A 72,089-nucleotide genomic window follows, 5' to 3' on the forward strand; every position below is an offset into this window, starting at 1 on the left:
CTCCAATAATAATTCCAACTCTCTTTGTAAATCATTGCCAGCTAATTGAAGAAATAACTCCACCTTATCATTTTCAAGTGTAAGCTTTTCCACTCGAGACAATTGAAGAAACTGTCTTTCAAACTCTCGAAATAACTCTGTTGCAACCAACTTCTTGTTAGATCTATTGACCCATTCCATAAACGATTTTCTTGTCACCCTTTCTGCATCTTCCAAAGAATACTCTTCTTTTAGCTGAAGGGTAAAATCCTCCCATTTCTCTCCATGAGTTTTAATAATCCCCTTTATATGCTCACAAAGCTCTGGTACAATTGTAAGCTCAAATATTAGGATCATATCTTTCTCCGGGACTTTATTGAGCTCCATCTCTCGAGAATAATACTTAAGATACTTGGAAATATTTCTTCCATCAAATTGATCCAATAAACCAACAATAGTTTGTAAGGCTTTAGTAGCCATTGCCTCCTTGCGTTCTACAACTTGTTGTTCTTGCATAAAAAGTATAAATGCTTAAAACATTTGAGTTGTAGCAGGATCAAGTTGCAATGGAGATTCCCCAATGCAATTCCTACTACCACTTCCTTGCCCCCCTTCCATAATAAAAGCCAAAATATTTCTTCAAAACTCTCTACCTCAGAAATTTTCACGTCGGGTTCACCAGATCTGTCGCATGGCGTGATTTGCTATCTGGGAATATACTAGGTATCTAGCTGTAGAGAGTGTACCTTAAACCTTTATATGATTCTTTTCTTAACTTTCAAAAACTCCTTTATTTTTGTATAAAACTCCAAATATAACAAAATCCCTTCAAAACATATTTTTCCCACGAAGGGTTTTCTCGTGCCAAACTTTAGAAAATCATAACTATTGATCGAACTGTTCAGTTTGTTTCAAATTTACAAGATAGGTAGAATTTACCCTTAACTTGTACCACAAAAACAACCAACCGAAAATTCACTCCCGATCTTTTGGCATCTAAGAAACCCTAGCAGACACTCCAAACCCTAATTTATAAGAACCCGAAAACTATTTTCCTTATATCTCAAAAATCCGAACTCCAAATGTCATAAAACTTATGTACAAAGTTTACTAATATGAAATTACATATTCCTTGAAATTTTGAGCCAAAACCTCACAAAATTGCTCAAGATATAGCTCAAGAGACAAACACTAGTAAATCGGTTTACTTACTACCCTTAGATTGCATGTGCTGGCTTCAAAATCCAATAACTCCTTCATCTCAACTTGGAATCCAGTAAGCAGTATGTGAAAAGTATAGCCGCAAAAGTGCTCTTTCCAGTCGCGGTCGCCGATCCTCAATTGCCATCCGTACGCGTGCGTTATGCCTAAAAGAGTGACAGTAGGTCCAAAACTAACACCTTAACTTTGAGCGCCTATAACTTCTTCATAAAAATCCCAAATGACACAAAACTCGCACCAAAATCTTAACCAAAAACCTAAACCTTCTGACCCTAGCCTTCAAAGTTCGAATGGCCTCGAGAAACTAACCCTAATCCCTAATATGGCATCGGGCAGCCTCCTCAAAGCCCATTGGTCATGATTTTTGACCAATAGGAATGGAGATTTTTATTTTTCATCTCCATTCATCTATATTGGTGCCTTAATTCCTTCCTTTGCTACCAAAATCCTTCTTCAATCCTTTTTTTTATAAGATTTACATAATGTATGCTCTAAACACCAAATAAAAGAACCAAAATAAATTTTCAAATGTCACCAATGTCTAACAAAGGTGACTCTAAATATTTAGAAGTTACTATCAACCAAAACCAATCTTAAAAGCCACTATCAAAAAGAAATTAAAGTTATACAAATTCTATAGTAATCTTTTTAAACAACCTCTTCTCAAAGTAATAATCAAATTATATCCTACAACCAACTAAAATCTACTAACATGGCTCTTACCATATTACTTAATAAATTATATATTAAGTACATAATTACATTATTTTCATATAGTAGCCGAACCACAACACGACAACATTGTTATATTGTGATTTGGCTATTGTGTAAAAATATTTTGTTTGTATGTTTGATATACAATTTACTAAGTAATATGATAAGAGACATGTTAGCAAATTTTAATTAGTTTTAGATTGTAATTAGATTACTACTTTAAAAAAGAGGTTTTTTTAAAGAATTACTATTAGAATTTATAAAAATTTATTTTCTTTTGATAGTGGCTTTTAAGATTAATTTTAATTGATAGTAACTTTTATATATTTGAAGTCACCTTTGTTAGAAATTGGTGACCCTTAAAGTTTTATTTTGGTTATTTTATTTGGTCTTTAGGGCATATATTATATAAATCTTATTAAAAAAAGGATTAAAGTGAGATCTTGAAAGCCAAAAGAGAAGGTAGGGCATTCATATGAATGAATGGAGATAGATGATGAAAATCTCCATTCCTATTGGCCAAAAATCATGCCCAATGGGCTTCAAAGAGACTGCCCAAGGCCTTATTAGGAATTAGGATTACTTCATCGAGACCATTTAAGCTTTAGAGGCTATGGTCAGAAAGTTTAGATTTTTTTATTATGATTTTAGTGAAAATTTTGTATGATTTGGAGTTTATATGAAAGGGATATGGTTGCTCAAAGGAAACAATACTATTGCAAGGTAGCTTGTTCGGCTCCCTCGAGGTATGTGGAGTATAAATATTCAAAATTAAGATGTCTGGGCTATATATTCGATGGAGTTAGATCCATTGTACCTACTTCAACTAAGATTGACTACTTGAATCTACAAAATGAACTATACTAGAAGAGATTCACATTCCAATTCTTTCTTCTCTTCTTTCCATTTTTTCCTTCTCCTCCTCTCATCACTACCTATCTTTACATCATCTTATGCATGATTATAAGTAGCATCAACTTCTTCATTAATGAATTTTATACTCCAACTAAAGCAAATTTTTAAATAGTTTAAGCTTCATCCTTCTTAATCTATATTCTTGTATATAAATAATATCTATTTTTGATAAGCACCTATAAAAATAATTTGTCACTATTTTAATTTAATTTGAATCAATTAATCCTTATAAGTTCTAAATTGATATAGAAACTTTCATATTTCAGCTTAAGATAAAGAATAATCTTAATTTCTACCATTTGCGCTTAATTTAAGGAAGGATTGTCTACCTATTTCTTATTATTGAGTAAATTGAAGGAAACAATACTATTGAAAGGATGAAAAGCTTTGAATTCTTCAAATGATTGACTTGCTTAATAATCTATATTAATCTATATTTTTTATTATTTTTTTATTAATCTTTGATTATGTAATCATTTATCAAACAAAAAAGATAAGTAATTCATCATATCTAGTTTATTTATCTTAATAATCTCATGAAAGGTCCCGAAAATTATTGTCATGGATACAGAAATACAGACTCGAGATCTAACAAGAAGAACTGACAAGAACTAGATTAATCAGATGAATACAAGAACAACACCAGAGAGGTGAGCTAGAGCTCCAAGAGATGTGTTGTCGAGACTGAAGAACTCTTCAGCCTCGATTCCAATATATACTCCTATTTAGGAAGCTTCTCAAGCAACTTCTACCAACTAGGAAGCTTCTTCAAGCAACTTCCACCAATTAAGAAGCTTCTCAAGCAACTTCTACCAACTAGGAAGCTTTTCAAGCAACTTCCACAACCTAGGAAGCTTCTCAAGCAACTTCCACCAATTAGGAAGCTTCTAAAAGATTTTAGAGACTTGCTTCTAGAAGGTTCTAGAAACTTGTCTCTAGAAGGTTCTAAGTACTATGTCCCTAATATCACCCCCTCCTTTAGCTTCAAGGTCTTTGAGAAGCAATGTTGTTGTTAATCAGTACCAACGTAAGAAAATGAAGATCTATCGCATAACGTCTGTTATGAACTCCAACTATTGTTCACGAGGCAAGTGGTTCATCGGCCCTTGAAGCCAACGGTAGTGGCCCACGCCTTCGACTTCTGACCAAGCATGAACTTCCGTATCTTCATTATGAAATTGTCCTACAAATACGCCTTCTCGCTAACCATCGTAAGCAGGCTCGAATTCAAATATAATCACCAGTGATCGGTTACTCGGTATCCTTCGTCGTGGTCATGGTGTAGGTGATTCTTCATCTCGAGGTCGCCTTTGTGAGCTAGTCGGTTGAGATAATCTGACTGACATAGTATCTATCTCTTGGCTATCCATATCAGAAGACCAAACTATGGCTATTGAAAAAATTCTACTTTACCTTGGAAAAAATAACTACATCAACTACGAGTTTTGGTGGTGTTCTCCTCCTTTCTTATATTCTTAGATGAGCAAGCTTCAGAAGGAAGTTATCGTCGAACTAGCTTAGGTTTATGAGGATGTTGTTGATGAAACTCTTGTACTTTTTGTGACGCATTGGCAAGATTTTCAACTGGTTCCCACGTTTGCTCATTAATGGCGTAGTCGCACCAATGAACAAGATACTCCAACTTGCCCCACCTTCGTCGTGAATCCAACACCTTTTCAACCTCGTATTCCTCGTGGTTCTCGATTTCAATACTAAGTGGCGGACATTGCACTCTTCCAAGAAAAGATGACTCTCGATAAGGCTCCAACAGAGAAACATGAAAGACTGGATGTACCTTCATAGAAGCCGGTAATTCCAGACGGTACGCCACTGGATTGATTTGCTTCTGGATGATAAATGGTCCCAATCTTTGATAGTCCAACTTATCACATGGTCGCTTAGTCTTGATATTCCGTCAAAGAAGCCATGCTTTATCTCCAATTTTGAAAGTAGGTGCTTGATTTCAAAATCTATCTGCAGATACCTTGTAGGATTCTTGAGCAGATTGTAATTGAAGCTTCAACGTAGTTTGAAGCTCTGATAGTTGCTTCGCAAAGCCTTTAGCTGCTGGATTATTATTTGTTCATGGACTCAATAAATCAAGCTTCGGATGATACCCATAGTTGGAAAAGAATGGTGTATATTGAGTCGACGCATGGAGGGTGTTGTTATATGCAAACTCAGCTAGCGACAGATATGCGATCCAATCGTCTTGCTGATAGTTGATGCTGCATTGTAAGTATTGTTCCAAGACTTAGTTCACCTATTCCGTTTAGCCGTCAATTTGAGGATGAAAAGCCGAAGAAAGCTTGATATCCACCTGCAGTATCTCAAAAAGAGATCTCCAAAACTTTGATACAAACTGGGTTCCTTGATCTGATACGATATCATCTGGTAGTTTATGATATCAATATACATTATCGAGAAAGAGCGTTGCTGTGACTTTACTGAATGATGTCTTCTTGCAAGGGACAAAGTGTGCCATCTTTGTAAGCTGATCTACTACGACAAAGATGCTGTGAAATGAATTCGATGATGGCAGGTCCGTGATGAAGTCCATGGAAACTGTAGACCATTGTCGACATGGAATCCGCAATGACTGTAGAAGTCCATAAGGGCGTTGCCAAGGATTCTTGGATCTTGAACAAATATCGCAGGAGAGGACAAAATCTTTCACATCCTTTCACATTTGGGGCCACCAAAAATCTCAAGAAATAAGCTCCAAGGTCTTGTTGAATCCAAAATATTTTGCAGCTGGAAAATCGTGGTGAGATTGAAGAACTCGGAGTCGTGCTAGTCCTTTTAGAATATACAACCGCTCCTCAAAGTATAAAAGATCTCCCTCTACCTTGAACTTGTCGTCATTGGTACGCTGTTTGATATCAATGGCTACTGGATCTTCAATGGTCACGGCACGTACCTGATTCAGGAAGTCAGCATCAATTAGCACAATAGTAGCGCAAAGCCAAAATTGCTCTGGCTTCAACAACGTCGTACATTATTGATCAAATACAGCTTCTCCAACCTTTGGTACAAGATACAATCTCCTCGATAAGGCATCGGATAGTCCTTGCTACTTTCCAGGTCGATAAGTAATAACAAAATCAAATCTAGATAGCAACATACTCCACCGAGCTTGACGTTGATTTAGGACTCGAGCCGACATGAAATATTCCAAATTCTTGTGATTCGTGTATACGGTCACTAGGTGTGCAGCTCCTTCAAGAAAGTGACGCCATTCTTGGAAAGAATCTACTATAGCAAGAAGTTCCTTATCATGGATCTCATAATTGATTTCAGCAGAAGAGAACTTTCGAGAATAAAATGCAATCGAATGGAACTTCTTGTCGTCTCCCATTTGTAAAAGTATAGCTTCCAAAGCAAAATTCGAAGCATCAGTTTCTAAATAGAAGGCCTTTGTAAAGTCTAGATGTACCAAGATTGGAGCCGTAGTTAATATCGTCTTCAGGTCTTGAAACGCCTTCTCTGCTAGAGGTCCCCATTCCAGCTTATTCTTCCATATCAATCGAGTGAGAGGAGCAGTAACTTGAGAGTAATTCTTGATGAAGATTCGATAGAAGTTAGCAAAACCAAGAAAGCATTGTACGTCTCTAACAGTCTTCGGAACCTCCCAGGACACGATTGCTTCGACCTTCTTGGGGTCCATCTTCAAGCCTTCCATAGTCGCAACAAATCCCAAAAACTCCATCTCCATTTGATGAAATAAACACTTCTCCAACTTCGCTTATAGTCCTCGCTTGAGTAGTTTCTCCAAGATCAAATGAACGTGCTTTTCATGCTCTTCCTTGTTTTTGGAGAATATCAGAATATCATCTAAGTAGATGACAACAAAATCGTCAAGGTGCTACCGAAAAATATCATTCATCATATGTTGGAACACTGCTGGAGCATTGGTAAGACCAAAGGGCATGACATTATACTCAAAATGGCCATACCTTGTACGGAATGCCGTCTTCCACTCATCTCCTTCCTTGATTTGTACGAGGTTATAAGCTCCCCTTAGATCAATTTTTGTAAAGATCCTTGCACGTCCAAGTTGTTTTAAGAGACCAAAAATCAAGGGTAAAGGATAATGATTCTTCTTTGTTATCTTGTTGAGGCCTCGATAGTCCAAGCACATCCGCAATGAGCCATCTTTCTTCTTCACAAATAAGATGGTTGTCCCAGTTGATGATTTTGAATGATGGATGAAGTTCTTGGCTAGATTCTTGTCGATGTACTTCCGCAATTCCGTCAACTCTATCTGCGATAGATTGTAGATTGGGCCAAAAAGTGGTTGTGCTCCTTCTTGCAAGTCTATGTTGCAATCATATGGTTGGTGTTCTGGTAGCATGTCGGCATTTTTCTTTTAAAACACGTCTTTAAAATCCTTATATTGCTCCAGTATACTTGCTGTCGACATCTTCTCTCTGATAGTTGGAGCCGTATAAATGACAAACGGTGTGCCTTCCTTAGATGATCTTATAAACGCTCTTGCACTAATGAATAAGGATTTCTCTATTCGGGGTTTTCTACTAGGCTTGCTCTTGGATGGTTTTGTAGGAAAGGTCATCTTTCGCTGTCGTATTACGTGCTTTCCTGCTCGAGAACGCGACGGGCATCTAGCTGTAGAAGGTAATATGGAGATTCGTCAGTAGTCAAGCAGTCTATCAGTTTTTGACTGTTAGAATATAAACGACTGCAAGAATATACCATAAATCTATACGGATGCCCCTTCGACTGCTCGCCGAAGTCCTTTTTGTCCCGGTCGGTAGGTCTCTAAACGTTACAGAGAACCCCGAACAACCCAACTGTTAATCTTCGATACCGCTTTGTACTTACGATCTTGTATCCACTGACTGTCTTGTTAGATTAACCCAATAAATTTCATTCACTCCGCATACTCAATCCTATAGACACCCTTTTAATTCTCTAATCACAGACGTAACTCCGATTTCACAAAACAGTCAAGAGTGATCACACCCACTTCATTAAAAATCCCGATTCACCATTACAACACTGACTTCAGCAACGATTGCCTCAGTCTTCCCAAAACCCTATGAAGAAGAAAAATCCAATTCTCTGTCTTTTCTTCCCCGACCACGAAGCATGAAGCTAGCTCTCTCCAATCCTGATCTTCAAAAAACCTCCCCAAAAAACTTCTTCCCCCCCTAACCTTATCCTCTGAATTTCTCCAATCTTCCGTCTTGGATCCGGAATTGGCTCCCACCGTCAGAGCTTAGATCCGAAATTGGTTCCTGTCGTCAGAGCTTTCTCCTCCGTTTTTACCTTTAAGAGATCCATTTACCAAAAACAACGTTCCCTGAAACGGCACAAATAATAGGATAGCCTGAAACAGAATCGAAACCCCGTACTCGGGTCCACATTGAGTCGCCCGACCAATTCAGGTCTCATATTGAGTAAGATGCCCATAGTAACTTGGATGTTCCCGTAATTAGATCAAATTGGTCCTTCGTGTCAGACTGACTGAGGCCCATAGTAAGACCTGGATTTTCCCGTAATTAGACTGCATTGGGTTGCCCGACCAATGCAGGTCTCATATTGGGTAAGAGGACCCAGATTAGATTCTTGAAATTGGATCCAATTGGCTCTTCGAACGAGGCTCACCCGTCGTGTGAATTGGTCCTTTCTCTTCCTCCTGACCCCCGTTATTGGAATCGAATGGAGCATTTCAGTATGCCCTGGCTGATTGTAACGGGGTGACTGAACCTGGCCACTCAGTATTTGCAGTGGAGTTGGTCGTTGCTCCTAATATTCGAGGTAACTGAACATTAATAAAAGTCCCCTTTCTTTATATTTTCATGGTATACTCGTATTACAACACAACATCCACTCCCTCTGAACCTGTGCATCCTCCGGTATGCACCAATTTACCCAATTGCTGTTTGATTCAGAATATACTTTCTACGTCTTTGTCCTATTCGTCTTCGTCACCTTCATTATTCAAATCACTTTCATTTTCTTGTTGCGGAATCTCTATACCTTCATTAAGGTCTTCCATATTCATCTTCGTGTGTCTTCGTTTAAATATTTTTACTCGCTTCCCTGCAATTGGTATTTTCAATTTTGTACCATCTAACTCCCGTAACAAGTAAGTCGCATTATCATGAATAGTTGTTACCACATATGGTCCAAACCAACGTTTTAAAAATTTTTGCACAGTATTATGTTGATTATCTAGACTATTGTCATAAACAAGTACCCAGTCACCTTCCTCGATTGCTTTTGGTCTCAATCGATGTTGCTTATCGAATCGCGCCTTGTTTTGTAACCTTACTCTTTTTAACCTTTTCAATGCTATCTACACATCTTCCGTCCTTTGCTCCAATTGTCGAATCCTAATAGCCAAAAGTCCTTCTCTTGTCAATCCATCTTTTCATGGTAGCATACTCCAAGTAAGTACCTTTTCTTCAATCGGCATAATTGGTTTTCGACTTGTCATAAGTTCTACTGGCTGTATCCTATCACCTAACTATGTGTTGTTCGATAAGCCCATAATGCAAATGACAAAAGCCGTGGCCACTCTTTAACTTTCCCATTATAAGCTTTAACCAATGCTTTCACAATCGGTGGGTGACTGCGTTCGCTTTTTGTATTCCCTTCCGGATTATAAGGAGTAGTCAGTGACAGTTTAACTCCACATCTTTCAAAGAACTTACGAGCTTCTTGTGCATTTATTTCTCGACGATCTGCAGTGATTTTTTCCACGCATCCGTAGCGGCAAATGACATCTTCAAGGAAAAACCTACAAATCCCCTCTGTAGATTTTGTCCTCAATGCTCTTCCTTCTACTTGATTTGATAAATCTTTGCGAGCTAAAACCAAATATCTCATGTGCCATAACCCAACCGGCATAATAACCAAATCAACAACTCATTTAAAATGAATAGCCAGAGGATACGTAGGATGAAGACCATCTCGATGTCGGATATTAGAATACGATTGACAGATTTCACATGACTCTACAAATGAGGGCACATCTCGATACATATTTTTCCACCAATATCGTTCCTTGAGTTTAGCAAAAGTAGCCCAGATTCCTCTATGCCCTGCCCATAAACTATCATGAAACTCCTTTAATAATTTTAGTTTTTCTTCCGATTTGCCTATCACTCGTCGTGGCATCTCAATTCCTTTCTTCGGTCTCTTCCATAAGAATCCATCTCGAAGTAAAAATCCATATGCTTTTTTTCTTATTTGTTTGAATTTTTCTATAGACCAATTTCCCTGCTTAGTCAAGGTATTCAAATAATGACCAATATCCAATAATTCTCCTTCATAAGATTCTTCAAGAAATGGATTGTATTCTCTGTTGAGATTTGATATTGAATAGAATTTCAATCTGACGTCATCAATGTCTTCAACCATTTCATCCTCCCTCTCGTATCTTGCTCGAGATAGCATGTCTGCTACTAAATTGTCTTTCCCAATAATATGCTTAAATTCTGGATTTAGTGACTTAATATAAGCAATCCATCTCAACATTGCAATATCTCGCGTTGAACAGTTAATAATCATTCCAAGCAATGGCAAGCAATCTGTTTCAATTACTACTACTATCTCAATCAAATAATCCTTTTCAGCTTTCATAGCCGAAACGACTCCCCAAAGTTCTCTTTTGACTTGCGAATATGCACGCTGACGAATACTTAAAACTTTAGCCCCAAATCGAACTGCAAATCTATTCCCACTGGAATCATCTTGACCCACAGTCCATCCAATGGCAATTGCACTAGCGTCCATAATAAGAATCACTAGTCTATTGCACTTATAATCAACCTTCCTCAATATTGGAGGTGACATCAATAATTTCTTCAATCTTTGCATTGCCTGAATATGCCTTTCTTCCCATTTAAATCGGTAACCCTTGCGTAACAGTTCATATAATGGATCCGCTATGTGAGCAAAATGAGGGACCTAGATTCGATAAAATACACATGCACCCAAAAACCTGCGAACCTCTGTTAAAGAACCACAATCCTCTTTCATCCTTCCAATTGCATCAACTTTAGTCGGATCTGGTTTTCTTCCATAAGATCCGCATAAATGTCCAACAATCACAACCTCTCGTACTCCAAATACGGACTTCATACCCGATAATGTAAGATGAACTTCTCAAAGCCGAGTTAAAATCTTTTCACAATCTTGTATATGATCAACAACATATTTGCGACACCCCCTCGTATCTAAAGTTTCATCCTTGTCTCCTTCTCTACACCCTTTTATAGGAACATCATCTAGAAAAAGCATAGTCTTTTCCGGAATAAAATCTCTCAATACCTTATTCATCCCATTCATCATATGCGCAACTGAGTTGGTCGCGCCTTGAGGAAGAGTGCACATTCTAACCAATCCAAGTGGTGTCCTCATAGTTGTCATATCTCTACTTTCTTCGGCAAGTTGAAATTGATCATAACCTGAATACAAGTCACCCATTGAATAAATCGCCTTTCCAGCAAACGCCTCAGTAAATTCATCCACAATAGGTCCAATTCCTGCATTCCTGACAGTTACTGCATTCACCGGTTGCATATCTTGAATAAACCGTAGTGACCCATTCTTCTTAGGTACCGTTGTCGTATTACGTGCTTTCCTGCTCGAGAACGCGCCGGGCGTCTGGCTGTAGAAGGTAGTATGGAGATTCGCCGATAGTCAAGCAATCTATCAGTTTTTGACTGCTGGAATATAAACGACTGCAACAATGTACCGTAAATCTATACGGGTGCTCTTCGACTGCTTGTCGAAGTCCTTTTTGCCCCAGCCGGTAGGTCTCTAGACGTTACAGAGAACCCCGTACAACCCAAACTGTTAACCTTCAATACTGCTTTGTACTTACGATCTTGTATCCACTGACTGTCTTGTTAGATTAACCCAATAAATTTCATTCACTCCGCATACTCAATCCTATAGACACCCTTTTAATCCTTCAATCACAGACGTAACTCGATTTCACAAAACAGTCAAGAGTATTCAAACCCACTTCATTTAAAAATCTCGATTCACCATTACAACACTGACTTCAGCAGCGATTGCCTCAGTCTTCCCCAAAACTCTACGAAGAAGAAAAATCCAAATTCTATGTCTTTCCTTCCCCGACCCGAAGCATGAAGCTCCTCTCTCTAATTCCCTTGATCTTCAAAAACCTCCAATGAAAACCGAACTGGTAACCTTGCAGAAGCTTGAAAACTCGCTCTCCCCTCCCCCGATTTCCCCTCAAAAAAAAACCCACACCCAAAACTATATCCCACCTAACCTTATCCTCTGAATTTCTTCAATCTTCCGTCTTAGATCCGGAATTGGCTCCCACCTCAAGCTTGGATCCGAAATTGGCTCTCACCTCAACTTGGATTCGAAATTGGCTCTCGCCGCCAAGCTTTCTCCTCCGTTTTTACCTTTAAGAAATCCATTTACCGAAAACAACGTTCCCTGAGACGGCACAGAGAACAGGACAGCCTGAAACAGAATCGAACCCCGTAATTGGGACCACATTGAGTCGCCCGACCAATTCAGGTCCTATATTGGTAAAGATGCCCGTAGTAACCTGGATGTTCCCGTAATTGGGTCAAATTGGTCCTCGCGTCAGATTGGCTAAGACCCGTAGTAAGACCTGGATTTCCCGTAACTAGACTGCATTGGGTTGCCCCACCAATACAGGTCTCATATTGGGTAAGAGAACCCGGATTGGATTATCGAAATTGGATCCAATTGGCTCCTCGAACCCGTCGTGTGAATTGGTCCTTCTCTTCCTGCTGACTCCCGTTATTAGAATCGAACGGGGCATTTCAGTATGCCCCGGCTGACTGTAACGGAGTCACTGAACCTGACCACTCAGTATTTGTACTGGAGTTGGTCGATGCTCCCAATATTCGAGGTAACTGAATATTAATAAAATTCCCCTTTCTTTTTATTTTCACTGTATACTCGTGTTACAACACGACATCCACCCCCTCTGAACCTATGCATCCTCCGGTATGCACCAATTTACCAAATTGCTGTTTGATTCAGAATATATCCCCTACGTCTTTGTCCAGTTCGTCTTCGTCACCTTTATTATCCATATCACTTTCATCTTCTTGTTGCGGAATCTCTATACCTTTATGAAGGTCTTCCATATTCATCTCTGCATGTCCTCGTTTAAATATTTTTACTCTCTTCCCTGCAATTGGTATTTTCAATTTTGTACCATCTAACTCCCGTAATGAGTAAGTCGTATTATCATGAACAGTTGTTACAACATATGGTCCAAACCAACGTTTTGAAAATTTCCGCAAAGTACTATGTTGATTATCCAGACTATTGTCATAAACAAGTACCCAGTCACCTTCCTCGATTGCTTTTGGTCTCAATCGATGTTGCTTATCGAATCGCGCCTTATTTTGTAACCTTGCTCTTTTTAACCTTTCCAATGCTATCTGGACATCTTCCGTTCTTTGCTCCAATTGTCGAATCCTAATAGCCAGAAGTTCTTCTCTTGTCAATCCATCTTCCCATGGTAGCATACTCCAAGTAAGTACCTTTTCTTCAATCAGCATAATTGGTTTTTGACCTGTCATAAGTTCTACTGGCATATATCCTGTTACCGAACTATGTGTTGTTCGATCAGCCCATAATGCAAATGACAAAAGCCGTGGCCACTCTTTAACCTTCCTATTACAAGCTTTAACCAATGCTTTCACAATCGGCGGGTGATCGCGTTCGCTTTTCGCATTCCCTTCCGGATTATAAGTAGTAGTCAGTGATAGTTTAACTCCACATTTTTCAAAGAACTTACGAGCTTCTTGTGCATTTAATTCTCCACGATCTGCAGTGATTTTTTCCACGCATCCGTAGCGGCAAATGACATCTTCAAGGAAAAACCTACAAATCCCCTCTGTAGATTTTGTCCTCAATGCTCTTCCTTCTACTTGATTTGATAAATCTTCACGAGCTAAAACCAAATATCTCATCTGCCATAACCCAACGGGCATAATAACCAAATCAACAACCCATTTAAAATGAATAGCCAGAGGATACGTAGGATGAAGACCATCTCGATGTCGGATATTAGAATACGATTGACAGATTTCACATGACTCTACAAATGAGGGCACATCTCGATACATATTTTTCCACCAATATCGTTCCTTGAGTTTAGCAAAAGTAGCCCAGATTCCTCTATGCCCTGCCCATAAACTATCATGAAACTCCTTTAATAATTTTAGTTTTTCTTCCCTTTTGCCTATCACTCGTTGTAGCATCCTAATTCCTTTCTTCGGTCTCTTCCATAAGAATCCATCTCGAAGTAAAAATCCATATGCTTTTTTTCTTATTTGTTTGAATTTTTCTGTAGACCAATTCTCCTGCTTAGAGAAGGTATTCAAATAATGACCAATATCCAATAATTCTCCTTCATAAGCTTCTTCAAGAAATAGCTTGTCTTCTCTGTTGAGATTTGATATTGAATAGAATTTCAATCCGACATCATCAATGTCTTCAACCATTTCGTCCTCCCTCTCGTATCTTGCTCGAGATAGCATGTCTGCTACTAAATTGTCCTTTCCAGTGATATGCTTAAATTCTGGATTTAGTGACTTAATATAAGCAATCCATCTCAACATTGCAATATCTGGCGTTGAACAGTTAATAATCATTCCAAGCAATGGCAAGCAATCTGTTTCAATTACTACTACTGCCCCAATCAAATAGTCCTTTTCAGCTTTCATAGCCGAAACGACTCCCCAAAGTTCTCTTTTGACTTGCGAATATGCACGCTGACGAATACTTAAAACTTTAGCCCCAAATCGAACTGCAAATCTACTCCCATTCGAATCATCTTGACCCACCGTCCATCCAACGGCAATTGGACTAGCGTCTACAGTAAGAATCACTGGTCTATTGCACTTATAATCAACCTTCCTCAATATTGGAGGTGACATCAATAATTTCTTCAATCTTTGCATTGCCTGAATATGCCTTTCTTTCCATTCAAATCGGTAACCCTTGCGTAACAGTTCATATAATGGATCCGCTATGTGAGCAAAATGAGGGATCCAGATTCGATAAAATACACATGCACCCAAAAACCTGCGAACCTCTGTTAAAGAACCACAATCCTCTTTCATCCTTCCAATTGCATCAACTTTAGTCGGATCTGGTTTTCTTCCGTAAGATCCGCATAAATGTCCAATAATTACAACCTCTCGCACTCCAAATACGGACTTCATACCTGATAATGTAAGATGAACTTCTCCAAGCCGAGTTTAAATCTTTTCACAATCTTGTATATGATCAACAACATATCTACGACACCCCCTCGTATCTAAAGTTTCATCCCTGTCTCCTTCTCTGCACCCCTTTATAGGAACATCATCCAGAAAAGGCATAGTCTTTCCTGGGATAAAATCTCTCAATACCTTATTCATCCCATTCATCATATGCGCAACTGAGTTGGTCGCGCCTTGAGGAAGAGTGCACATTCTAACCAATCCAAGCGGTGTCCTCATCATTGTCATATCTCTACTTCCTTCGGCAAGTTGAAATTGATCATAACCTGAATACAAATCACCCATTGAATAGATCGCCCTTCCAGCAAACGCCTCAGCAAATTCATCCACAATAAGTCTAATTCCTGCATTCCTGACAGTTACAGCATTCACCGGCTGCATATCTTGAATAAACCGCAGTAACCCATTCTTCTTAGGTACCGTAAACCATCGACTAGAATACGGTGCAAATGAAGGTTCTAATATTTTCATCTTTATCTTTTCTTTCAATAGTTCCACCAATTTAGGTAAATGTGCCCTCGGTACTGGAATCGGTCTTAGATTCCAAGGTACATGCGATACAGTGAAGATAACCATAGGTGTTATAATATTTGGATCCACACACCCAATTTCATGAGATTCGAAGGCAAACGATCTACCTTGTTTAGCCAACATCTTTTTGAAGCAAGTAATTTCCTCCGGCAATAAAGAACCATCAGAACCAATCTTCAATTCTTCAAAAGTCTCTTCAGTAAACTGATGTCCAATACTCATTGGATCTCTTAAACTTGCTTCTTTTGATGCTTCTCCCATTTGTTCTTTAGAATCCTCTGGTAATGGTCCGGCAACAGGCTTTACCTTCTTATCTGCCGTTTTATATCTCGTCTCTACTGTGACTTCTGGTGCTTGAAAAGATTCAAGCATGGTATAAACCTCTCTCGAATGAATCTCAACAATCTTATCATTATCCCCTAACCCAATAGATGTAATCAATTCCAATGAATCTTCCAGCCCATTTTCTTCATAAACACCCAAAATCCTCTCATCATCTTGCAATGTACCTATCTTGCGTAACTGTCCTTCAATATCATATAATCTTTTTCTTTCTTTTCTTTTAAAATCATCAACTTTCTTATACATAATATTTCCATTCTCCAATATACCAATAAAACTCGCATCAAAGGCACCTTCATCTCGCGAGAGTACCTCCTCTTTTGTACCTCCATAAACTCGCTTTACAGTGGTACCTCCCCAAAATCCTTAAATCCTTCAATAATCTTTGGCAATGGTTTCTCCCTCAACCTATCTCGATTCCGTTCATGGTTAGGAGGTACTGTTAGAAATTGTACAGCTTTCCTCCCATCTTCGCTCCGTACCCTTGCATAAGCAGAACCATCGTCAAGTACCTTTGTTTCCATCCGTGTTGCCGTGATATAAGGTTGTCCTAAAATCAACGGATAAGACGTTGTATCTTGAACGAAGAAATGTTGCTCCATAGCAACATCCCCAATCCGAATTTTGACATCTGGACAAGCTCCATATAATTCGCCTCGTGTGTTATTAGCTGCTCGTATTGCCTATCCATGTTCCATATCAATTGGCCATTTTTGCTTCTTATAAAGATCTTTAGACATGAGATTTATTTCAGAACCATGGTCCACCAAGGCAACTATTGGTTCTTCTATATCTCCTACCTTCACCAATACCTCGGTAGTTGCCCTTGCCCAATGCTTTCGAGTATAATGGCTCAAAGTTTCCATTTCCTTGTCACTAGAATCTTCGAAACGTACTCGCTGATTATACCCATTCTTTTCATTTGTTGGTTGCTTGTAACCAATATCAACCTCTTCTTCATCTCTACATATTCTTGCATCAATAGCATGACTCATTCCAGTTTCGCTCATTAATTACCTCTTTCGCTTAATGCTGTCAATGATAACATCATGAAACTCCTTCTTTGCAATTCCCAAGACTTCTTTCAATGTGAATTCCACCTTAGCGTTTAATATACATTCTTCCAACACCCCTTTCAAATTTGTTGCCGCTTCAATATTAGAAAGTAGCTTATAAGCAATTGATTTGCCCTTATCTTTTGTCTCCGTTGTTTTTTCTCCCAATGATGCTGAGGTATCCTTTATAGGCAATTCTTGTGAAGCTGCCTCTCGAGCCTTGTCTCCTCGAGTTTGCCTCTTAAAAGAATTTCCTTCTCTAGTATTATCAAAATTTCCTCGTCTTTTTTCTTCCATCAAAGCTTCATGTTGGCTTTTAGCAATATATGCATGAACTGAAAGAGACTCAACAGGATCCTCCCAACCTGTTCTACCTTGTATTGTAGCTGCAGTTCTCAATAACGCTTCTCGAGGTAATTTCCCTTCTTGCATTGTAGAAACGGCAGAAGCCCAAAACTCACTAGTTTTCGTACTCCCACCAATTTCATCCTCTACTCTAGCACCATAACTTGCACTTTCTCATACTACTGTTTCATGCTCTTTTAAGTAATCTTGAACCAATGCTCTCATTCCTCCCTTGCCAAAATTGGTTTGAAGAAGATCCTCCCTATCTTTCAATGCTATCTTCCCATCTTTCCAGCAAATAATTCCCTGCCGTATCATATTATTAAATTCATTGCAATCTTTTCTAGTGTGTGAAGCATCATCACACCAAATGCATCTTTGTACATATCCTTGTTTTGAAACATTCTTCGAATTGTTTATAGAAGTATTTTCTTCAAGTCTTGCCAATTTGATTTGAAGATCTCGCATTCCTCGTATAATTTCTTCCATACCCATATCTGCTTTCTTTGACAAAGATGTCGAAGGTTGAACTGTAGGCATTGTCGGTGGTGTTGTACGTACTGGAGCTTTGGGTGCTTGTACTGTTTTCGGAATATTGCTCCTATCCTTCCTCCTTTCTTTTTTTGTAAGCAACCCCACCGCATCTTCAACGTTCTTCCACTTCGTTGTCAATCCTTCATCTTCTTCTTTGTCTTCAAGAAGGGGTTCTAATTTCTCTTGCAATTCTCCATCAGCAGCTTGAAGAAATAGATCAACTTTGTTCGACTCCAATGTCAATTTTTCTACCTTCAGTAATTGAGAGTACTGCCTCTTAAATTCCCTTAGTAGCTCTGTTGCTTGCAAATTCTTATTGGGCCGTTCAATCCATCCCAGAAACAGCTTCTTAGTAATGCGATCAGCATCTTCCAAGAAATATTCGTCTTTCAATGCATGTGAAAAATCCTCCCATGAATTCCCACAACGATCCGTAATCGATGTAATGTGGTCCCTTATCTCCGGTATCGTGGCAAGTCCAAATAGTGCAACCATTTTCTTCTCAGAAACCCGATTTAATTCCATTTCACGAACATAACATCTTAAATACCTTGAAATATTCCTCCCATCAAATTGATCGATTTTATTGATCACTGCTTGCAATGCTTTGGTTGCCAAAGCTTCCTTTCGATCATTGCTTTGCTGTTGCTGCATTGACAATGAGAAGGCTTGAAACAAACTAGCAATAGACGGATCCATGTGCATACCTTGTCCTTTAGAAGACTCCCCACCAGAAACTTCTCCCAAAAATCCTTCAAAATTTTTATTTTCGTTTACCATAAAAATAAAGATAAAATCAACCGAAATCCAATACCTTCTACCTCAAGCTTTCACGTCGGGTTCACCACTTATGTCGTATTACGTGCTTTCCTGCTCGAGAACGCGCCGGGCGTCTGGCTGTAGAAGGTAGTATGGAGATTCGCCGATAGTCAAGCAATCTATCAGTTTTTGACTGCTGGAATATAAACGACTGCAACAATGTACCGTAAATCTATACGGGTGCTCTTCGACTGCTTGTCGAAGTCCTTTTTGCCCCAGCCGGTAGGTCTCTAGACGTTACAGAGAACCCCGTACAACCCAAACTGTTAACCTTCAATACTGCTTTGTACTTACGATCTTGTATCCACTGACTGTCTTGTTAGATTAACCCAATAAATTTCATTCACTCCGCATACTCAATCCTATAGACACCCTTTTAATCCTTCAATCACAGACGTAACTCGATTTCACAAAACAGTCAAGAGTATTCAAACCCACTTCATTTAAAAATCTCGATTCACCATTACAACACTGACTTCAGCAGCGATTGCCTCAGTCTTCCCCAAAACTCTACGAAGAAGAAAAATCCAAATTCTATGTCTTTCCTTCCCCGACCCGAAGCATGAAGCTCCTCTCTCTAATTCCCTTGATCTTCAAAAACCTCCAATGAAAACCGAACTGGTAACCTTGCAGAAGCTTGAAAACTCGCTCTCCCCTCCCCCGATTTCCCCTCAAAAAAAAACCCACACCCAAAACTATATCCCACCTAACCTTATCCTCTGAATTTCTTCAATCTTCCGTCTTAGATCCGGAATTGGCTCCCACCTCAAGCTTGGATCTGAAATTGGCTCTCACCTCAACTTGGATTCGAAATTGGCTCTCGCCGCCAAGCTTTCTCCTCCGTTTTTACCTTTAAGAAATCCATTTACCGAAAACAACGTTTCCTGAGACGGCACAGAGAACAGGACAGCCTGAAACAGAATCGAACCCCGTAATTGGGACCACATTGAGTCGCCCGACCAATTCAGGTCCTATATTGGTAAAGATGCCCGTAGTAACCTGGATGTTCCCGTAATTGGGTCAAATTGGTCCTCGCGTCAGATTGGCTAAGACCCGTAGTAAGACCTGGATTTCCCGTAACTAGATTGCATTGGGTTGCCCCACCAATACAGGTCTCATATTGGGTAAGAGAACCCGGATTGGATTATCGAAATTGGATCCAATTGGCTCCTCGAACCCGTCGTGTGAATTGGTCCTTCTCTTCCTGCTGACTCCCGTTATTGGAATCGAACGGGGCATTTCAGTATGCCCCGACTGACTGTAACGGAGTCACTGAACCTGACCACTCAGTATTTGTACTGGAGTTGGTCGATGCTCCCAATATTCGAGGTAACTGAATATTAATAAAATTCCCCTTTCTTTTTATTTTCACTATATACTCGTGTTACAACACGACAACGTTGGAATAGGCAGTTATCGTACTTAATAGCTTGGCTAATAGCTTCGTTGAGCGTTCGCGGACTAGGAAGAGTTAGCAGCAAATCCTTTACATCGTCCCTTAAACCTCAATAGAATTGACTCATCAATGCTTCTTCGTCCCAATTGATGTTGCGTGCTAGTTGCCTGAAATCCGATGCATAGATTGATGTAGAGCGCATCCCTTATCGTAGTGACCGGATCTTTGTTGTAGTCCATCGAACCTTGTCGTGTTCACCAAATACTTTCGCAAATGCCTCCGAAAAGGTTTCAAAGTTGTTTAGTATGGACGATAGTTTCTCAAACAAAGGAGCAAACCATGATAGAGCTTGCCCTGTAAGTAAGGTTCCAACAAGCCCAACACGTGACTCCTCCGTTGGATAGCGTTCAGGCTGTAAAACTATTATCAACTTGATTTGATTGACGAATCCTCGAAACTTGGAACACGTACTATCGAACTTATCCGGAAGGCTAACTCGGGGCTCCTTATGTTGTAGAACTAGCAGTGCTTGTCGAACCTGAGGCAAAGTTGTTTCTCCAAGTGTAGAAGTTTGAGGTTGGTGCAACTTAGATTATGCCATCCCAGATGCTCCATCATTATGAAGCCTTGCCACGACTCCTTCAATCTCTGCAGTTCTTTGCGATAACATAGCCAGGGTATTCATGATAGCATCCAACTTGGACTCCGAACTTTCTGTCATACTAATGTCTTGGCCTCCGGCCATTCTAAGAGAAGGACAGAAATAACTCTACAAGAAGACAATATTGGTTTAGAGGAGGATACTCCGCAACCTCTAAAACGCCTTAAGAGCTTCAAGAAAAGGAGTAATCTACTCTCTCCAAGAAGAATAAGACTCCAATATTATAACAAAAGAAGTATCAGTTTAGAGGAGGGTAATCTGCAACCTCTAAAATGCTAGTATACCTTCAAGCAGAGAGATAATCCACATTCTAACGAGGAAGAAACTAGCTCTGATATCAGAAGAGTTCTTCAGTCTCGACAAACTGTCACGGATACAGAAATACAAGCTCGAGATCTAACAAGAAGAACTGACAAGAATTAGATTAAGCAGATGAATATAAGAACAATACCAGAGAGGTGAGGTAGAGCTCCAAGAGATGTGTTGTTGAGATTGAAGAAGTCTTCAGCCTCGATTCCAATATATACTCCTATTTAGGACGCTTCTCAAGCAACTTCTACCAACTAAGAAGCTTCTTCAAGCGACTTCCATCAACTAGGAAGCTTCTCAAGCAACTTCCACCAATTAAGAAGCTTTTAGAAGGTTCCAGAGACTTGCTTTTAGAAGGTTCTAGAAACTTGTCTCTAAAAGATTCTAAGTACTATGTCCCTAACAACTATAATATTCTTTTTAACGTTGTTTTATTTGCTTTCAATTGAATCTCATTCAAAAAATTTGAATTGGTAGATATTCTACTTTATTGAGTTTTTGTAGACATAGACCATAAAATATGACCTTTATTTAAATCTATATATAGATACAATGAGCATTAGATCCTCTATTCTTGCCAATGGTATTATTGCCATAACCTTCTCTTTTCGAACTTCTTCTATTCTTCAATGCTCTATGATCCATTCCATCAGCCACATAGTGCTTGATAGATTGATTTTGAATACTTTGTTTTTGTTAAGAAGGCAAGCAACTTCAAGAAAATATAAGGTCTCTGATTGCAAGTGGATTATAAGAAGAAAAATGTTATCTAAAAGAACTCAAATATAAAAAGATAGCCTAAAGGCTAAGTACAAATTTTAGATTAATTTCTTTTTTGTGGTAAGATATACCCAATTCCTAACTCCAATCTCAAATTTAAACATCTTTTTACTAAACTATCTATAACTTACTTATTACTAACTCAATTTGAGAAAAATAGAGCTTATTAAGCTTAATTCAAGCTACAAAATTCAAATTATTAAATCCAATAAATAAAATTTTGAAAAAATGAGAGCCAAATCAAGAAAAAAAACTTGGCAGCTTGTTGTAGCAGCTGCCTTCAAGATTCTTGTCTACAAATTAGCTTGAATTTTTTTTATTATAGCTCTTATTTTTATATACTAAAGCTTATTGAAAAGCTAATAATAAGAACTAATTTTTTTCAAAATCTCAAAACAAAAAGATGAAAATATGATAAATGGTATAAAAAACCTAAATCAATCTTGAATCTTTCTGTCTATAAACTCTAGTGACTCTCTTCCTACAAGTTTGCATAAATCTTCTTTGTCATTGATGCACTTAAATTAAGTGTATTACAACACTACCTCTTAATTTTAAGTGATTTATTCCTAATGATCCATCTTTTTGAATGTTGGTTCCTTCAATATTATTATTCTTTACCTCCTTTATTTTTGGTATTTCATCAAAGACCAATGCTTCATTATTCTTTTGATCTATTTCAATCAAATGATTGTGTGTTTTTATGTGAAGATTTTTAGCCTGAATGCCAATTACAACATCACCTTTTTGTCCATTCCATTTGTTCTTTGCTTTCTTCAATTCATCATTATTAATAAATTTATCTGTATTGAATAAAGATTCCTACCTTTGACATTTTTTTTGTTCCACCAAATAATTCACTTAAGGCTTTTTTGGTGTAGATTGAGTATTAAGCTTATCATTTTTCTTTCTATTTTTTATTTTATGATTTTAAAGACTCCTTCTTTTTGGACTTTCAAAATTGGCAATAGAAGCAGCTATCAGTGTTTTCAATAGGAATATTTCTATTACTTTCAAATTAGGTGGTGAAGTTATTTTTCTTTCTTCCTTGGATCAACCTATAGCTTGTTTTTGAATGTACTTGTTCTTTCATGTGCATTGTTATGCTTTGGAATCAAGATTATTTATAAATGCAATTTAATAGTCACTAATTTTTTATGATTATATATTGGATTATAATCTCTTATGAAGTGCTTAGTAGATAGATAATACCTATACCATATAAAAAACTTATCATATGTTATTTCTATGTGGACAAAAATTCCATTACTAGATTGAATGTACTAATGGTCAAATAGTATAAACTTCTATTTGTAAGTGCAATGCATAACTTTTAATCTATAGCAAATTTATTTCTTTTATTATAATTCTTGATTATTTTGAGGCATTGAATGATGTCTTCTACACTAATAATAAGCTCATCTAAGATTAGCTTAAGTATTATCTACATTAGGATTTTTATGCTAATGGAATAGTGTCAAAGTAGAAAAAATTTGCCTCAAGAAAGCATTGGACTTTTGACTATCACTAATTGCTCAAAAAAGTCTTAAGATAAGAAAGTATTAAGTTTATATATAAAATTATCCCTATAGGAGAAATTACACTAATATATAAATCTTAAGTTCCAAAGATCATTCAAAATATGATAAAAATATCTTAAAACCTTATATATCCTTAAAAGAAATTCTCTCTAAACTTCAACAGCTTATGTCTCACAATTGGACTATCTAAACAAGCTCAAATTTTATATAAATTATTGATGCACTTTAAACAACTATTAAAATAAATTTTACTAAAAAAATTTATTATAAATCTTAGAATATTATCAAAATCCTAATAATAGCTTCAAATCCTTGTTTACATATACTTATGTGTAATTTTCTTCATATCTTATAAATTAAATATTATACTACTACAAAAATTAATATAGAACTTTTTAACCTAATAACTCATATTTTAAAAAAAATTAAGCTAAAATCTTATCCAAAAACTTAAGATATGGCTCCAACCATTACTATCAATAAAATAGTTCATCTATTGCCTTTGAATTACTTGTATCTTCTTCAATGCCTTATAACTTCTTCATATAAACTCTAAATATAAAAATTCTTTCATAAAAGATATAGGTCTTGAAATCATTCCTACAACCGCATCTTTTGATCTCCAAAAACTGCCATAAAATTCCTTGTATCTTCAAAAGAGCAACAATATATTTTAATAGGCCTTTTTACTTCAAATAGCTTTAATTTCTTCATCCTAACTCCAAATCTTCTAAATTTTGTATAAAAATTGTAGTCCAAATCCTAAACTTTACAAAAAAAAATTTATTATTATTTTAAAATATCTCTTTTGAAGTTACAAAAATTCTTGTAATTGTTGCAAACAACTTATTGAACGCTTATTGGGTATGACCTTTGACCAATAGAGATGAAGACCTTCACTCCTTTCTTTCATCCATCCATACCTTATTTTCATTCTTCCAAATAAACTTCTTAGTAGTTTAGATCTTCATCTTTGAACTTTAATCTTTTCTTAAAATTTTATTAAATATCTAAATCCCACATAATTTAAACACTATAATTAAAATAGGTAAACCTCAAAATAAATTTTCTTACATCAATCCTCTTTAAATTAACCTACTAAAAATTCTAATACACATCAAGACTTATAAAAATATTATATTTTTTAATTAATTTTTACATATTATAAATAATTACAATATAAAAATAATTTGAATTAAACCTCACTATTTATAGTTAGAAGATGCATGTATTCCACTATGAAATGTGTAGGGTGTGCATGAATAATTTTTGTAGCATGATTTTATTCTTGCTTACTACTTGAAAGAATTTGTGCCCTAGGTCTAAACCTATTTGTACCTTAATTCAAACCATTGTTTTTAATTGCCTTATCCAACAAAGTATGCTATGACAACATACTCCTCTAAATAATCCATTTTAGCTTTCATCTTTTCTTATCAAGCCTAACTTAGATTATTTGAGTATTCAGCAAAAAACTAATACTACTATATATTAAACCAATAGTTAGACTTTTACCTGGAATTGGATGGATAGGATTGATGGAGGCAAATTTATCCAAGTTGGTTGTGGTGGCTACTAGCTCTGGCTCCACCCTCTCACCATGGCATGCTCATTCCGTCTTCCTCCCTTCCTCTAAAAGAATGCGTGCTATTGGAGCATGGGCCAGAGGCAACTTGAGAGCCTCCGCATACAAAACCATCCTTGTTTACTAATCGTGCATGGACAAGTTACTCCATTTGTGGGATAGACAATTTTCACGCTGGTAAAAGAAAATCCTAATTTTGCTTCGTTGTTCTACCATGGAAGGCCTTCCTGTCACGTTTAAAATGTAGAATAGGAAATATCGGATCAAACTACTAACTTTGCTCACCTCACTCCAATTGAACATTCAATTACTCGAGGACAAAATGTGTTCAAATCAACTACTCTCGGCATAACTTCGCACTGTGCAACCTCACCCATCATTGTGCCCTCGCTTTTGTTGAACTTTGGAGAACCAACACTTGCATTTCCAAAGACTGTTTTTGAAAAAACCTGGCTAACGGGATATATTACCAACGATTCAAATAGAAAAACCATGCACGTCAGGAGCTAGTTTCATTGACAAGCTCTCTTGTTGCCTTGTGAAGAGCACTCTCAAATCAGTCAAGAAACCAAGATCATTTTTCATAGTAAAAAGTAAGAAGAATCAAACAACAAAAAATAAACAGACTCAAACTAGAGAGCGGGCGTATAGTCAAGACTGGCCATGCAAGCAATGAGGTAATTACATCATTCAATATTGATACGATTGTCCCTCAGCTCTTGTTTTCTAAGTCTTACACGCCACAGGATAAAAAGAACTCAATTCCAGCCGAAAAGGTTTGCACATTAAATTTCTACTTTTCATCGTCCCAGACCACAATTGTTCAACTCCACTGAGCATCAGGAGACAGTGCACCTACTCTACTTCTAGTGCTACAGCGGCATCTGAAAGCAGAATAAGGTGACGACTCATCGCCACCGTCACCAAAACAAAAAAAAAAAAAAAAAAAAAAAAAAAAAAGTCCGCAGCCCCCCACCCACCCATCCATCCATCAGCCATGAATCCCATTCACATCAGTATGAGGGAGAATAATGCAAGGCCGTTGCTGATAATTCCATTTGCCGTGGCTGTAGGAGGCACAGTTTTTAAGGGGCTCGCAGGTGGCGCTGTCCGGGATTGAAGCTGCGAGCAACTGCTGCAGCGTTCACATTCTCACTCGGCAGCGGGGATGTGGGGAGAATTGCCAACCCTTCTCACTCAAGCTCTCATTTATGAGGGCCCTAAACTCCAACTCCGGGCAGGCCGCCAGCGCCTGACCGCCCCCATTATGACAAACACACCCCACACCCCCTGCGGCCTTGGATTTTCCATTCAACGGGCAGTAGACAACAGCCCCCCTTCCGCCTGTTACCCTTCATTGGGGTCAAACTGGCACATCCCATTTCAGGTCTTGCCGGCGCTCAGGCCTCCTACTTTCCTCTTCAATCTCCACTAGCCCTTCCCTGTCGACCGTGATTGTTGCAAGACAGATCTCCAATCCTCTCCTTCAAGTGCGGCTAGCTTGCTGCTTGCTTATCAGCTCGTGCAAGTCAAAATTCTCGCTCAGAGTGCACGATCTCAACCGTCTAGAAAAACCTTATCGTTGTTCCCGAGGGTGTTTTCGCTGTGTGTTCACGTGGTGAGGTCGCAGCGTGCCGATGAATCTAGCTTCGGGTGGGAACGGTGGCTCCCGGAGTTGAGGAGAGTGGAACTACAACAGCAGGCGGGACGGAGATCGTTTAGTTTTGGAGGGGAAGTTGCGCATCAATTGTCGAGAGAGCTTAGCGGATGGCAGTGACGATGGAGGTTGCGTGGAGAGGTGCAGCGTTGGGCAACAGTCCAGTTGTGTTAAGCAAGAAGCGCGCGTGGGGTGCAGATGCGGAGAAATTGATGCAGCTGATGGTGGGTCAGCCTGGTAGCTCCTCCGTGACAAAGCCGGAGGAGGTGACGCTGGACTTGCTGGGGATGGCCGCTGCAGTTCCCACTTCGCCTTCCACCGCAGTGACGGAATTGCTCCAGGACTCGTCTATGGCGTTGCCGGAGCTCGACCCTGAACTGCCTCTACCCTCTGGTTGGGAGAAGTGCCTTGACCCAAAGGTACAGCTCGCCTATTCCCTTGCTCAGAGTCTGCAGACCTTTTGTCTGTTGGATCTGTGTCGATCTGGCTGAAACTTCGTAATACAGTAGCTAATTGTATGACGAAGGCCTACTCCTGACAGACGTGTTGGCTGCAGCGAATGGTTTGAATATAGTTTATGAACGGATCAGGAAAATGTCATGGAGAATGGTACTTGTTATTTGGTTGGTTCTATCTAAAATTTGAAGGTCAATGAGTGTTATGAAATGACAGTTTACATATTTCTTCCGGGCTTTGTTGTGTAAATGTTAGGACGATACTGAGTGCAGTGGGTATGATTTTTGTGCACTCTTCTAGCGCCCGTGAAGTTGACCTTGTCATTGTAACTGCACATTGTTTCGCTGATAGTTAGATTTGATAGATGCTCGCACTACAGGGACATGAGATTCTGGGAACGTTGTTGATGATGATGTGTGTGTGTGTGTGTGCTGGTTTTTGTATACCGCTTCGCTGTGAATTGAGTGGTAACAGAGCTGTAGTGATTGGTTGTGCCTGATGATTTGTTTTGCTTAATTGTTTCTACAGGTAGGAGAACTTTACTTTGTCAACAGGAGCACGGGCGTGAGGACAAACGAGGATCCACGGAAGCTGCAGAAGGAAGCAGCGTTGATCTCGGAAGAGCTGACACCTTCACCTCTTGCGCACGAGTTTCTTTGCAGCAAGAGGTCGGAGATACTTCGAGAAGAGAGCTTGAGAGACTCTACACTGTCCGAGTCCTCCGGAGGTGCGAGTCCTCGAGACAACGGACCCCTGCAACTGCTTTCCTTTTCAACTGGTAAGCAGCAATGGAATCTACAGCTGGACGGCCGCAGCACCCCTAGCCTCAGCACGATGGGTGGCAGCCCCGGAGTGGCTCCTTTCCTCAACTTCTTCGACAAGGAAGATTCTAACCTAGAGCTGAATCTGAACCTCTCCGCCGGACGTGACTCCCCCCGACGCCACCGTCAGCAACAAACCGTTTGCACGATGGAGATGGTGCAAAGGGCCCTGAAGAGAACGGAGAAGGTCATGGGGAAATGTGAAATGCCCATCGCCTCCTTCGATCTAAAGCACTCGGGATCCACCTCTTCTCTCACCTCAATTCGCTTTGAGTCCTCCTGGTCCTACTCCTCCCCTTCAACCAGCAGTGCAAGCTCAACATCGTCTAGATTCCAAGGCGTTTGCGGCGCAGTACCTGTCTTAGACGGTCCTCACGGTTTGAGATCCTCCGGTCTAAGGTGGGACTATCCTCCTTCCACATTCGATCACACGTTTCTTTGCTTGCTTGTTGCTTTGTTGGAAGTTTAAAGGTCAATCGGGATCTAGACTAGCAAATAAACATGCGCTTCTTCTAACTTTACAGGCTATGTGAGGCGGAAAGCAAGAAAAACGCGCTAGTAATGGGGGCCTGCACACAGTGCCTTATGTACGTGATGCTGAACAGGAGCAACCCCAAGTGCCCGCGCTGCCAGAGCGAAGTGCCGCTGGACTTCACTTCGCCTCCATCGCCAAAGAGACAACGCCCAGACACGACGACGGTCCACACATGAGGCAGTCTTGCTGTCCAGGATGATCAACCATGAGCTAGTATTAAAATAATAAAAAAAACACAACAACAACAACGACGACGACGACGACGACAACCGCGGAATGGCTCTAATTCCTTGTAAGGAAGGCTCAGATGCTATCGACAAGTCGAGGAGGCCAGGTCGGCGACGATCTGTCGCTCTGGGCGAGAAGATGGGGCGTGCAACAATCGTCTCTCTCCGTCTTCTGATGTACATTGTAAATTTCTAGCTAGTACGATAGAAAATACGTTGCCCGCGCTGCAACTTAACCAGCGGCAGCAATCTGTACCATAACATTACTCATGCTACAAGCGATGGATCATCCCCATAACAAACTCAACAATTCGCTGTGCACATGTTTGACTGAATAGCTGCATCCCCAATCTGCTGTTGTTTGCTTCGATGATGCTCCGATTTCCTCTGCAAGGATTCCTTTCTTTGGGAGTGGACATCTTGAATCTTGTTTTGTGGGCTGCTAAAAAACTGCGTATCACAAGGGGCCTTATCGAATTATCCTCTTCATCTATGGCAACTCCATGAAACAATAATACTATAATAATTTCGTCTTTACAAGTGTGTATGTATATCTATGTTGATGCTTATGGAAGACATGATTGTGAACTTAGCTGTTTGTTTTTTTGAGATTATAATAGTTGACTTTCAGGGAGGGTATAGATATTTATCTCCAAGTGACATTTGTTGAAAAGCTTTATGTCATCATGTGTCGATGCATCTAGTCAAAAAAACAAAAGCATTCGTATACAATATGAGCATAAAAACAACATGAAACATGGTCTCAACCCAGCAAACATATGATAATAAATCCTTCAGGTGATGACTCAAAAATTGTTTTTTATTTTTATATAGTGTGTTATTAAATGAACAATATTCGAATCAATTGTGTATGATTATTAAATGTTTTATTTTTAACATGGATTTTGTCAGGATCTAATCTTAAACTTTTAGTAGAATGCTAACGTCCAAATTCATTTCAGCTCGTGTACTACAGCCCCCCATACGATTAAATATTTACTCCTATACCTTTAATTAGTTACTTTACGCCGTGGACTAAGGGCTAGGATCAAGCATTATTGTGTACTTTTTTTACCATTTTAATATATATATATATATATATATATATTGAAACACCGTGTGGGCGATACTAATATTTTTGATTCACCACATGGTTTTCATTTGAAAATTTCCAAACATCAAAACATCAAAATATTTTTAATTGTACATCAGGTCACTGATCATTCTTAATGTACCCAGAAACAAAACATTACCAGTTAATGTCCATGTTGCAACACCAGATGATTCACAAAACAAACATTATCCAATTTCATGGTACATGAATTTCCGAGCCAAGTTGTAGTGTTTGGCTTGTTGGGTCATTAGATCAGTGGACATACAGTGATGAAGTTGGGGAAACCATGGCTTGACCCTAGAATAGAGTTGGAGAAGGGAATGACGTGGCACGTGTTCACTACACATTTGATATAAGCCCTAAATATATATATATAAATATATATATAAAATGCATCTCTCCCCAAGTGGACCCCATCATTTATGCCTAACCCGGCCCAGCCCGGCCCGTTTTGTGTGCTCTCATTCAAGTCTTGTTAATTTCTAGTTGTCTGGCTGACCAGCTCTTTTCATCACCAGTCCTCTTCTTCTCCATTATGAGCCTCCCTATCCTATACATTCATGAACCCCAATTCCCCAAGCCCTAATTAGGGTTGGTGAATCCTTGCGTTTAGTGGGGCCGCAATTTATCGCTATTCCAGCGGAGAACAACAAAGGATTTTATCAATTTTTGGTTCATGATTAAGCATTCCGGATTGGGGTCTAAGTTTGGACCATGCCCTCTGTATCCAAAGTTGGATAATCACAGCCAGGGGAAATTAACTTCTAAGCGTAGTGCATGGTTAAGGAAAACCCTAATCCAGCGCCCATTCTCTTCACACACACTGTGATTGTCTACGTCGTTGACGAGAGACCGCGATGTGTTTGAAGAAGATGTGCCGTTAAGAAGAAGAAGGAGATTCGGCGACTTCTTCTAGACCTGTGTCTAGATTCCGCCTCTGCTTTCAGCTACCACGGCCTCGTCAGATCTGGGAGAGACAGCGACATTCTCAGCTTCCACAATGCTGGTGAAGAGGCACCCAATCGTAGTCGAGTTGGCGCTGGAAAGAATTTGTGTCCGCGGTTCAACCAAACTGTGACCTGAGAGAGTCTGATCCAGACAAGGAGGAAGTCAGTTCCCCGCACTCAGACCCAGGCGGACCATCCCCACGCTCGCTCATGAACAGCAAAAGGGTCGTGCATGAACGGGGACGAGGAATTCTGTCTCTGGTTATGGTGTTCAATGGTTTCAGTTTCGAGATGTTTTGGACAAAGTTTGAGGGGCTGGATATTGGATCAGCAGCATCAATTTCTGTGGAATTAGATACCGAAGACGAGCTGATTTTGTGGGGGGGGGGACTTTGCGATGTCTATAGAGTAATTTCATCAGTGGGTGACTTTGCGTATATTCACCACACATATACATGTGTGAAATTCTGATTCACCATGCAGTGGGTCCCGAAATTTGCTAGCCGAGGTACCTTGGCTACCAACCTCCGCATGCTTGGAAGGGAATCTCAGTTGCATGTCTCGGGAATCGTGACGAGAACGTCCTCCTCATCATCATCATCCTGTATGTGTGTGGGGTGGCATCCAGTGCTGATCGCCATGGCTCTTCTCGAACATGCTCTACAACTTCCTTCACCGAATCCGTTCACTTCACCTTGCCGAAGGTGTGACCATTTTCGTTGCCAGTCCACCTGAACCAGGCACGTTGTAGTCGGACTTTGCATGGTCTTTCATTTATTGTATTTCAAGTCCAAAGTATACCAATTACAATTAATGATTACAATTAACACAATATTTTATATATCAAGATCAACACAAACAAAATATTTATTGTGAAGATTTATTTTTAAAAAATGTGCACAAAATAGACAATAAGTCATTGGACCATATTCTATTTAAAGATTCTAGCACATTAGCATAAAAACTGGCGTGAAAACAAGAATTATAAAATTGGTGAAAACCATCAGTTACCCTAAAGTTAGAAATGACTCATATTCTTTTATAAATCCAGAAAACACTCACAATTTGATCCAAACAGTAACACCTGAATCTTTAGACTTGACTTGGTGACAAATACAACCAAGCAATATATATATATATATATATATATATATACATAATTTACGCATGTGTTATACATGTGCCCAATTGACCAACAAGTGTTAGAATTCAGGACGCTTTTTTCCAAGTTCTCTTTACATCTAATCAACGGATAAATCCCACGTGTTTCAAAAGAACGATAACAAAAGAAGAAAAAACGAAGTAGTGATGTGTGTTGAATGGCTAGATGAGTGACCTTGCGATGTGCTATTTGCGAATGGAATCCACCAATGACAGGTCACAGGCAAAGATGGGGTGAAAGTGAGCACCATTTTCGAAACATTAAAGACGGTATGCAAATATTAGAGACGGTATTCGAATTGTTGTGACATGGTGTCAGTAGGGATTGGTCGGAGTTATGGCATCGACGACAAATTCCATGCAGCAGTGCACAATTTAGCGCATTTGCAAAAGAAAAATCCTGCGAAACTCAGCCTGCTCGTTATCACATTCTACTATAGGTTAACGTCCCATTCCAAGAGAGCTACCGGACGTCGTGTTGCAGTGCCGTGTTTGAGGTGAACCCACCAAGTAAAACAGAGAAAAAGCTACAGCGAAGGATCCAGAAGCAAGAACTATTTCCATGACGGGATCGCCTCACCAGGTGTCGCTCTAAAGCGACGCAGGCAGGGTAGTGCAGGGCAGGGGGCAGGGGAGATGTAGTAGAGAAAGATAGAGATGTGACAACAAAGGAAAGGAAATAAGAGAAATAAGGTCCATCGTGCATTAAGGTACGAAAGCGTTGTAGCAAGGCAGGGCAGGGGGAATGGACTCGGTCGCCGTGATATCACTCCCTCCCGGCTGGCTGTCACTAGCAGAGCGCGATTCAATTTCTGGCACCCACCCGAATTAAATGCTATGCACTCGTGGGTATTGGTATCATGCTCTTGGCATTGAATGTGGCTTTCTCTGAGTAATGAATGAGGTAGTAGTAAATCGGGGCTGGTGGGACAGGCTAATTAAGACTGCCGAGAAGAAGAAGCATGACTACCACCACCAGCCCGTGAGGCGTCGCAAAGATAATCATCATGCGTGGGGATCTGACTGACAGGAAATGCCATGTTCTCCCCTTCTCCTCCTTCAGTGTGATGAGTGAGTGACGGACGCCCGGTTTTGGAAGGGGCCAGTGAATAGGGCTCCATTCATTCATACATTCATCCCTCCTTCCATGCTCGCCATTGGTGCCATTTCGGTGGTGCATTCAATGCCCTCCCCCTCATCCCTCCCTTCCTCCCACTGCCACTAACGGACGGACTACGTCATCGCTCTCTTCATTCACTCTCCAATATATTGCCTTAATTGTTTGATATTTTCTTTGATATATATATATATATATATATATACATATATACCTATATCTTATATAAAACAGCTTAGGGGGATACATTGGAGGGGACAAAAACCATCTTTCATTGGTTACATATCTCATTGTTTTCATCAAAAGTGAAGCAAAAGTGAAGCAATAACTCAACTTTTAACCAATTAGAGATCAAAATCTACATGTTGCTGCAGATTGTTGTCAACTTTTAACCAATTAGAGATCAAAATCTACATGTTGCTGCAGATTGTTGAGAGTAGCACCATGAGAGCTTGAAAGCTCTCAATCATAATTTTCATTAATTATTTTTTGTGGCCAACATCATAAGTTTCTACTAAAAAATATATATATATATATATATATATTTACATTCATGATTTTAACATAAATGGCACATTTCATTTTTTGAATTTTGAATTTTGAATTTTAATTTTTTATACTTCTCCAAATTAAAAATTAAAAATATAGTTCAATAAAATAAGTAAGAAATAATTTTGAACCAAAATGATTTACAAAATATTATAAGATTATTTAAATTATAGATGTTTCTTATGTATTTGAGTTAATTTAAAATTTAAGTTTATTGAGAATGTGCATAAATCTATAAATTAATCTAAATTTATTATTTAACATGACTTTCTAATAGGTTGTTTAATTAAATAAATAGTTACATCTATTAAGAAAAAAATCTAATAGAAAGATGTTACTTTTTATTTTATAAAATTATTATTTTTTGACAAAGATATTTTATAAGAAAATATTAGTAAGAATAAAAAATATAGTATAATCTCTAATAAAAATAGAAACAATAAAAGTACAACTTAGGTGCATATATAAATATAATTTTAGAAAGCTTCATATGTCATATCTTTTTAAACCTGTAGATTGATTGTTACAAGCATCACACCACATCATTTATTTTTATCAAAATTTTTAATAACATAATGTGTACATATCTAATTTAAATTTAAATTATATTAATAAATAAGTGATTATTAAAACTATTTGAATATTTAAAGAAAATAATATAATATATATAAAAATATATCTAACTATATAATATGTAATCTTAAAACACGAATTATAAAAAATATATCTTAGAATTTGAGGGTCAAAAAAGTATTTTAGATCTTTAGCACTCTGTTGATTAAATTGAAGTGAATTTTTTTTGTATTGACACTAGACTTGATTTTTAATAATTAAGGTGTATTTTGGAGGAAATTTAATGATTTAAGAAGGAGATATTAGCACTAGAAGTTCAACATTCAGATTGGAGTAGGAGGCTAGCCAATATCCAAGTGGAATTTAGATTTGATCTTCTATTTGGTAAGTTTGAACTTCTTCAAATTTTGTGTACTTGTTGCCAGATTAGTTGCTGAAAGGTGTATAAAATCTTAAGTAAGATTAATAATATAATTGATAGATAGTGAGGTTCTAAATTGCCTTGAGGTTAGATTAATTTGATTAGAGTTTGGTTTAGAATTTAGAAATTAGTTAGGATTTAGAGTTTGTTTAAGCTTTAGAATTATTTAGGATTTGATTTAAAATTTAAGTAAGGACATTAGGATTTTAATTAAGATTAAATTAAGATTTAGTTGGAATTTATTTAAAATATATTTAGGATTTTATTCTAAAACTTCTTTTGAATTTCTTTAGGATTTTTTCATGCTTATTTTATAATTTCTTTGAGATTTCTTTGGATTTGATTAAAGCTTGATTATCATTGTTAAGGTTTAATTGGATTTATTTAAGATTCTATTAGAATTAGAATCTTGTTTTTGTAATTTTCCTTCTATCTTCTATAGCTAGGTGCTCGGTCCATTCTCAAGCAAGGTTTCACATAATACAACAATGCCAATATCTCCTTCTTGAACCAATGAATTACTCTCAAATTTTATTTAAAATATTGAAAATCAAATCTAGTATCCGTACAAAAAAAATTCACTTCAATCCATTAAATAACTTAGAAATATTTTTTGACCTTCAAACTCCAATTGCTAAGACTTCAACCCACAAAAACCTTCACATACTTTGATCTAATTATTCAATTGACCTCAGAATTTGCACACACATTTTCAACTTGCTCACCAATACACTATCCAAAATTTATCTATACTTACATCAAAAAATTCAAGAAATCCTAAAATTTGTAAACATATTTTTATTTTTCAAAATCTAAATCAATTAAGAACATTACTAATTTTGAAAATTCTTCAAAAACTCAATATTGAATCAATCAATAAGAAATAATTTCCAAATTTTTTTCTTAAAGTCTTCTATCAAATTCTACACTTTGATCTATCAAAGAATCTTGAATTTATCATAGATATTCAGTTTTGTGCCTCAAGATTTGATTTTGATCCAGGTTGACAACTGGTCCTCTTTAGATATTAATTCTTGGCTTCTTGAAGTAAATTTTACTAAAATCTATTCTTAATTCCTTCTTACATATGCTTATATTAATTTTTTATCTAATTTATTTTGATTTTACTCATTTATATCTCAAAAAATTAATTAGAAGTTTCTTCTATAAAAAGGCAGCATTAAGACTAAATCTTTTATTACCTTTTTATCATTTATCCTCATTGTTTTACATCTTTTTGCTAGGCTCTTCTATAATATCATCCATATTTTTATTTTTTACTATATGGTCATATTACCATATATCACCGAAAATTATTTCTTTGGATTTGTATTTGCATTATGGTATGGGATGTTGGTGTGAGGATTTTTAGATTCTTTATTTGGCTCTGTTTTTAATCAACAATACGTTCATATACTGGCTGACTTATTCTAACCTATTGCTCTAATCTTATCTAATATAATATAAATTATCTACTAATCTAAAATGGTCATTCTCAATGATGTTCATGATCATGATAGTAGCATCTATGTGAAGTTTGATATCAAGTACGGAGGTAGGATGATGGTGCTAAACATATCATCAGAGTTGCTATTGGAGTAGAAGAGAATCTATTAAAGTACTCAATTTGTTTCTATTATCTATTGTTTGCATCTAAACTTTCCAATGTATTTCCAATGTTCACAAAGAATTGTTGGATATCTTGTTCCAAAATCGCATTTATGCTGGTATCCTTATTGACTTTTTATTCTTAGATTGGATTAGGTTTGATGAAGTGGATGTCTAATAGAGTATTTGGTTGAATTTTGCATAAGTGTAGAATTCAAGTTTCTATATTTTTTGTGTAATTATCTAGATCTTTAATAAGAAGGTCTTGGAGGAGGGGATTATTTTTCAAGTAAGAGTTGGTCGTATTACCATTGCAAGAATTACTTTTATTATCTATATTTTAAATAAGGTATAATTTTTTGGAGCTTGCTATTTTGATATTTTTTTATATTTTTGTAAGTCCCTCTAAGCCTCTATTCCTATTTGAATTGTGATTTTTTACACTTCATATAGTACCATCCTATTATAATATTATATATGATCCCTATTGTATGCATATTTATTATACCAAATATTCTACAAGATGAGTGATGTAAGAAATAGCTATGTTGTGTCTTTTGAAATTGAAATAGATGGTATGAGGTTGATTGGGATGGATGTAACTGAGGTTAGGAGGCCATAAAGTACATTGTACCAACTTATTAGAAGGAAGAAGAATACTAATGATTAAAGGGAGTTATAGTATTTTCAAGCTATGTTGATGTAGAGGTATTCTCAGAAAGCATGAATCATTATTTCTAATGTTTTGTTGTTGCAAAAAATGTAGTGTCTTTGTTGCATTATTCTTTTCTATGCACCCATTGATATTCCGCTAGCTAGGACTAGCTATCTTATTATAGCTATTTTTTGAAAAAGCCACAAGTGCCATATAATGTAATAGAAATTGTCAAAGTATTGATCTTGGAAGATAACTTCTCCTTTCAAGGAAATAGACGTATATTGACATAGGTGGCAATAGCTTCTTTTTGACATATGATGGAAGTTGTTGGTGCTAAGTAATTTGCCTAATTGTTGCCATGTCTATTCAGTGGGGTCTTTAAAGAGGTATTGAATTGATTAGATACCAACTAACTAAATCATTGTGCCTTGTCTAGGTTTTTGTGACAGGTTAAATGTCATGAATGGACCTTTTGTATTTGCTTTGGATATGACTCAGACTCGTTGGACTTTTCCTTCATATACTATAGGGATCCAAAGCTAAGAAGCTCTTATTCTTTTGTCTTTGAGACTATGTATTTTTCACCATGAAGAAGTGCACTTTTAATGTGCAAGATGTAGAATATTTTGATTATGGATCCTTGGATGTTAAGTTTCCACTACTTTATTGCTACATATGGTTGAACTTCTCTAAGATGCTATAAGAAGATTTGTACTAGTTTATTACATTAAGTCTATTAATTTGCTACTTATAAACTTTTTGATTATTTGATCATTTTTGTTATGTGCCAACTTGCAAATAAATTATCTCATAAGTTTGCATAGGTTCGTATGCCCTTCTATGACCATTAATGGTATCAATTTGTGGTATTGTATTTCCATAGTGTATTGTATTATAATTTAAATAGTATATTATGAAAAAAGAATTGATGCATAATCTCTTCTAAGTATTTGAGTAGCTATTGCTTTAAATTTGGTTGTAAATTTTTCTAAAATTGTCTTATATTGTGTTAAAAGAATGATCTTTGTCTTATTACTAGGACTTTATTGCCCATAATCTAGTGAGAGCTGTAGTACCAAGTTCCTTCCTTGTGCAATTGAATCTCTGAAACTCAATATCTTAGCATAACTTTCTATGATTTGGCCCTCAATGATATGCCTTTGATTACTAATTTGGCTATAAGTGAACTTGCTTGTATTTTTGGATCTAATACCTTGAGGCCTCCATATATTATAGGCTCAATAATTGTGTTCTATTAAGCTTTTGCTTAGGTGATCCCTGTTATAATGCCAAACCAAAGGTAGTTCCTCAATAGGCTCTAATCTATTTGAATATCATAGATGTAATGTTTGCTTAGGAAGTTATGTATCAAATAGAGGCTAATACTACTTGATTAATGATCATGATTCTGCGTGCTAGTGATAGTTGCTTGAAGCCTCATTTGATCAATTGGAATGTAGTTTGAAGGAGTACCTTAGCTCCGTTTTTAGAAGGTGGCATATAGAAGCCTATCAAAAATTCTAAATATTGTATTGTGGCTTTTTCATTGATCCATATAAGATCCTATTATTCTTCTCAAATAATATTGTGTAAGCATTTTGGAGCCCAGATGGCTATAGACTTATGCTAGTTTATTTTAGCTCTTGACACTTCATAATATAAATCTAATGCTCTTATAGTTTTTTGTAAATTGTTGAGATTCCTTCTTAAACATGCAAAAGTGTCACGGACACAAAATACAGACTTGAAATCTAACAAGAAGTTCAAGAAGAAGTGGCAGAACTAGATTAAACAGATGAGTACAAGAACAATACTAGAAAGGTGAGCTAGAACTCCAAGATATGTATTGTCGAGACTGAAGAACTCTTCAGCCTCGATCCCTATTTATACTCCTACTTAGGAAGCTTCTCGAGCTACTTCTATTAACTATGAAGCTTCTAGAAAGTTCCAGAGGCTTCCTTTCTAGAAGCTTCTAGAAACTTCTCTTCTAGAAGGTTCTAGAGACTTCCTTTCTAGAAGGTTCTAGAAACTTCTCTCTAAAAGGTTCCAGAGGCTTCTCTTCTAGAAGATTCCAAAGACTTGTTTTCTAGAAGATTCTAGAAACTTCTCTCTAGAAAGTTCTAAGGAATATGTCCCTAACATCACCCCCTCCTTTAGCTTCGAGGTCTCTGAGAAGCAATGTTGTTGATTAGTACTAACGCAAGAAAATAAAGATCTGTCGCATAACTTCTGCTATAAACTCCAACTGTTGTTCACGAGGCAAATGGTTCATCGATCCTTGAAGCCAACGGTAGTAGCCCACGCCTTCGACTTTTGACAAAGCATGAACTTCCGTGTCCTCATTGAGAAATTGTCCTGCAAACACGCCTTCTGGCTGACCATCGTAAGCAGGCTCGATCTCAAATACGATCACTAGTGATCAGTTACTCGGTATCCTCTGTCGTCGTCGTGGTACATGTATTTCTTCATCTCGGGGTCGCCTTCGTGAGCTACTCGGTTGCGATACTCTCACTGGCATAGTATCTATCTCTTGGCTATCCATATCAAAAGACCAAACTACGATCTATCTTGGAGAAAATAACTACATCAACTACGAATTTTGGTAGTGCTCTCCGCTTTTCTTATATTGTTGAGAGAACAAGCTTCAGAAAGAAGCTATCGTCGAATTGATTTAGGTTTATCAGGATGTCGTTGATGAAACTCCTGTACCTTTTGTGGCGCATTCGCAAGATTTTCAGCTGGCTCCCACGTTCGCTCATTAATGTCATAGCCGCACCAATGAACAAGATATTCTAACTTTCCCCACCTTCGCCGTGAATCCAATACCTTTTCAACCTCGTATTCTTCGTGGTTCTCGATTTCAATACTAGGTGGCGGACATTGCACTCTTTCAGGAAAAGATGACTCTCGATAAGGTTCCAACAAAGAAACATGAAAGACTGGATGTACCTTCATAGAAGCCGGTAACTCCAGCCGGTATGCCACTGGATTAATTTGCTTCTGGATGATAAATGGTCCCAATCTTCGATAGTCCAACTTATCACATGGTTGCTTGGTCTTGATATTTCGTCAAAGAAGCCAGGCTTTGTCTCCAACTTTGAAAGTAGGTGCTTGATTTCGAAATCTATCTGCAGACGTCTTATACGATTCTTGAGCGGATTGTAATTGAAGCTTCAACATAGTTTGAAGCTCTAATAGTTGCTTCGCAAATCCTTCAGTTGCTGGATTGTTATTTGTTGACAGACTCAATAAATCAAGCTTAGGATGATACCCATAGTTGGAAAATAATGGTGTTTGTTGAGTCGACGCATGGAGGGTGTTGTTATATGCAAACTCGGCTAGCGATAGATATGCAATCTAATTATCTTGCTAATAGGTGATGCTGCATCGTAAGTACTGCTCCAAGACTTGGTTCACCCGTTCTGTTTGGCCATCAGTTTGAGGATGAAAAGCTGAAGAAAGCTTGATATCCATCTTCAATATCCCAAAGAGAGATCTCCAAAACTTTGACACGAACTGGGTACCTCGATCTGATATGATATCATCTGGTAGTCCATGATATCGATACATATTATCGAGAAAGAGTCTTGCTGTGACTTCACTAGACGATGTCTTCTTACAAGGAACAAAGTGTGTCATCTTCGTAAGCCGATCTACAACGACAAAGATGCTGTCAAATGAGTTTGATGATGGCAAGTCCGTGATGAAGTCCATAGAAATTGAAGACCATGGTCGACGTGGAATTGGCAATGGCTGTAGAAGTCCATAAGGGCGATGCCGAGGATTCTTGGATCTTGAACAGATGTCACAGGAGAGGACAAAATCTTTCACATCCTTCCACATTTGGGGCCACCAAACATCTCGGGAAATAAGCTCCAAGGTCTTGTTGAATCCAAAATGTCCCGCAGCTAGAAAATCATGGCGAGATTGAAGAACTCGGAGTCGTGCTGGTCCTTTTGGAATGTACAATCGCTCTTCAAAGTATAAAAAATCTCCCTCCACCTTGAACTTGTCGTCATTGGTACGTTGCTTGATATCAATGGCTATTGAATCTTTAATGGTCATAGCACGTACTTGGTTTAGGAAGTCAGCATCAAATGATACAATAGTAGCACAAAGTTGAAATCTCTCTGGCTTCAATAACGTTGTACATTGTTGATCAAACGCTGCTTCTCCAGCCTTTGGTGTAAGATACGATCTCCTTGATAAAGCATCGGATAGTCCTTGCTGCCTTCCAGGTCGATTAGTGATAACAAAATCGAATCTAGATAGCGACATATTCCATCGAGCTTGACGCCGATTTAAAACTCGAGCCGACATGAAATAATCTAAATTCTTGTGATCCGTATATACGATTACTGGATGTGCAGCTCCTTCAAGAAAGTGACGCCATTCTTCGAAAGAATCCACTATAGCAAGAAGTTCCTTATCGTGGATCTCATAATTGATTTCAGCAGCAGAGAACTTCCGAGAATAGAATGCAACTGGATGGAGCTTCTTATCTTCACTCATTTGTGAAAGCACAGCTCCCAAAGCAAAATCTGAAGCATCAGTTTCTAAATAGAAGGCCTTTGTAAAGTCTGGATGTACCAAAATTGGAGCTGTAGTAAATGCTGTCTTCAAGTCTTGAAACGCCTTCTTCGCCAAAGGTCCCCATTCCAACTTATCCTTGCATGTTAATCGAGTGAGAGGAGCAGTAACTTGAGAATAATTCTTGATGAAGATCCGATAGAAGTTAACAAAACCAAGAAAGCATTGTACGTCTCTAACTGTCTTCGGAACCTCCCAAGACATGATTGCTTCTACTTTCTTGGGGTCCATCTTCAAACCTTCTGTAGTCGCAATGAACCCCAAAAACTCCATCTCCGTCTGGTGAAATAAACACTTTTCTAATTTGGCATATAGTCCTCGCTTGCGTAGTTTCTCTAAGACCAAACGAACATGCTTCTCATGCTCTTCCTCGTTTTTAGAGAATATTAGAATATCGTCCAAGTAGATGACAACAAAATCATCGAGGTGTTCTCGAAAGATGTCATTCATCATATGTTGGAAAACCGCTGGAGCATTGGTAAGACCAAAAGGCATGACATTATACTCGAAATGACCATACCTTGTACGGAATGCTGTCTTCCACTCATCTCCTTCCTTGATTCGTACGAGATTATAAGCTCCCCTTAGATCAATTTTTGTAAAGATCTTCGCATGTCCAAGTTGTTCTAAGAGACTAGAAATCAAGGGTAATGGGTAACGATTTTTCTTTGTTACCTTGTTGAGGCCTCGATAATCCACACACATCCGTAATGATCCATCTTTCTTCTTCACAAATAAGATGGGTGCTCCAGTTGATGATTTTGAATGACGAATGAAATTCTTGGCTAGATTCTCGTCGATATACTTTCGCAACTCTGCCAACTCTGTTTGCGATAGATTGTAGATTGGGCCAAAAGGTGGTTGTGCTCCTTCTTGCAAGTCTATGGCACAATCATATGGTCGGTGTTCCGGTAGTATGTCGGCGTTCTTCTTTTGAAACACGTCTTCAAAATCTTTATATCGCTCCGGTATACTTACTGTTGAGATCTTCTCCTCGGTAGTTGGAGCCGCATAAATGACAAATGAAGTGCCTTCCTTAGATGATCTTATAAACGCTCTTGCTCCAATGAATAAGGATTTCTTTTTTCGAGGTTTTTTACTAGGTTTTTTCTTGGGTGATTTTGTGGGAAAAGTCATCTTCCGTAACCTCCAATCTATCGATGGATTATGTTTTTCTAACCAAGAAAGATCAAGAATAATAGGATTTGATGGGGTTCTAATAATATTAAAAATAATATGACTACTATGGTCTTTAAACGTTACTTTTATAGGTTTTAATTCATGGGTGGTGCTACCAGACAATAAAGGTCGTCCATCTATGACCTCAACTTCAACAGGTTTTGATTTTTGTACTAAAGGGATCTTATGACGCTTTGCAAATTCTTCGTCTAAAAAACAAGCAAATGCTCCTGAGTCTAGTAGTGCTAAGGTTCTCAATTTTTGAGGGCCGATAAACAGAGGGATTGTAAAACAAAGTGCAGGTTGGGCAGAAAGAAAGGAACCTGATTGTTGTTGGGATATTTCATTGTCCACCCGCACGGTTCCTATTGTGGCTGGGCATCCTCGTTTTCCTGAACAAATACTCCCCTAGTCTTTACTATGCCTCGATTTTGCTTTTTGGGGCAGTTTCCGACTTTGTGGCCTTCTCCACCGCAATACAAGCATAAATTTTCTTCCATACGTCGCTTTTTTTCTTCTATAGTAAGAGATTTGATACGTACCGCATCAATTTGCATATCTTCCACCTCTGAATGCGAATTCACACCGCTTGCTGACATAGTTGGAGCATGGCAAATTGTATGTTGTCTTAAGCGTTGGTCTTGGCGACGTTGGAATAGGCGATTATCGCACTTCACAGCTTGGCTAATGGCTTCATTGAGCGTTTGTGGATCAGGAAGAATTAACAGCAAATCCTTCACATCATCTCTTAAACCCCAATAGAATTGACTCATCAACGCTTCTTCATCCCAATTGATGTCGCATACTAATTGCCTGAAATCCGAAGCATAGACTGATGTAGAACGCATCCCCTGTCGTAGCGACCGGATCTTTGTTGTAGCCCATCGAACCTTATCGTGTTCACCAAATGCTTCTGCAAATGCTTCCAAAAAGGTTTCGAAGTTGTTTAATATGGATGATTGTTTCTCAAACAAAGGAGCAAACCATGATAGAACTTGTCCTGTAAGTAAGGTTCCAACAAGCCCAACACGTGATTCCTCCATTGGATATCGTTTGGACTGTAAAACTGTTATCAACTTGATTTGATTGACGAATCCTCGAAACTTGGAACGTGTTCCATCGAACTTATCTGGAAGGCTAACTCGAGGCTCCTTATGTTGTAGAACTAGTCGTTCTTGTCGAACCTGAGATAAAGTTGTTTCTCCAAGTGCAGAAGTTTGAGGCTGGTGTAGTTTAGATTGTGCTATCCCAAATACTCCATCATTATGAAGCCTTGCCACCACTCCTTCAATCTCTACAGTTCTTTGTGATAACGTAGCGAGTGCATTCATAATAGCATCTAACTTAGACTCTGAACTTTCTGTCATACTAATGTCTTGACCTCCGGCCATTCTAAAAGAAGGACAAAAATGACTCTACAAGAGGCAATATTGGTTTATAGGAGGGTAATCCACAACCTATAAAACACCTTAAGAATTTCAAGAAGAAGGGTAATCCACTCTCTCCAAGAAGAATAAGACTCCAATATTGTAACAAAAGAAGTATCAATTTAGAGGAGGATAATCCGCAACCTCTAAAAATGCTAGTATACCTTCAAGTAGAGGGATAATCCACACTCTACTAAGAAAGAACTAGCTCTGATATCTCAAGTTAGTGTAGTCTCGACAAACTGTCACGGACACAAAATACAGACTTGAAATCTAACAAGAAGTTCAAGAAGAAGTGGCAGAACTAGATTAAACAGATGAGTACAAGAACAATACTAGAAAGGTGAGCTAGAACTCCAAGATATGTGTTGTCGAGACTGAAGAACTCTTCAACCTCGATCCCTATTTATACTCCTACTTAGGAAGCTTCTCGAGCTACTTCTATTAACTAGGAAGCTTCTAGAAAGTTCCAGAGGCTTCCTTTCTAGAAGCTTCTAGAAACTTCTCTTCTAGAAGGTTCTAGAGACTTCTTTTCTAGAAGGTTCTAGAAACTTCTCTCTAAGAGATTCCAGAGGCTTCTCTTCTAGAAGATTCCAAAGACTTGTTTTCTAGAAGATTCTAGAAACTTCTCTCTAGAAAGTTCTAAGGAATATGTCCCTAACAAAAAGTATTATTAGCAAATATACAAAAGTATTATTAATAAATATAAAAAAGTATTATTAGCAAATATGTAAAAATATTATTAACAAATATAGAATTAGCGTAGTATATTTGATTTGATAAGATGATCCTTAGATGTTGTGTTGTTTTTTATTTGGCATATAACTTAGAGCATCTGCTATAAAAAAATAAAAAAAATAGTGCTAAGAGGTACCTTTGTTGAATTAGCTTCTCTAATTAGAATGAATGCCCATATTTACCATTTATTGTAATGCATGTTGCAATGTCTATATTCAATGCTATAATCCATTTTATCCATTTGAAAGAAAAATCAATTGTTTAATTGTGGCTTATAAGAAAGTATAGCTTATTTAGTCATATGCTTTTTTTTTATAATCTAGTAGCATAAGAATTAAATCTTGATTGCTCTCTTCTATCCATATTAATGATTCCATTACTAGGAATATATTGTCAAAAATGTACTTGCCTATGACAAAGCCTATTTGAACTTTACGTATCTATCTAAGAAAGGTTTGAGACTAATTTGTTGACTAGAACTTTGGCTATGATCTTATGTATTGAGCTTAATAGATGTATAAGATAGTAGTTAATAATCATTGAGAAATTTCTTATTTTAGAAATTAAAATAACATTACTAGTACTAAATTAAATGGAAAGTTATTTTTAGATGAGAACTTTGTTGATTAATACCACTATATCTAAACTGATCTAGTCTTAGTAGATTTGAAAGAATTCTATGGCTATTGTATCTATTCCTACGATCTTTTTTTTTAGAAGATTATTTATTATAGTTCTTACTTTCTATTCAATGATAGTGCATTCCAATTTTATATTTTGATTGGATGTCACCACTCTCAAAGTACTAGAAAGGTAGTGTGACTTGGCCAAGCTATTGCTTTCTACAATAAGATCTTAAGAGTATAATTTTTAATAATATTATTGAGCAAAGAATATCATATCTTGTTGTTAATTTAAAATACGACCTTCAATGTTGAATTTGCACATTTTCACTTTCTTCTAGCATACTCCATAGTATTAGAAAAAAATCTAAATTACATCTATTTTCCACCTACATCCACTTGTATCCACTTTATAAAAGTTGCAATGAACTATTTTTCTAATCTATTATGGCAAATTTTCTAAAAATAGAGCTAAGTTGTATTAAGTGTCTCTTGTGTGGATTGGTTATGTCAATTGTCTTATATTTTTAATTTTGCGGTGAATAGTGTGTTCAATTAATCCTTATACTACTTTTGTCAATTACATTCATTATTGCATGCTATATTGTTATTAATGTTTTAGACTATTGATAAGACAACGTGAATTCTATCACACTAAGTTTCGTATCTTGGATCTAAGGTAGCTCATATCTATACTTGAGTTAGAATTTGCCAGCATGATTTAGTTTCCAATTCTCTTTTATTGAATGTTTGAATGTAGGGTAGAAGGTGGTCCATAGATTTTAGCTTAATGAAGATTGGAGTATGATCTAAGATGCTAGGTTAGATTGGTCATATACCATTTATGCCTCCAAGATCTTGTAAATTGGTTCAAATATAGAATCTATTCATTTGGATTAGTATAGTTCTAAGTATTGGTTGGCGGTTGACTCAAAGTAAAGAATTTGTTATTTATCTTGTAGAATTTGCCCATGTAGAAGACGTCTTAGACTTGTAGTTTGATGAAAAAATTATTCTAAGAGTTGATTTTCTTATTGCCACAGCCTAATTGTTCACTCCTTCCTTCTTTGTTATCTAGAGATTTGACAAAATTGAAGTTGCCACTTATGAGCCACAACACTTTTGATAAGGGATATTTTGCAATTTGTTGCCATAGTCTTACTCAAAGACTTGTATGGTGGTATCTATAAATGTTGACTATTCAAATTTGGATTATAGATGTTGGTTCTAAAATAAGAAATTAGGTGCAATCTCTAGCAATAATAGCATGAGCTTTGATGCAATCCACTATTTTGGACAATGTTAGGATGGTTATGCCACTTGCCAAGTTGTCCACCATAGTGTAGCAAAGTACATTGCGACATTCCAAGGGATTGGTCCTTTGAATAATTCTAATTATGTTGTTCTTTCTATGCAATCTCTTTGTATGAGAAGATGTTCTTATAAGAAGATGATGTCTAGTTTTGGGAAGGTGTTTTGTATGAATTCTTGTAATTCTCAGTGTTTTTGTATGCCAGCCAGGCCCTTTCCAAGGCACTAGACGTTGTATGAGGCTACAATGAGGTCGTCACTCATAAGTGGCTAAATTAGTTTCTTCTTCCAGTTTCTTCTCGAAGTGGGCTAGTGGAGGAGGGAAGGAGAGTGTGTCGGAGTCCTCTAGGATTGTAGCTTTGATTGTTTGCCTCCAAATAACGTAGGGTATTGATTGCTTACGGCTGAGTAGTGGGACTAGTTGGTATGCTGTATAGGTTATGGATGTCCATTGCATCACATGCTGTTGTTGTATGGTGGTTTGATGTTTGTCAAGAAATATGAAAACAATCCATTTGCAGAGTATCTGGTCCTCCTGGATGTTCCACTTTGTTGCCCATATTGCATCGTTCCAGCATCGTAGGAAATTATGTCCATTGTTGTTGATTATCTTTATGCATAAACGTTGCATTGTGATGTTTACCATGTGGTTCCATGCCGAATCTTGGGTCCAGTTTGCCTCATCTGTTGCATGGGTTAATTGCAAGGTGCATATCGGGATATTGGTGCTCTTGTATATTAATGCTTTGATTGAGAAGTTAGGACTGGTGCGGACAAACACTGGTGTAATTTGGCTTTGTGTGGCTCCATCACCTAGGGAGGTGATCTCCAAAGCTTTCCAAAAATTGGGGTGAACAGATGGAGAGTCATACGTTGTTACACACTGCCAGAACGTGGTTAGCGATCAATGGAGGGGGTTTGTGGAGTTTCTTTTCTGCCAAGATAAAATTGGATTTTAGGGTAGTTATATTGAGGCACTTGTGGAAGCACGTGGTGTTGGTCTTCAAGTCCCCATCATCATCACTCCCCTGATTTATGGAGTTGCTTAATATTGAGGTGTCTGGGGTTGTTTGTTTGGTGGGAGCTCGCTTGAGATCTTCGCGTCTCTTCTGCGGATATTGTTTGGTATGATGTGTGGTATTTCTCTAGCGATTGGACTGTGAAGGCAAGCCACAATATTCTATCTTATATGCTTTTTCTCCTCCTGTGAAGTTAGGCAGGACCATAAATTGGGGTAATTTGGTGATATCCTTAACTAGGAGTCGAGCTCGGGGGTTGGATACTTTACTAAGGTATGAATTGGCTATATCAATAGCGAGGACTTCTCCAATGGTGGCGAATGCTTCAGTGAGGAATTCGGTTATACAAAATATTCTTCAGATACCCTTGATTTAGACCAGATTGGGAAGGTGGGAAGGTGTGTGGGGCTGTTGGAGCATCTTCAGGGTTGAAGTCCGCTCACCAAGGGGTGAAGAGAATGTCTTGATTACCGAATTTGAACTGTTTGATGAGCGTGTTCATTTTGCCTTGTTCGCTGGAGAAGTACACTTCGAAGTATCCTCCGCCGAGCATTGAGATCGAGGAGACTGTAGTGTGTAGAAATCATGTGGCCCAGTCATGTAGAAATCGTGGCCCAGGATGTTTCCACATGTATCCTATTTGAGTGTGACCTGCACTTGTTGCAATGTGTGGGGGCTCAGGTTGATAGTGATCCTGTCTTGCGTGGATTCGGTTTGCTCGACAACTGGAGCAGGTGAAGTGGGTGCTCGGGTGACTCCTATTGATGCAGTATCGAATCCAAAAGTGCGTAAAATCTGTTGTGCATCCGGTTGTAATTGGGTTGCGATTCTCATCAACTCCTCTTCTACCGAGTATTGGTGTGCCAATCCTTGGTGTGGATTGGATTGAATAAAGTCTTCTGCTGTGTCCCATTGTGTCTAGACAAATGATCTAAGGGTTGTCATAGTATGTTGCGCGAGTTCCTTATGCATCCTGGATTCGGGGCTGATGTTTCGATTGTCAGGATGTGTTGCTTCTAGGGACTATGTGAGCTCTATTTCCTCCATCCTTTCTGAGGGTGCTAGGGTTTGGATTCCTGGAGTCACTATGTTCGTATTTCCTGTTGGCCCTGTAGGTTGGAGGTCTCTTGCGAGTGGTTTCTGAGGGATATTGACATCCTTTGAAAATTGCAATGGTGTCGGTCTATGCTCGCCCTCGGGTGGGAAGTATAAGGGTTCAACGTCGAAGCTTCCCTTCGATTGTTTCTCCTCAGTGTTGGGGCTCTCAAAGCTTGCCAGGCTTTCTTCTGTACCTGTGTCTGAGTGGAGAGTTGGGGGACTTACTTGGGGGTTGATGTGATGTGTTGTTCTTGTTGCTGACTCTGGTCCGAAGGGCGCTCCACGTCCTACCGCCAGTGTCCCCAAGGACTGAGTTTTGCTCCGGAGTGCATATGTTGTTTCTTTCGGGGCGCTACTTGGTCCCGCCTTTCGACGCCCACTCTCTATCTTCCTATCCATTGTTCCTACCAGCTCAACTTTTGCTACGTTGGGTTCTGCTGAAGTTGGAATCCAGATTCCAATAGCGCTCTAACCTTGCCGGTTGTGTAAATCGCTAGAGTGTTTGGGTCGCCGTAATATTCGGATCTATCCCTCGCCTGTCCAAAACTGACTGCAATTTGTTGCTTTGCAAGCTCCTAGAGCAATGCAATGTCTCACCGACTGTTGCAAAAGTAAATGCTGCCACTATCTTTCAAAAAGCTCACATTCCGGAAAAAGTGGATCTAGGTTGGTTCCGCGGCTCCGGTTTTCACGGAGCCTCGCTCTGCACTTTCGCTCTACCACTGAGCTATAAAGGCCCGACTTGCACATGTGCTTTCAATAAGTAATCACGAATTCTTAGACTCCCAATTTTCATCGATTTACTACTTCCCGACGTCCGATGCAGTGACACACAGCGTCTGATTTGATTGTCGAAGAACTACATGGTTTCGTACTCAAATTTCGGAATAGCTTTGCAACTAACATACCATAATATATATATATAAATATATATATATCCTAACAACTGTGATTTTGTTTCGTGTACCGCCCAGTTTTCTGGATCTCAGGTCTTTGAATGCCATGTACTTACGTCTTCAATCAATGTATTGGGTATTCCTCAGATGTGTCATTTTTATTTATTTATTTATTTCCTTTCGGGATTTCCATTTCGATATCTACACGAATCCGACACGCATGAAAGGCTAGAACCTTGGTACGCACAAAAGTGGCCGGAGAGTATTTTACCTTGTGATCAGGAATGGTTGCTCTGAAATTTGTCCTCGGTTTCTCCGTCCTCATAGGAATGTTCCATGTGCCAGAAAGTAATACCACCAGAATGGATCCATCCAAATATACACGAAGAAAACCAGATTATCGAAGCAGCTGAATTGTCAAAGAATGCCATGAACCCGCAATGGTGAGCCAGTTTCGTACCAACGCAGATCCCCCGTCGTCTGTTATTCTGGCACAACAATTCAATTGGTAATAGTTACTGCACTAGATGCTATCTACAATCCCACTCCTGCTCTACCCCATTTATCTGTGTTGTATACAACAACCTAATCAGGCGTGGCTTAAATGAGAACAACACATGAGCAGTGACGAGTGTTCTAAGCTTCAGAAAACCATATTCTGGAACTTCGAGCCCTTAAAATCCTAAACCCTAAATTGTGGTCAATGCTCATAATTTGTCTACAGCAACAGCAGCAGTGACCGTGACGAAACCAAACCAAAAGATATCAGACTTAATTCTAGCATCAGATCTTCTAATACACCACCTATATTGAATTGACACAGTTTTCGAACGCCAACGGGGCATGAACAATGAAACGGAAGAAGCTTACCCACGCTTGCAGCCCGTGAACGCAAAATATTTCGTCGCATCTACGCATGTGACCCACAGGACACTACGTGTAAAATGGTTAAGCAGGCCCCACGATTTTTTTTCCCTTTGTTTGGTAGTAATACCAATGGAATGTCTGAATCACAAGAGATGAGTAGTTTGAAGAAAGTAATCAACATGTGGGGGAATCAACCAACTGATGCCATAAAAGAAGACAAATCCGCGGCGTCACAAAACCCAACTCTATTCACGATTAGCACAACCCAGCTTCTCCCTTCCATCCTCTCCGTTTCAAAACCCACACTACATTTGCACTGTGAGACACTGTAAACAAGCAAAACTAACGAAATTGCAGCAACCTAAGTGGGAAATTTTTGGACGAGCTTCAGTGTCAATCAGGGGTCTTTGACCGGGGGGACCCTATGACCATGACATTTTTTCCATCGTAATCCGCTCATTCCGAGGATATGGATATGCATTGTCGAATGAATGCCGAAGCGCTGTTGCATTCGCAGGTTCGAGCTTCAAACTTCACCGACGAGGGATTGGTGAACGTTTCCTGTAGAGGAGCGAGAAATAAGCGTGTCGAGAATGCTGTGCTCCAAATACTGCTTTGCAAGGGCGCTTTGTAGTAGCGTAGGACTGGAGCCGCCTTTGGGGAAAGCATGGGAGGTGAAATTGGGGTGGAAGATTGAAAGAGCCGAGAGAGTGAAGGCCACAGCTGCGATTGGCAATGGGCAAGCAGGAGGAGACTTTTTAGAGCGAGAGAGGAGTGTTGCGGTGAGTTCGCGTGTGGGTGCTCGGGAGAGACGGTTGCAGAAAGTCCATGAGGAGAGGAGACGGCGAAAGAGTGAGGAAGAGGGCAAATACCCCGAGTGGGCGACGTAAATTTACTAACACTTGAACCTGTTTTCGTGGATCGCCTCACTCTGTCTGGGGTTTTTGCAGCTGGTAATGATAGAATCTGTGGGTTACTGCGCATCATTTTTGAATTCACGTTGCATTCTTTGATTTGAAATCGTCGATGGAAGGATGGCTTACCGTTGGTAACCCCAAGCAAATATTGCATAAGTGTAGTTATGATGACAGGAGGTCATATTGCTTGTAGCTCTGTGAGAATTCTCTCTTATGTGCGAACACTACTTCTTTCATTCGTAATGCCGGTGGGAATTCTCTGAACGGTTCCTCGTTTTTTGGACATAATTTTGGAGCATCAAGGTGTAGGGTTTAAGGGTGTGGGGTTTTGATAGGCATTTGCAGGTTTCTGACCGCAGTAAGTTCTTTTGTATAAAGGTTTCGAGACGCTTGTCTATCTCTCGGCCTGGGAGCTGGGGGCGGAATTTTTCGGTGTATTCGCTGCTTGTGTTTGGCAGAGGGGTTTATTGCGGATTTAAGCGATTTGAATGATGTACAGGGTTCTGGAAAATGCAGCCAAGGAGGATGAGGAGCTACGAGAAATTCTTGGAGATACCATTGGTAATCCAGAAGAGATGAAACGGCGAGTATGTTCCCTTACAGTACCGTTCCACTTCTTTCTTCTTTTCTTTCTTTTCTTTGTGCCTTGGAAACGGAAGCTTCTGGGTGTGCCGCTTGTTTAAATGGAAGTATTCCTACTCTGATGGAGACCAAATTGTCACAATATTCTCATGTCACGAATTTAATCATATGGTACAGGTGGAAGAAAGAGTTGGAAGAAAAGGTCGACGCATTTCTGATGCCAGAACGGGATCAACAATTCCGATGGCTGTATCTTTCCGCGAGTAAGTTTACTAGCACGTTAAGAACTTCTCAAGATGCTTTGGGTATCTCACCATTAGAAGTATTTTCTAAATTGGATAATGTGTACTTTGAACCATTACTTATCGTAGTGAATTAGTTTTTTCTCTGTGATCCAGCTAACAGTCCCTGTTCTTGATGTAGTTTCGATTCCATGGATAGTCACATCTGGCTGGAGTTCTACGCCCCTCCCACAGACAAAGACATGGATTTGATCGGCAGTGTATATCTGCTTCACTTTTACTCAATTTCGTCATGTTTCTAAAGTGTAAAAAACATAGAACCAGTGGTTGTAGATGCATAGGTCTCACTTTCAATCGATACAGTGATCTGCTGGGTTTGGACGGTAAGAGGATTATGGGAACGAAGGATGCTTGTGTTTCCCTTATTTGGCTGAAAGTCAAGTTTACGAGAAAGGAGTTTATATGGGCTTGTGGTGTATAATTAAGGCAAACGCTTGTTAACACCAGCACTACATCTGTGTAGACATCTGGTCGACGTCGGCAAGGGAAAGTATGCGTTGAGGGTAGCATAGCTATTCGATTGGGTCGGGATTCTAGGTTACCTGCGCTTGGAAATCCCCCAAAAATCATGAAATTAAATGATTCGTTGCGTTCGCAGGTATTCCGGTCATGGTTTGTGTTGGGCCGACTCGGTGGCTTCAATTCCATGAATATGCAGGTTGCTTGCCTATCCTCTCCAGTCAGATAATCCTATCCCATTTTCTCTTTTCAGATATTTTTTATGCACGTAATTGTACGGTGTATTTTTGTTGCATCTTTATGTACTTAAAAGAGACTTTACATTTGAGAGCTGGCGCTAAAAGTAATATTCTGATTGCATTGTGGTTCTTTTCTGTGTGCTTTTGCACATTTGTCAAGCGCACAAGTTTCCAGCAATGTGTTTGCCTGAACCACTTACTAACATCGAGTGGAATTTCTTTTATGTTCTTGGTGCATTATCTTATATTTCTAGAGGGTTTACACTCACATGTTTTACATGCAGATCATTAAAGTTCCTCTAAATGCACCACTCAGATATAGCACGGAGAAAGCTCAGGAAGCATTGAGTGCCTTTTTCCATGACATTAGTGACGTAGAGTTTCAAGAAAGCTGGGCCCGCGTATGGTAAGTAGTCTTTGTGGTTGTTGGTCTTGGTTTTGTGTTCTTACATTCCTAGTTTTAACCATTTCTTTCGTTCCCTCTGAATTCCCCGGGTTTCTTTGAGGTATCTCAGATAGCATGGTACTCGGAATATATGTCTTCATACAGGGTTCACATCTGTTGTGGAAGTCGCCGTTGTTGCCTTTCTAATTAAAATATGGTTGGGTTGGATGTGGATGCGGACGTTGCTCGTGTCCTACAGGATAGATTTAGGAACATCAGATCCTTGCTGTCTCGATGTGCTTATAAACGCATTAACTACTGTCAGCTCGGAGTAAGTGAATAAGATCTGTTTGTTTTCTCTCTGCTTCCACCATCATGCGTAGTATCTTAAAGACTCCTTAAAGCTGTTATGTTACCCCCTTGCATGAATTCCAACCACTGCACAGTATGCTCACAACTCGTTTGTGGGATGTTTTTGTCAGCTTCGTGGGCATCAAACAACTGGTTTTTGGGGGTAAACATTTAGGCGATTGGGATGAAGATTTGAAGAGCAATGAAGATGGCTATAGAGCATACAAAATATGAGTTCAACTGTTAGACTTTTGGTCCTATTTATTAAGATGAGCACAATCAAGTGAAGTATATTTCTGGTGAGCTGCACTTGGAATTCCCTGTGCAGCTTCTACAGCTTCGTTCTTTTAACAATAGCCATTTAAAGCAGAAGACTTATAATTCATAAAAGAATAGCAATAGCCATTTAAAGAAGAAGACTTATAAATCATAAAAGAGTAGCACATGTAAATTTAGTTTGTTTTCAAGAGAATGTTTAACAAGGTTTTAATTTTCTAGGTCTAAGAGCTGGTTTGTATATGTTAGATGGAGTCTAATTCTAAATTCTTTGAGCTTGTGGGTGTTTTAAGAATTTGTGTAGAATTGTTTTTTTATTTGTGTAGCATGCATAGAGAATAATGTATATTAATATTGGAATTAGATTGATTTCTTTATGTTTCAATCAATACTTTTTTTTATATTAAGTGAATGAAATAAATATTGCTTCTTTAAGTGCATGAGCTTTGAATCAAATAGCTTATCATTTTTTTTCTTTAATTTTTATATATTAAAAAAATAAAATATTATTATTAAAAAACAATCAACTTTTTGATTATTGAAACTAATCTAATTTTAAAATTTTGGAAGAAAAAATCTAGTTTATTATAGAATATTGTTAATTAAGAAGATGGTAGTAGAAAATATCTTAAAATTAACCATTATATATATATTAAATAAATAAAGAAGATGATGATGCTTTAGCTTCAAGAGAATTGTCTGTTGTTGATCAAAAGTGGCATTTCCTTCCTTTAATATAAGGTAAGATCATCTAAAAAATGCATCTGACAAACCTTGTTTTTTTGGTCAATAAGTGATCTTGAATTTGAATCTTAACAAAGACATGTTCCAATGGGCTAAGCGATGATTCAAATCACATATTAATATAAAATATTCAAGATTCTTTTGATTCCTATATACAATGATTGGATTAGAAGCACCTTCTAGATAATGGCACCAATCTTGAAACAAATCCATGATTGCAAAAAGTTCTTTATTATAGATTTTGTAATTGATCTCAGTTGCTAAAATTTTTTTGGAATGAAAAGCTATTTGGTGAAGCTTCTCATCTGTTTTTATTTGTCACAATACGACATCTAAAGCAAAGTTTGATGCATCTATTTTCATAAATAAATGGCTTAAAAAAGTCAATATGACATAAGATTGGTGTAGAATCAAAGGTTGTCTTCAAAGCTTCAAATGCTGCTTCCGCTTCTTGATTCCATTGAAATTTGTCTTCACAAGTCAAACATATAAATAGAGCTACAACTTGAGAGAAGTCTTTAATAAAGATTCAATAGTATTTGGCAAATTTTAAAAAGTATTGGATATCTTTCAACGTTCTAAGATCTTCCAATCTATAATAGTTTGAACTTTCTTAGGATCTATCATAAGTCCATCATTTGAAATGATATATCTCAAGAAATCATCTTGAGTAGTATGAAATACACATTTTTTTGTTTTGATATAAAGTCTCTCATCTTTTAGTTTTTGTAATACATGACAAACATGATATTCATATTCTTCTCTATTCTTAGAATTGATTAAAATATCATTTAGATAACAGACAACAAAATTGTCCAAAAACTCTTAAAAGACATCATTCATTACATGTTGAAAAGTTGCACATGCATTTGTAAGTCCAAAAGATATGATATTATATTTAAAATATCCTTGTTTGGTTCAAAACATAGTCTTCTATTTATTTCCTTCTTTGATGCGTATTATATTGTATGTCCCTTATAGATCTATTTTTGTATAGATTTTAACTTGATTAAATTGATTAAAAATTCTAGATATCAAAAAAAGTGGGTGATTATTTTTGATGGTGATTTCATTGAATCCTTGATAACTGACTCACATCTGTAATGATCCATCTTTTTTCTTTATAAGTAAAATTGGAGCTCATATTAGAGATTTGGAATGGCATATGAAGTTCTTAGCCAGATTTGTTATGAACATACATAGATATTTTAATAAATAGTTATATGATTAAATAAAAATAGGTAAAAATAGATAAAAGTAGATTAATTTTATAAGACCTTTTAAAGAAGCTTCCTAGAAGCTTCATAGATGCTCCTTTCTTTTACATGTGATTGTAGATAGTTAGAAACTTGGTCAACAAATTAATCACATGTTAGTAGCTTGCAAAACAAGTTAACTATATGGCTTACATATAAAAAACTTGCCTTACAAGTTAACATACTTGTCTTGCAAAATCAACACATTTTGGAGGTCTTATATAATATTGCTACGTAGCTCCTAGTTAAGAATATATATAGAGGCAAGAGTAAAGCCTTTTTCACTCTTGTTAATGCCTTTCTCGACTTTAGTCTTATTTCAAGAGTTTTTTGTCATTCTAGTTTAATATTACATCATCTTTTGAATGACTTTTTAATTCTCTTCAGTGATACAAGAGTGTATTGAAGATTTTCTTTCTTCAAGATTCATATCCTTGACAGTTTGACACAAGTATTAACATACTATTTTAATCTTATTTTAAAAGTGAGTGGATTATTCCACTTCTATTGTTGTGATTTGAAGGACACGGATTACTTACCTTTAAATAAAAAAATCTTAATTTCTAACACTGATCTTTTCTTTAAAGAGAATGGATTATCCTTCTTTGTGGAAATTTTTATTAGAGGTTGCAGATTACCTTCCTCTAATTTAACTTTTTCAATTTGTTTGAGTTTTTTATGGAAGGAAAGATTATGGATGCTACTCTTAGTGCAAGTGAAAATAGATTTGTAACTATTATAAATCTTCATGAGCTTGTCAACACTCTAAGAGTGAAAATCTCATGTATTTTCAACGTGAATTATAAAAATACTATACCTACACCTATGGAAGAAGTTCAAAGTCTATGGCAAAAAGTTATATAGTTGAAGGAAGCAAATAGATTAACTTCACAACCAAATCTAGGGAGTTTTGCTTCTACAAGTATGACAGGGACAAGGATTACTAGGCCTCAAAAGTTTGATGGAATAAGATCAAAACTTTAAGAATTTTTGCTATAAATCAAGCTCTATCTAAGGTTGCATTCTTTCCAATATCTCAATGGATTTACTCAAATCGGATTCATAAGCGTACTTCTATCAGAAAATGCTCTCTTTTGGTTTATGCTTTCAATGAAAAAAGATTTGTGATTCTTTTATGATTTGAATTCATTCCTAGAAGTATTTATGGCCATATTTAGAGAAAGTGATTAAAAAAGAGTAGTAGAGACTAAGCTCTTATTTTTATAGCAAAGATTACGATTAGCTACCATATATATTGTTGAATTTTAAAACCTTACTTGAGATGTGGACTGGAATGACAAAGCCCTTATCAATTAATTTTAATATGTGTTGAAGGATAATGTCAAAGACTTATTACTGACAATATTAAAGACAAAATCTTTTGAACAATTTATTGCTCAAGCCATTGCATGTGACAATCAATTATTTAAAAGACGTCAAGAATAAAGATATGGTTAGAGAGGAACAAATCAAATAATGATAATAGCTCCTAAGTTTTCAAAAACTTATTTATGAAAGCCAAAATCAATGCAAATTGATACAATATATTTTAAACTCTTCACAAAGCAGGAAAAGAGTTGACGACATCAAGAGGGCTTATGCTTATATTGTGGAGAAGCTAAGTATACTGCTCAATATTGTCCAAAGAAACAACACAATTATAAATTGAGAAGCTTAATTGCCAAAGAAGAAAATGTGTTGGAAACCAAAATTCTCTAGCTACAATACAAACTGTGTAGTTGGAATCATGTACAACATCTATCAAAGGTCATATTCTGTCCTCTAATCCCTCACCTTGTTTTACAATAGAAGCCTATTTAGGACCAAAAAATCACAAAGTCTTAACCTTATTGGATTCAAGAGCCTTAGCTTGTTTTATAAATGAAGACTTTGTGAAAAAACAAGATATATACTTAGTCAAGAAAATCAAACATGTGCATGTAGAAGTAATAGATGGACATTTATTATCTTTTAGAGATGTTACATATGAAACTACTCCTATAGAAGTAGCAACTAGCAGTCACAATAGTTTAGTAATGTTTAATGTGATTAAGTCTCTTTTTAATCCAATCATTTTAGGATTATTATGGTTAGAAAGATATAATCCTCAGATAGACTGGATTTTTTGCAATCTTAATTTTTTCCATAGTTTAGTCCAAGATCCTACTAGGCAAGTAGAAATCCATAAATCTAATATAGTCAAACTCTTATTGATAGGTGCAAAAGCTTTCATGCATGCTGCAAATGAGGGGCCAACTTTTGCTATATATGCCACACCCATTGTTGATGGTGAGAAGATATCAAGTTGTATTCCTAACTAATATTAAGATTTCTAGGACGTTTTTGAAAAGAAGAATGCAGATATTCTTTTGAAGCATCATCCTTATGATTGCACCATCAATCTTTAAGAAAAAACTCAACAACTATTTAGACTAATCTATAGCCTATCACAAAATGAGTTGGCTACATTCAAAGAGTATATTGATGAGAACTTGGCTAAAAACTTTATATGACATTCTAAATCTCTAGTCGGAACTCGTATCTTATTTGTGAAGAAAAAAGATGGATCTTTGCAAATGTATATAGATTATTGAGGACTTAATAAGTTCACTATCAAAAATAGGTATCCTCTACTTTTGATTTCAAAACTTTTTGATCAACTAAATCAAGCAAAGATCTATACAAAAATAGATCTACGAAGAGCATATAACTTGGTCAGCTATCGTACTATAAAAGCTTATAATATGTAAAAATTAGTTAAAATATGTTAATAAATCTAGATGTATGTTAGAATGGTTAATAGATTCATTTAAAGAGAGTGGATATAAGAAAATTAATTTTAAATTTTATCTTTTTTGATTATAGCATTTAAAAAATAATTATAGGACCTAAATATTTAGTATGAAGCCTTGAAAAGAGATTATAGCCTAAAGAAGAAAAACTTAACTAATAAGAGGATTATTGGGAGGGATGAAAGCAAGGCATGGTTGGATGAAGGCAATGAATGGGGATCTTCATTCCTATTGGTCGAAGGCCATGCCTGATGGGCTTCAAGGAAGCTGCTTGAGGGCTTATTAGGGATTAGGATTTTTCTTTCGAAATAATTTGAGCTTTGGAGGCTAGGATCAGCAATTTTATGTTTTTGGGTACAAATTGAGTGCAAATTTTGTGTGATTTGGAATTTTTATGAAGGAGTTATTGGCTCTCAAAGTTAAGGTATCAATTTCATACCTATTGTCACTCTTTGGAGCATAACATACGTTTACAAAGAGCAAAAAAAGATCGGAGACTGGAGTTGGAGAAAGCACTTTCTTGACTACACCTTTTGTACACTATTTGATGAATTTGGAATTTTAATGAAGAATTTATAGAGGACTGAAGTCAATGCATCCAAATCAAAGGTAGTAAGTAGGTGATTTTGTTCATAGTAATAATTGGAGCCATATCTTAAGTTTTTAGATGAATTTTTTAGCTAAAACCTTTTATAAAAGATAGATTATTGTATTAAAAAGCTATATATATAAATTTTGTGGCATTTGAATGCTTAATTTGTGAGATATGAAGGAAATTGCATGTAGATATATAAAACCTAGGATTTGAAGCTATTATTAGGATTTTGGTGATATCTTAAGATCTACAATGAATTTTTAGTTAAAATTTGTTGTAGTAGTTGTTAGAAGTACATCAATACTTCATATAAAATTTTAGTGTGTTTGAATAGTCTCATTGAAAGATATGAGTTTTTGAAGTTCGAGAATAATACTCCATAAGGATATTAAAGGATTTAGAGGTTTTATCATATTTTGGATGTTTTTGGGAACTTAAGACTTATATATTTAGTATAATAGTACCTAAAAGTATAATATATATATATATATATATATATATATATATGTATATATATATATAAACTTGGTCTTTTTTATCTCAAGACTTAATTGAGCAATTAGTGGCAACCAAGAGCCTGGTGCTTTCTTGAGGCAAACTTTCTCTACCCCAACATATTGGTGCTTCCATTGAGAAAGCCTTAAGGCACTAATTATCTCAACAAGTTAAGATAGAGGATCAAATCGCTGAATTTGCATTACTAGGTGGAGTGGGTGCTCATGATTTATTTAGGATATTTACTCAATTTATGGAAGAAAGGCAATAGGTACATGGAAAGGATAGGAATACCACCAAAGCTTTACAAGTAGTGGTAGATAAAATTGGAAGGTTTGATGGGAGGAACATCATTAAGTTCATCAAGATTTATATATGTAAAATGAAGATACATCAAGTTTCAAAAATGAAGATGATTACTACCTTTGATTTGGCAATGGTACAAAAAATCAGAGAGAGGGTACAAGAGTTGCATACTGAGACTATATCATAGAAGAAATTTGAAGAACTCTTGAAAGATGAATTTTTTGAGGAAGACTCAAAAAGAATGACAAAACAGACTTTTTTGGAGTAGATTGAGCAAAGTCTAGGGAATCAAATGGCTCCAAATGAATTAATTAGGGAATTTGAGACTAAGTTTGGGCAATTACCATAGTAAGAGACGTAGCTCTTGGAAACAAGGAAAACTGGATTATGCTTACAAGCAGCTGATGAATACTTGGAGGACAAGTTGCTCTTTTTACTAGTAGACAAGACATCTGAGAGTGGTTTTATAAATAATTGGAAACTAGTAAAAGAGACAGTGGGACTTTTGACTAAACAACAAAAGATTAAGACTTATGGTTTAATATCAAGGTTGGAGCCAATGCCTCCATTTCAGAATCAAGTGCCATCTCAAAAGTTGATCAAGATTGTCAAGGATTATATGTCACGGACACAAAATACAGACTTGAAATCTAACAAGAAGTTCAAGAAGAAGTGGCAGAACTAGATTAAACAGATGAGTACAAGAACAACACCAGAAAGGTGAGCTAGAACTCCAAGAGATGTGTTGTCGAGACTGAAGAACTCTTCAGCCTCGACTCCTATATATACTACTGGCCTATGGTTCTAAGGAAGCGCATCAAGAAGCTTCCCAAGAACTATGAAGCTTCTCGAGCAACTACCCAAGAGCTAGGAAGCTTCTCAAGTAACTTCCTAGAATCTACTAGAATATTCTAAGAATCTTCTAGAGCCTTCTAAGGGAATCTTTAGGGAATCTTCAGAGAATCTTTAGAGAATCTTTAATGAATATTCTAAGAGAATATTCAAGGAATCTTCTGGAAGTTTCTAGAGACTTCTTTTTAGAAGGTTCTAGAAACTTGTCTCTAGAAAGGTCTAAGGACTATGTCCCTAACATCACCTCCTCCTTTAGCTTCGAGGTCTCCGAGAAGCAATGTTATCGTCAGTCAATACCAACGCAAGAAAATGAAGATCTGTCGCATAACCTCTGCTATGAACTCCAATTGTTGTTCACGAGGCAAGTGATTCAATGGTCCTTGAAGCCAACGGTAGTGGCCCACGCCTTCAACTTTTGACCAAGCATGAACCTCCGTGTCTTCATTGTGAAATTGTCCTGCAAACACTCCTTCTGGCTGACCATTGTAGGCAGGCTCGACCTCAAATACAATCACCAGCGATCTGTTGCTTGAAATCCTTCGACGTCGTCGTGGTGCAGGCGGTTCTTTATCTCGCAGTCATCTTCGTGAGCTAGTTGCTTGAGATGACATGACAAGTGTAGTATCTTGGCTATCCATATTCAAAGGCTAAAACAATAAGAACAAACTTGGGCTACTAACAAAGTTCTACGCTATCTTGGAGAGAATGACTACATCAACTATGGATTTTGGTGGTGCTCTCTCTTCTTTTCTGTTTTCTGGATGAGCAAGCTTCAGTAAAAAGCTATCGTCGAATCGGCTTGGGTTTCTCAGGATATCGTCGATGAAACTCCTGTACCTTTTGCGGCGCATTCGCGAGATTTTCGGCCGGCTTCCATGTTCGTTCATTAATATCGTAACCGCTCCAATGCACAAAGTATTCTAATTTATCCCGTCTTTGCCGTGAATCCAGGACCTTTTCCACCTTGTATTCTTCGTGGTTCTCTATTTCTATGCTAGGTGGTGGACATTGTACTCTTTCAGAAAAAGACGATTCTTGATAAGGCTCCAACAAAGAAACATGAAAGACAGGATGTACCTTCATAGTAGCTGGTAACTCCAGACGATACGCTACAAGATTGATCTGCTTCTGGATAACAAATGGTCCCAATCTCCGATAGTCCAATTTGTCACATGGCCGCTTGGTCTTAATATTTCGTCGAAGCAGCCAAACTTTGTCTCCAATCGTGAATTTAGGTGCCTGATTCTGAAATTTGTCCGCGGACGCCTTGTAAGATTCTTGGGCAGTTTGCAATTGAAGCTTGAATGTAGTTTGAAGCTGCGAAAGCTCCTTCACCAATCCTTCAGCTGCCGGATTGTTAATCGTTGACGAACTCCATAAGTCAAGCTTCGGATGGTATCCATAATTGGAAAAGAATGGCGTTTGTTGAGTTGACGCATGAAGGGTGTTGTTATATGCGAACTCAGCTAGCGGTAGATATGCGGCCCAATCATCTTGTTAAAAGTTGATGGTGCAACGTAAATATTGCTCTAAAACTTGATTCACCCGTTCTGTTTGGCCGTCCGTTTAAGGATGAAATGCCGAAGAAAGCTTGATATCTACCTTCAATATCTCAAAAAGAGATTTCCAAAACTTTGACACAAACTGGGTTCCTCGATCCGATACGATATCATCTGGTAGACCATGATATCGATACACATTATCAAGAAAGAGTCTTGCTGTGTCTTCGCTTGACGATGTCTTCTTGCAAGGGACAAAATGTGCCATCTTTGTAAGCCGATCTACGACAACAAAAATACTGTCAAATGAATTCGATGGTGGTAGATCCGTAATAAAGTCCATGGAAACCGAAGACCATGGTCAGCGCGGAATAGGCAATGGCTGTAGAAGTCCATAAGGCCGATGTCGAGGGTTTTTGGATCTTGAACAAATGTCACAAGATACATCAAAATCTTTCACATCCTTCTACATTTGAGGCCACCAGAAATCATGGGAAATAAGTTCCAAGGTCTTATTGAATCCAAAATGTCCCGCAGCTGGAAAGTCATGACGAGATTAAAGAACTCGGAGTCGTGTTGGCCCTTTTGGGATATACAACCGCTCTTCGAAATATACTAGATCTCCTTCCATCTTGAATTTATCATCACTAGCATGTTGCTTGATATCAAGGGCTAGAGAATCTTCAATGGTTGCGGCCCGTACCTAGTCGAGGAAGTCAGCATCAATTGGTACAATAGCTGCGTTGAGCCGAAATTTCTCTGGCTTCAACAATGTCGTGCACTGTTGATCAAATGCTGCATCTCCAGCCTTTGGCACGAGATATGATCTCCTTGATAATGCATCGGACAACCCTTGTTGCTTCCCAGGCCGACAAGTAATAACAAAGTCGAATTTGGATAGCGACATACTCCACCGAGCTTGACGCCGATTCAAAACCCGAGCCGACATAAAATACTCCAAATTCTTGTGATCCGTATATACGGTCACTGGATGTGCAGTTCCTTCGAGAAAGTGGCGCCACTCTTAGAAAGAATCTACTATAGCAAGGAGTTCCTTATCGTGGATCTCATAGTTGATCTCAGTAGCAGAGAATTTTTGAGAATAGAACGCAACTGGATGGAGCTTCTCATCTACGCCCATCTGTGAAAGTACAGCTCCCAAAGCAAAATCCGAAGCATCTGTCTCCAAATAAAAGGCCTTTGTAAAGTCCGGATGTACCAAGATTGGAGCTGTAGTAAATACCATCTTCAAAACTTGGAATGTTTTTTCTGCGATAGGTCCCCATTCGAGCTTGTCCTTACACGTTAACCGAGTGAGGGGGGCAACAACTTGAGAATAATTCTTGATGAAGATCCGATAGTAGTTAGCAAATCCAAGAAAACATTGTACATCCCTAACCGTCTTCGGAACTTCCCAAGACATGATTGCTTCCACCTTCTTTGGATCCATCTTCAATCCTTCCGTAGTCGCGATGAATCCCAAAAACTCCATCTCAGTTTGGTGAAATAAGCACTTCTCCAATTTGGCATAGAGTCCTCGCTCCCGTAGTTTTTTGAGTACCAGACGAACGTGCTTCTCATGTTCTTCCTCGTTCTTAGAAAATATCAAAATATCATCTAGTTAGATGACAACAAAATCGTCTAGATGCTCTCGAAAGATGTCATTCATCATGTGTTGAAAGACCGCTGGAGCATTAGTAAGACCAAATGGCATGACATTGTATTCAAAATGGCCATACCTTGTTCGAAAAGCTGTCTTCCATTCATCTCCTTCCTTGATTCGCACAAGGTTGTAAGCTCCCCTTAGGTCAATCTTTGTAAAGATCCTTGCACGCCAAAGTTGTTCTAGAAGACCAGAGATCAAAGGCAGTGGGTAGCGATTCTTTTTTGTCACCTTGTTGAGACCTCGATAGTCCACGCACATCCGTAGTGAACCATCCTTCTTCTTCACAAATAAGATTGGTGCCCCAGCTGGCGACTTCAAATGACGGATGAAGTTCTTGGCTAGATTCTCGTCAATGTACTTCCGCAACTCAGTCAACTCCATCTGCGACAAATTGTAGATTGGTCCAAAAGGTGGTTGTGCTCCTTCTTGCAATTCAATGGCACAGTCATAGGGTCGATGCTTTGGCAGCATATCAGCATTCTTCTTTTCAAAGACATCTTTGAATTCTTCATACTGCTTTGGAATAACTAAAGTCGGAGTTGCATCTTCTCGAGTCGGAGTTGCGAAGATGACAAGAGGTGTATTTTGCTTGGCTTCCTTCATGAAAGCCCTTGCACCTATAAACAAGGATTTGTTTCTAGACATTGTCTTGGCAGATTCCACCTTCAAGGAGTTTGTTGGAAATGTCACTTTTCGCAACTTCCAATCTATCAATGGATTATATCAATCAAGCTAAGATAGTCCCAAAATGATAGGACATGAAGGGGTCTTGATAACATTAAACACAATATTGCTCTCATGGTTTTCAAGACGTACCTTCAATGATTTAGTTTCATGGATAACATTGCCCGAAGACAATGGTCGTCCGTCTATGACTTCTACATGGACAGGCTTAAGTTTCTTTACAAGAGAAATATTGTGAAGCTTAGCAAACTCTTCATCTATAAAGCAAGCGGATGCACCCGAGTCTAATAAAGCATCGACTTGTAGTTCTTGAATACCCAGATGTAAAGGTACCATAAAACAATCTGAAGGTTGAGTTGAGAGAAAGGGACCTTGATTAATTTTGGATGTTGAGATGTCCAGCCACACGGTCCTTATTGTGGCTGGGCGTCCTTGTTTTCCTGCATGCTTGTACTCCTGAGTCTTGTTGTTTGAGGCTTCTGTTTCTTTCGACAATCTACAGCTTTATGGCCCGCTTCTCCGCAATATAAACACAAGTTTTGTTCAAACCGTCGCTTCCTTTCCTCAGCTGTTGTCAAGGACAAAGACTCAATGAGGAAAAATATACACCAAAAGGCTATCTCGATATAATAAGTCAAAATATAAACAAGTAGGTATATTAAAAGGAAACTGGAATGGCTATTGCCACAAGACAAGAAACTAAAGACTCTTGAACCTGGACTAGAAGCAAGAAAGGAGTTGACAAGAGTGAAGAAGCCTTCACTCTTGTCTCTATATATACTATCTAACTAGGGGCTACGTGGCGACGTTCTATAGGACCTCCAATATGTGTTGACTTTGTAGGACACATGCCTTGACTTACAAGGCAAGTTTTTCTACGTGTGGGCCACATAGTTAGCTTGATCTTCAAGCTAACAACATGTGTGGCACATGGCCAACTTGTTGACTACGTTTCTAATCCAAAAAGTCAATTAAAGACACCTATGAAGTCAAAGCAGCGTCTAGGAAGTTTCTAGGAAGCTTCTATATTAAATATTATATAATTAACTTACTTTTATCTACTTTTACTTACTTCTACCTATTTCTATATGTAATTATTAGCTTACATGATTATGGCCGTGACATTACCCCCCCTTCTAGAGACGAGTTCCACGAGGAGCGGTCATCATATGTTGAGGAAATCTATGATGCGACGAATTGTATTCGCCACATACTCTGATCTCTGTTCTCTTCGAAGATGATTGATAGGGCCTCTCAACCATCGGTAGTGTCCCATACCAGGGCGGGAAGACCACCCAGTTATTTGATCATTATTGAGGCCTTCATAACTTCCTTCGAATAGAATATTCGGAACACCATCAGGAGTTGTTCCTACTTCTAGCAAAATCACCAAACATCGGGAGTCCCTTCCCAAATCATGATACCAAACGCGTTGTATCTCACCATCTGTTCGAGGAAGAACATGTCGTTCTTGAAGATCTTCATCTCGATTGCGTCGTCTTGAAGGTTGTGACAATCGTAATGTCTCGTCCGACAGGTCAGCAAACGAAGGTTCTTGAGTTGAATCCGCTGGTTGTTGGCTCTCCATCTAATTAGCATCACAAATGTAAAGAAGTTACAAACAAGGATAGGAAATTGAATGTTATCTTGCCTCAATCTTGTCTCTTTTATAAGAGAGATTTTCATCTTGGTTTTGATGGATGTCGTTGATGAAAAACTTTGACTTTAGCTGATGCATTTGCTAGATTCCTGGATGGCTCCCATGTGCGTTCACTAATATCATATCCGCGCCAATGAACAAGATATTCCAGCTTATTTCGGCGCCGCCTTGAGTCTAATATCTCTTCCACCTCAAATTCTTCATTATTATCTACTTCTATAGGAGGCGGTGGCATTTGTCGTCTTCCTTGTATATCCACTGTCTTATATGGTTCAAGAAGAGATACGTGGAATACAGGATGGATCTTCATTGACTCTGGTAGATGTAACCGATATGCAACTGGGTTGATCTGTTCAGAAACAGAAAAGGGGCCAAGCCTACGATAGTCCAACTTGTCACAAGGTCGAGTAGTCTTGATATTGCGACGAAGTAGCCATACCTTATCACCCACGTTGATTTGTGGTTGCTCCTTACGATATAGATCTGCGTTTATCTTTTGTCGTTCTTGAGCTTCCTTCAATTGTGTCTTCATTATTGCATGTAACTCTGACAACCGATTTGCCATATCTTCTGCTGCAGGATTATCAACTTTTGAAAAATCAAAAGTATCAAGTCGTGGATGATAGCCATAATTGGCAAAGAAAAGTGTTTGTTGCGTGGAAGAATGTACCGTATTATTATAAGCAAACTCTGCCAATGGCAGAAGGGTTGTCCAATCATCTTGTTGGTAGTTGATAGTACACCTTAAATATTGCTCCAAGACTTGGTTTATGCGCTCTGTTTGTCCATCAGTTTGAGGATGGAAAGCCGAAGATAGCTTTATGTCCACCTTTAAAATCTTGAAAAGGGTCCTCCAAAATCTTGACACAAATTGAGTTCCCCTATCCAATATGATATCTTTAGATAATCCATGATAGCGATAGATATTATCAATGAAAAGCTTAGTTGTTTCTTCACCTGTGATAGATTTTGTACATGGCACAAAATGTGCCATCTTGGTGAAACGATCTACTATCACAAATATAGAATCATAAGATCTTGAGCTTGGAAAATCTGTGATGAAATCCATAGAAACAGAAGACCATGGTTGTTCTGGTATAGGTAATGGCTGAAGAAGTCCGTAAGGTCGATGACGAGGAATTTTTGATCTTGAACAAATATCACATGATTGTACAAAGTCTTTGACTGACTTCCACATTTGTGGCCACCAAAAATCTCTTGATATGAGTTCCAAAGTCTTATTATATCCAAAGTGCCCTGCTGCTGGAAAGTCATGACGTGCTTGAAGAACACGTAAACGTGCTTTTCCTTCTGGAACATATAGGCGTCCTTCAAAATATAATAGATTATTCTTGAACTCAAACTTAGAAGGATCATGAGACTTGGAAGAATTATTCTCCATATCATAAACAAGAGGGTCTGAAGACATATTGGACTGGATTTGCTTGAGAAAAGTTGAATCAACAGTCAATGTTGATTTCATTGCTCGGAGATGAAATTGCTCCGGTTTCAAGAGGACCGTTCTTTGTTGCTCAAAAGCTGCATCTCCTTCTTTTGGTGCAAAATAAGAACGTCTAGACAGGGCATCGGACAAACCTTGTTGTTTTCCTGGCCGATAAGTGATAATGAAGTCGAATCTTGACAAAGACATACTCCAACGAGCTTGACGACGATTCAACACGCGTGCTGACATGAAATACTCGAGGTTCTTGTGATCTGTATACACAGTGACTCGACTAGAAGCGCCTTCTAGATAATGACGCCATTCTTGAAAGGAATCCACGATCGCAAGAAGTTCTTTATCGTGGATCTCATAATTGATCTCGGCTGCTGAGAATTTTCTTGAATGAAAAGCTATCGGATGGAGTTTGTCATCAGTTCCCATTTGTGATAAAACTGCACCCAAGGCAAAATCTGATGCATCTGTTTCCATAAAAAATGCCTTGGAAAAGTCAACACGATATAAGACTGGTGCAGAGACAAACGATGTCTTCAAGGCTTCAAATGCTGCTTCTGCTTCTTGATTCCATTGAAATTTATCTTTACTAGTCAAGCGTGTAAGTGGAGCTGCAACTCGTGAGAAATCTTTGATGAAGATCCGATAGTAATTGGCAAATCCCAAGAAACATTGGACATCTCTTACCGTCCTTGGAATCTTCCAATCCACGATTGTTTGGACTTTCTTAGAATCCATCATGAGACCATCATTTGAAATGATGTATCCTAAAAAGTCAACTTGAGTAGTGTGAAATACACACTTTTCCATCTTGGCGTACAATCCTGCATCTCTAAGTTTTTGTAATACTTGACGAACATGTATTTCATGTTCTTCGACGTTCTTAGAATAGATCAGGATATCGTCTAGATAGCAGACGACAAAATTGTCTAAGAATTCACGAAATATATCATTCATGAGATGTTGAAAAGCAGCTGGTGCATTCGTGAGTCCAAAGGGCATGACATTATATTCGAAATGTCCATACCTGGTTCGAAACGCAGTCTTCCATTCATCTCCTTCTTTGATCCGTACTAGATTATATGCTCCTCTTAGATCTATTTTTGTATAGATCTTAGCTTGATTCAACTGGTCAAGGAGTCCTGATATCAAAGGTAATGGATACCTGTTCTTGATTGTGATCTTGTTGAGTCCTCGATAATCAACACACATTCGTAAAGATCCATCTTTTTTCTTTACGAATAGAATTGGAGCTCCTGCTGGAGATTTTGAATGGCGTATGAAATTCTTCGCTAAATTCTCGTCAATATATGTCTTGAGTTCAGCCATCTCATCTTGCGATAAACTGTAAATTGGTCCAAATGGTGGCTGAGTTCCTTCCTTGAGGTCGATTGAACAATCATATGGACGATGCTCAGGAAGAATATCTGCATTCTTTTTCTCAAAAACGTCTTGATACTCCTGATATTGACTTGGAATGCCACTTGAAGTCTTTACATTTTCAGAAATAGGTGTAGCATAAATAGCAAAAGTTGATCCTTCTTTTGCTGCGTGTATAAATGCTTTTGCACCTATCAGTACGGGTTTTACTGTACTAGACTTATAATTTTTTACTTGGTTTATAGAACTATTAATAACGCTTTTAGAAAAGTCAAGTTTACGCGAATTCCAATCTATTCGAGGGTTATATTTTTCTAGCCAGGATAAACCTAAAATAACTGGATTGGACGGGGATTTAATTATGTTAAAAGCTATGTAGCTATCATGACCGTCTATTGTTACTTTTATAGGATGAGTTTCATGAGTGACATCTCCAGAAGACAAGAGACGACCATCTATGACTTCTACATGTACTGGTTTAGGTTTCTGTACAAAGGGTATTTTACGACTTTTAACAAATTGTTCATCTAAAAAACATGCTGAGGCTCCCGAATCTAATAAAGCAGAGGCTTTGTAATTCTTAGGTCCTAAATATAAGTCTATTATAAAACAAGGAGAGGGTTCTGAAGAGAGGATAGGACCTTCATTAAGAATTGTACAAGGTTCCAGCTGCACGGTCTCTATTGTAGCTGGACGAATCCGTTTTCCGACATGTTGTCTTCTTTGACCGTCGTACCCCTCATTTTATAGTTGCGTCGTTTCTTTGGACAATGTTGAGCAGTGTGCTTAGGTTCTCCGCAATATAAACATAATCCTTCTTGATGACGACGAATCTTTTCTTGCTCAGTTAGAGGTTTAAAACGTACCACGTCAATTTGCATGTCTTCTACTTCCGAATGTACGTTTGGCAAAGATGTTGATGTTGCCATTGAGTAATAACGTTGAGGTTCCCGTGAATGATTCTCAGATCGAAATTCAAAAAGTCGATTATCACATTTTATCGCAAAATCGATTGCTTGACTCAAAGTTTGAGGATCAGGTAAGTTGAGCATCAATTTCTTTACTTCGTATTGCAATCCATAAAGAAATTGACTGATGAGTGCAGCATCATCCCACTTGATGTCAATTGCAAGTTGTCGAAATTGTGAAGCATATACTGTTACTGAGCGATTTCCTTGTCGCAGAATTCGGATCTTATTTGTTGCAACACGAGTTGCATCGTGTTCACCATACATAAATCGAAACTCCGCCAAAAAAGCTTCCATATTGTCCAATATTGGATTTCGTTGTTCAAGAAAAGACGAAAACCACGATAATGCAGAACCAGAAAGTAGAGTGCCAATAAACCTGACTTGTGATCCTGGAGTTGGATAGCTTTGCGGTTGAAGTTCAATTGCCAATTGTACTTGATTGATGAACCCTCGAAACTTTGATCTCGTACCATCAAATTTCACAGGTAAGGCAATTCTTGGTTCTCTAGTGCTTATAGGGTGTTGTACAATTGGAGAAGGAACATGATTTGTTGTAGATGTTGAAGCAGCTCCGATCATCTCTATATCTCCACTTTCTGCTATTCTTGTTCTTTCCTATGTTGGTGAATTGAGTTGATGCATCGCAAGCATTAACTCCCTTATTTGCTCTTGCATTTGTGCCATTGCACTCTTCATTTCAACAAGTTCTGCCATAATGACACTAAGAAGAAAAATTTGTTTGATATTGCTCAAGACAAAAGAAAAGAAAGACTTGATAACAAAGAAGATACTAAGAACAATATCAGTTTAGAAGTGGGTAATCCGCAAACTTCTAATACGCTTATGTCTTGTCAAGAGAAAGGGGTAATCCACTCTTACTCAAGAAAAAACAAAGCTCTGATATTGTAAGTGTACTCTTGTCAATCTGTCAAGGACAAAGACTCGATGAGGAAAAATATACACCAAAAGGCTATCTCGATATAATAAGTCAAAATATAAACAAGTAGGTATATTAAAAGGAAACTGGAATGGCTATTGCCACAAGACAAGAAACTAAAGACTCTTGAACCTGGACTAGAAGCAAGAAAGGAGTTGACAAGAGTGAAGAAGCCTTCACTCTTGTCTCTATATATACTATCTAACTAGGGGCTACGTGGCGACGTTCTATAGGACCTCCAATATGTGTTGACTTTGTAGGACACATGCCTTGACTTACAAGGCAAGTTTTTCTACGTGTGGGCCACATAGTTAGCTTGATCTTCAAGCTAACAACATGTGTGGCACATGGCCAACTTGTTGACTACGTTTCTAATCCAAAAAGTCAATTAAAGACACCTATGAAGTCAAAGCAGCGTCTAGGAAGTTTCTAGGAAGCTTCTATATTAAATATTATATAATTAACTTACTTTTATCTACTTTTACTTACTTCTACCTATTTCTATATGTAATTATTAGCTTACATGATTATGGCCGTGACAGCTGTGAGGGGTTTGAAACGTACCGCATCAATTTGCATGGGTTCAGGATCTGTGGAGTGATTCTCTGGACCTTTTGAAAATGTAGCAAATGCTCCATCATTTCTCCAGCCTGATCGTCTTTCTTGTCGTAATTCAAAGAGG

The 72,089-nt window shown here is 37.9% G+C and overlaps 2 protein-coding genes across 3 annotated transcripts; both read left to right on the forward strand.

The window, feature by feature from the left end:
• Positions 1–26,407: 26,407 nt before the first annotated feature.
• LOC112283337 (uncharacterized) lies at positions 26,408–29,028 on the forward strand. Its single transcript, XM_024521913.3, has 3 exons — positions 26,408–27,087; positions 27,653–28,344; positions 28,470–29,028. Exons 1-3 carry the CDS (start codon positions 26,779–26,781, stop codon positions 28,654–28,656), a joined length of 1,188 nt encoding a protein of 395 aa, XP_024377681.1. The 5' UTR covers positions 26,408–26,778; the 3' UTR covers positions 28,657–29,028.
• Positions 29,029–51,065: 22,037 nt separating this feature from the next.
• On the forward strand, positions 51,066–54,409 carry LOC112283106 (uncharacterized). Of its 2 annotated transcripts, XM_024521433.3 has the most exons (8): positions 51,067–51,489; positions 52,020–52,107; positions 52,280–52,365; positions 52,526–52,604; positions 53,003–53,062; positions 53,387–53,508; positions 53,747–53,818; positions 53,970–54,409. In XM_024521433.3, the coding sequence occupies exons 1-8, from the start codon at positions 51,197–51,199 to the stop codon at positions 54,070–54,072; spliced, it is 903 nt and encodes a 300-aa protein (XP_024377201.1). In that variant the 5' UTR covers positions 51,067–51,196; the 3' UTR covers positions 54,073–54,409. The 2 variants fall into 2 exon arrangements, with proteins under 2 accessions (XP_024377202.1, XP_024377201.1); XM_024521434.3 differs by lacking the exon at positions 53,747–53,818 and having other exon boundaries at positions 51,066–51,489.
• Positions 54,410–72,089: the final 17,680 nt, after the last annotated feature.

The sequence above is a fragment of the Physcomitrium patens genome, chromosome 6 (assembly GCF_059467195.1).
Source record: "Physcomitrium patens ecotype Gransden chromosome 6, ASM5946719v1, whole genome shotgun sequence".
Taxonomy (NCBI): domain Eukaryota; kingdom Viridiplantae; phylum Streptophyta; class Bryopsida; order Funariales; family Funariaceae; genus Physcomitrium; species Physcomitrium patens.

Coding starts and splice junctions, on each gene's coding strand:
- LOC112283337 (XM_024521913.3), top strand. CDS start 26,779: ATGGCAGTGACGATGGAGGTTGCGTGGAGAGGTGCAGCGTTGGGCAAC. Junction 27,088..27,652: donor AGAAGTGCCTTGACCCAAAG/GTACAGCTCGCC, acceptor TTGTTTCTACAG/GTAGGAGAACTTTACTTTGT. Junction 28,345..28,469: donor TTGAGATCCTCCGGTCTAAG/GTGGGACTATCC, acceptor CTAACTTTACAG/GCTATGTGAGGCGGAAAGCA.
- LOC112283106 (XM_024521433.3), top strand. CDS start 51,197: ATGCTGTGCTCCAAATACTGCTTTGCAAGGGCGCTTTGTAGTAGCGTA. Junction 52,605..53,002: donor ACATGGATTTGATCGGCAGT/GTATATCTGCTT, acceptor TTGCGTTCGCAG/GTATTCCGGTCATGGTTTGT. Junction 53,819..53,969: donor TTAACTACTGTCAGCTCGGA/GTAAGTGAATAA, acceptor TGTTTTTGTCAG/CTTCGTGGGCATCAAACAAC.